A 53,606-nucleotide genomic window follows, 5' to 3' on the forward strand; every position below is an offset into this window, starting at 1 on the left:
CGTTATGAGTTCGGTATCATTTCCAGGACCGGTATGGATTCAGTATCAGTTCCATCACCTGTATAAATTCGAGATCAATTCCCGCACCTTTATGAGTTCCGGATTAGTTCCCGCATCTTTATGAGTTCAGAATCATTTCCACTATAAGTTCTGGATCAGATCCAGGACTGGAACTGATCCTGAACCTATATCAGTTCCTCAACCGGTATGGGTTCTATATTAGTTCCAGCACCAATAAGAGTACAGGATTAGTTCCAGGACCGATATGGATTCAGAATCAGTTACAATGACGGGTTGAGTTCAATATCAGTTCCAGGACCGGTTTAGGTTCAATAACAGTTCCAGGACAGATATGAGTTCAATATCAGTTCCGGATCCGTTATGAGTTCAACATCAGTTCCAGGATCGGTATGGACTCCGTATCAGCTCCAGCATCTGTATAGGTTCGAGATCAATTCCTGCACCTTTTTGAGTTCAGAATCAGTTCCACTATAAGTTCGGGATGAGATCCAGGACTGGAACTGATCCTGAACCTATATCAGTTCCTCAACCGGTATGGGATCTATATTTGATCCATCATATTAGTTCCCGGTTTAGGTTCAGTAACAGTTCCAGGACAGATATAGGTGCAATATCAGTTCCAAATCCGCTATGAGTTCAATATCAGTGCCAGGACCGATATGGACTCAGCATCAGTTCCACTATAAGTTCGGGATAACATCCAACACTGGAACTGGTCCTGCAGCAATATCAGTTGCACAACCGGTATAGAATCTATATTTGATCTAGCACCGATACGAGTACAGGATCAGTTACTGGACCGTTATGGGTTTAGAATCAGTTCCAGGACAAACATGAGTTCAATATCAGTCCCAAGACCGAAAAAGGTTAAATACCAGTGCCGGGACCGGTATTAATACAGTATAACTTCTAGGACCGAAATGGGGGTTCAATACCAGGTCCAGTATTACTTCAGTACCAGTTTAAGGACCAGCATCGGTTCCAGCATCTGTATAAGTTCGAGATCAGATGCTGCCGCAGTACGAGTTCAGGTTCAGTTCCAGGACCTGTAGGGATACAGCCACGTTATGACAAACCACGTAAATCCAGGTACAAAAAAATCCAGTATTGCATATGTTTTCTTATAAGAACGAACGGTGCGTGCCTACAGTTTTGTCCAATAGCAGATTGTCCATCAGTTCACACAGACCTTGTGAGCACACAAACAGACATTCACATGCTCTTTTCTCCTGGCGTAGGATTATGCGAGAAAGTGATGAAACACAATAAAAATAGTTGTACATTGAGATGCAACAAAAAAAAAATGGAAAAAAATTGAAACAATTCCAGCCTGCATCGGTTTGAGACCACTTTCAGTAGCGGTATGGATTCAGTATCAGGGAATAGGTTCAAGCATCTGTATGGGTTCGAGCGCTGTTCCAAGAACTGTAATAATTAAGTAAGACGAAACATTCACACTGCTTCCGTTGGCACCTTAGACGATCATGCTCTTAATAAGTTCTCATTGTTTTGCAAAAAAATCGCGTCGCAATATCGGTTCTAGGCTGCACATACAACACGCAACTCTTGCGAGCCATGCTGCCTAAAAGTAAACTATGATAGGGCCGAGCCAAAAAAAAACAAAGCCAGCAAAAGTCATGTAGCAAATATGTTCCACATTTTTTCTAATAAAAACGTACACACACACACGCACCATCGCTTAACAAGGCCAGCATCAGGCAGCATGAGCACCGCGCTCCAACTGCAACTAGCTCCACAAAAAGTGCAATTTTCCACAACCGTTCAGAACGCACTCTGCACAATACCAAACATACCTATGCATGTGGATCGTACGGTAGCATATTGCTGTGCAAATAGCATGTAACAATTGGTTCCTCCCAAAAAAAAAACATACACAAAAACCGTGCATCTAATGCACGACCAACGAGGGCTGGTAAGCACCGACCGAACGTGTTATCGAACATGGAATATGCTGAATGCTGCAAGCACGTTGTTCTAGACATTACATCAAACGAACCCCCCCCCCCCCATCCCTTCCAAAACAAATAATTGTCGCGCAGGTTTTTATCGCCCTGAGAGCGCGTAAAAGTTCTATGCTACCATGTGCAATAAAGTTGGTTGGTGCAGCTAAAGTCATGTAGCAAATTGGTTCCGAGACTGCGTTTCAAACCAGAACGAAAGCACCAGAACCCAGTGCCCAGTTTTATCGAACCTGCCGGAGAACATTATGCCACAAGCAGGCTGAAGCATGCCTCGGTCAAATAGTTGGCCCAGCCAAACATGTCGTGTAGCAGATTCGTTCCACCCGTTGCATAAAACAAACGCCCAAACCCTTAACTAATTACGGTGGCACTGGGAGCACTGTATCGCACTTGTCGCCCGGGAAAACATTCTCACGCTCCCAGAACCTGCGGTCCAATTTGTTCTTGCACACGCACGTAACGCACAACAGTCCCAGTAGAACAGTAGCAGCAGCGCCAGACGAACTAGCAACGATGCACATGTGTATCGCGTACGAACGACGTTGTGCGCAAAATATCATGTTGCCCGATTTGTTCCGGCGCAAAAGAGGAAAACGCACACTTCTCCCGGGGGCTGGCAATCGATGGCCGAAACGAGCGAGCATGGGCGAGCGCGAGCGCGATAAGATAAATGCAGCGTCGGCTGTGCGATAAGAGCACCCGGAGGCCAGCTCATGCATCTGATACCAGCGGAACTGTTCGGGGGATGGGGGGGCACAGGTGCTGCAAACCGAAGGGTTTATGTGCTCCGCGTTTAAATAGCACTGCCAGCGGCAACCACGGCAGTAGTATTGGTTTGCATCGCGCCCGAGGGAGCACATACGATGAGAGCATCAAGAATCGTAAATAACCACCCCGCGTGTGTGTGTGTGTGTTTGTAGTTAATCCTTGTATCTTTTTCTATCACCCCCCCTGCAGATAATAATATTGCTGGCGAGCTTCGGTGCGGTCGAGCCGGAGCTGTATGAGGACGCGGCGACGCTCTGCGACAGGTGTGCGTGCGTGATCGCGAATCGGACCAGCGCGGTGCACGGGTACGATCTGCTGGACTGTTCGCGCAAGGGGCTGACGCACATGATCGGGGGCTGGCCGGCCCGGTTCGACACAGCCGAGCCGGAGCGCGAGATCGTCCTGTCGCTGTCCGGGAACAACCTGACACGGCTGGAGCAGCTGCCCGCAACCAACACGACGCTGGTGTTCAGCTGCCGCCACTGCAACCTGGCCAGCGTGGCGGGCGGCCTGTTCCTCGACACCGCGAACGTGCTCCGGGTCGACCTCAGCCACAACCGGCTGACGGGCGATGCGCTGACGGCGGCCGTGTTCCGCGGCCAGTACGTCGGCGAGGACAGCGGGCTGCTGCTGCAGCTGGACGAGCTCGATCTGGGCGCGAACGCGATCGCCCACCTGCAGGAGGACGCGTTCGAGCACATCGTGAGCCTGCGGGAGCTGTCCCTGGCCCGCAACCCGCTCGGCCGGCTGGTGGGCGGTACGGCGCGCGCCCTCGCCCAGCTCGTCAACCTGGAGCATCTCGACCTGTCGTACGCCGAGCTGACCGAGCTGGACGACAGCGTGTTCGGCGGGATGCGGTCGCTCCACGAGCTCGACCTGTGCGGGAACCGGCTCGGCGCGGTACCGGAGGCGCTCTATCCGCTCGCCGCGCTGCACACGCTCAACCTGGCGGAAAACCCGATCGAGGTGCTGAGCTTCGCCCAGCGTGAGTAGCAACCTGGTGTTGGCACTTCTTTTATCGTGGACTAATTTGAGGGTGTTCTCTTCTTCTCTGTGTGGCAGCACTCGACTATCTGTTTGAGCTGAACGTGAGCAGCATGCCGGTGCTGCACACCGTCGAAGTGGACTCGTTTGCTCACGTGCGCATGCTGCGCACGCTGCTCGCGCGCAACAACACGCCGCTGGAGGTGTTCGACATGACCATACTGTACCATCTGACCGATCTGCGCGAGGTAGGCGAGGCTTGCTCCTGCACCCTAACCGCAACAATCGCTCTAAAAACTATTCTCTTTCGCAGCTCGACCTGTCCCAGTCGAAGCTGAAGCATCTGCACCCACCGACCGGCAGTGTGGTCCTGCCGCCCGCCGCCTACCTGAACGTGCTCGAGATACTGCTGCTGCACGGGAACCCGTGGCACTGCGACTGTGCGCTGCAGAAGGTGCTCCGCTACATCCACTTCTTTTCCCACTCGGACTACGAGGAGGAGGACGATACGCGCTGCGAGACGCCCCACATGCTGGCCGCGATGCACCTGGTCGACCTGTACTACATCGACGTGTGCGACCAGCCGGAGGAGGGCCCGGCCGGCCCGATGTACGAGAAGCCGGCCTTCCTGCGCCCGGGCGCCATCTTTCTCTCCCTGCTGTCGGTCGGCATCGTCGTCGGGCTCGGCATCGTCATCGGGCTGGTGATCGTGTGTCTCAAGCGCCGGCTGGCGGCCCAGGGGCTCGGCTTTACCTCCGCGCCGGTCCGCTACACCTCGGTGCGCGAAAGCACCACGTCCACCGTTTTTCAACCGTAGAGCGCTTGTGGATTGTGAGTCGGGCGGGCAAAAGGGGGAGGCTGCAAAACGTTCCTTACACTAGGGCTGGTAGAGTAAACCGTGGTTTAAAATCAACATTCCACATCTAAGCTAGTTTAGTGCGTAGTGTCGGTTTTAGTAAATAGTGCATATCCCATCGTAGGGCAATGGTAGTGAAGTTGTTTGGAAACCAGCGCAGACATTTTCTCGACAAACTGCCGTAAGGTCAATGGTTGGGGCAATTACCTCGCGCTGAAGTGGACCAGAAACAGGGACAGGATGTGCCGGACGGAGGAAACCCGCCAGCTGATCTCCCCAACACTTCACTGCTGCCGACATAACCTATAAGTTAAGCTGCCAGCGTCTCGAACCAGGCATTCGAATCATTTGCACTTTTAGGGTAGTTTTTTTTCTTAATGTAACCATTTTGCATTACTTTTTTTCATTCCCCAATTTGCATGTACCAATCTAACGTCTAATTTAAAATAAAAATTTGAAAAAAATGTTGTACAACAAAGCCACCGCGTTGTAAACAAAACCACCATTGCACCGAAATGTAAACAGCGGGTAAATTGCTTTCGCACTGACAGCCGCAGCGAGCTGTCAAAGCTGTTTACATTGCCTAGCACCGTCAACTGTGGCAGATGAGGTCAGTGATGGTGGGTCACGGACCCATATTAACCCTGCCGCTGGCAAGCGAAAAAAAACATCATAGCCAGCGATTTTGGAGGCTTGTAACTCTTGAGTGCACTATCCGATACCGAAGCAATCGTTGTGATGAAAATTAAATCAACATTAAAAGCATGTTTATGTTTTGACATTTTAAAGTTGATGGGATGATAAAAAAAAATTCAATGGAACGCTGTTTAGGGCGGTGGCAACGCTTTTTCGCATGCGATTTTATCGGAAGGCCTGTCAAAATTTTATATGGAATTTGACAGATAACGTCGGACGTGCGATTTCGTCGTACGACGGAATCAAAAAATTTTGATTTCGTCAGACGCCGCATCCGATTTTATCTGTCAAACTAAATGTGTGGTGTTTTGTAGGAACAATCTCAACTCAATTTTTCATAATCGTTATACAGGTGGTCCCCGAGTTACACGGTACCTCTTATACGCGGATTCAAAGATACGCGGTTTTCTAAATTTGACAGTTCTTTGAGCAAATTGTACTGATTTGACACATCAATTGTCAAATGCCGAATACTTTCCCTTTTGATCGAATTTTTAAAACTAATTCAAAAGGTTTAAAACCAAGTCCCAAGAAACCCGGATGAACGGCGCTCCACTGTATTTATTCACATAATCCTGATTTTTTTTCGGAAATTTATACTACGTTTTGATAAAAATTACCCAGTTTATATTAACTACATGTTTTTCCGATGGGAATATTTGAAATTTGCCATAAATTATATTGTTTTTTAATGCCCATGAGTTATAATAACCGTTTTTTTAAATATCCTCCTCCGAACGCAATGTCATCTTCGTTTCGCACTATCATTTCTCATCAGCACGGATAAACGGCGCTTCACTGTAGTTCATAAATTTTACCGGAAAAGTATGTATGCCTCTAGTTAAAATAAATATTTGAATTTTTGTTTTAGGGCCAAATTCAAGATGACCAAAACGATTTTGTCGAATATTTACAGTCTGTTCCCGAGTTACGCGGTTCTCGATATACGCGGATTCGGAGATACGCGGTTTTCTAAATTTGACAGATTAAATGTCAAATCAGTACAATTTGTGTCAAGTTCGGTATAAATTGCATTTATGCTAACAAATTGAAACCGCTTAAAAGCCAGAAATATTATAATTTTCTGCACGAATCATATCATATAAATGATAAAGTGTATAAAAGTACTAAATTAAATTAAAAAAAAAAAAAACTCCGAGTAATCAATAGTATTTTAGTCAAAAAACGTGAAATTCGACATACGTGGATATTCGAGTTACGCGGATTCGTCGGGACCGCAGAAACCGCGTAACTCGGGAACAGACTGTACAGACCTTGGTGGCAAACCCTGTAAATCCTGTTGAGTGTCACAAATGTCAAACTACACCTTTTCCGCAACCACCGCCAACAGCTGCCAAACAGCTCGTCGTGAGCCAACCCGGCCTCTGCAGGGTTCGAGCGTGCGTGTAACCACCGAAGAAAGCTTGGCAAGAAAGAAAGAAAGAAAGAAAGAAAAAAAAGCGTCACGAAATTATTTGCCCTGCACCATACAGCAAAAGAAAAACAAAAACACGGAATTAAGCGCGACAGACACCGAAACGGCAAAGCGTTTGCCCCTCCAATCAACCGTTAGGTAAGTGGCCGATCTCGGCGCGGTGAACCGCCCCGCCGCCATGTGTGCGGCTAATTTGTTTACGTTTTGTTGTTTTTGCAGCGTAGGATCAGAGTGAGGTGGGTTTGGTTTTGGAGAAGAAGAACACCTTTGGATACGGACAACCGCAACACCATGTATCGCAAGTAGTGGCCGCCAGGTCGGTAGTGAGGAAGGAGAGCGAGAGAGGGTGAGAGCAATCGTGGGCGGTTGAATACGCGGACGAACAGCGGAAGAGAGAGAGAGAGAGCGAGTGAACCACAAACCGCACTAAAGGCAGCATGGATTCGGACGACGGTGGCAGCGGTACGAAGCGATCGGGCCGGGGCCGGGGCCGCACCAGAGGCACTCGCGGCAGGGGCAGAGGGCGGGGCCGCGGCCGCGGCAAGAAGGCGACGCGCGTCATCTCCTCGGACGAGGAGGAGGAGGTGGCCAGCCCCGAGCCGGAAAAGGAGAATGGGGCCGTGCCGGCGGTGGCGGAAAAGCCAGCGCCGGCCCCGTCCGGCAAGCGGCGCAGCGTCGAGCACGAGCCGGTCAAGGAGCTGGGCGGGCCGCCGCCGCCCCAGGTGCTGCCCGCACCGGCCGAACCGGACCCGGAGCCCGGTGCGCTGCTGCCCGCCCCGACTAGCGCGCCGCTCATCATCGACATGGAGGCGGACATCTCCCAGCTGGAGGCGCCCACCTTCACCACGATCAGCCGGGGGCCGCCCGAGCCGATGCTGCGGCTGAACTGGAACCACAAGGTGAACCTGATCGGCGAGAAGGTGCTCAACCCGATGATCTACTGCTGCGACCAGTGCGACAACCCGATCCTGATATACGGCCGCATGATACCGTGCAAGCACGTGTTCTGTCTGCGGTGCGCCCGCTCCGACACGCTCAAGGTGTGCCCGCGCTGCAAGGAGAAGGTGGTGCGAGTGGAGCAAACCCGCCTCGGCACGGTGTTCATGTGCACGCACGGCGGCACCCGGTACGGCAACACGGGCTGCCGGCGCACCTACCTGTCCCAGCGGGACCTGCAGGCCCACATCAACCACCGGCACGTGACGAACGCGGGGCATGCGGCGGCGGCGGCGACGGCCCCGCCCGCCCAGCAACCGGTGCAGCCGCTGGTCATACCGCCGGCGGGCGCCCACCCGCCCGTCCCGGTCCAGCCGATGGAGCTGTCGCCGATGAGCAAGCTGCTGTCGGAGAAGGTGAACTCGGGTGGGGTGGCGCCGCTGCGCAAAAACTCCTGCGAGCAGCTCAACTCGCCCCGGGCCGGCATGATGCGGCAGGGCGAGCTCGGCGACGGCTACTACTACGGCAGCTCCGGCTCGTACGCGTCCAGCCATTCAGGTAGCGTGCACGGTCTTCCACTTGCATTGCGTTAAAATTTAACGTTCCTTTTCTTTTTCTTTTCTTTCTTCGTTCATTGCAGCTGCGAACCAGCACATGCACATGTCGATCGGCGTGCCCCAGCAGTCGCCCGTGCAACAGCATCTGTCCCGCACCGGCTACTCGCCGTACGGGCATCAAACGTCCTCGCCGCAGCAGCAACCGTCGTCCAGCGCGTCCTCCACCCTCTCGTCGTCCCTGTGGAGCCAATCCACCAGCCAGTACTATCGCTAGACGCGTACTGGCCCAAAAGAGAGGCAACAGGAGCAGCGGAACACAGCAGAACAGGCCCCCCTCCGAACGGAAGTGAATGATTTTTATTTTTTTATTATTTTCTTTTGCAAACAGAATAAGTATGATTTAGAATAAAGTGTACGCATGTCTCAAACATAGGATTAACATAGTATTGTGCTGAAGGAAGGGGAGGAGGAGGTGGGGGGGGGGTTTAAACATTATAAGTACAAAGCGCCGAACTGCCCACAGCATTAGCGAAAGAAGCACAAACACGTCTTTTCTTATAAGTTCTGAAAGCGATTCTAACACGATTACGAACTCTGTCGTTCGTACACACGAGGAGGCGTGTTGTTTGCGTAAACATTTTAAACCAAAAGCGACTGATGAGATGATTTATCGCCGGTTTTATTTTTTAAATAGAAATTTAATTCTTTTGTACTTGCTTGCCACATGTAGCAATGATTTTTTTAACCCGGGCTACCAGATAGAATGTGATTTTATGAAAATTTTCAAATGCGTAGGGGTTCTTTCTTTAGTTTAGGATGGAATTTGGAGAAAAAACCCGTTTATTTTTTATATTTTATTACAAAAAAACCCAACACCTTCCACCAACGCCTATTAACGCCTATGACAGATTAACAGATAAATGGAATAAATAAAAAATGTTTCTTATGTTTAAACCACACCCCCGCCGCCCACGTATTTGTGCTCTCAGTTCTCAGCATTCGACCAGCTGCACCAGCCGGTCGAGCAGTTCGCCCACCCCGTCTGGCCGCTCGTTCGTCAGCACCAAATCCCACTCGGCGTACCCGTCGAGATCGCACTCCGATTGGACGTCATCCACGCCCGCCTGAAACTGCCAGCCGCGCCCGTGCCGGACCTGCTCGCTCGCCTCGATCCGCACGGTGCGCAGGCGGGTCTCGGGCCCGTACGCCTCGCGGAAGTAGCGCACATCGGTCTGGCGCCGCACGTCGCTCACGATGCAGATCGGCCGGTCGATGGTGGTGCAGGCGGCGCGGCAAAACACACCGTAGTCCTCCTGCCGGCGCCCGTCGCTCCACTCGATCATCTGCCGCCGGTACCGCTCCTTGTACGCACCGTCACCGAGCAGGGCAGCCAAATCCAGACCCATCGCTTCCGCCCAGTGCCGCTTGATCGGTTCCGAGATCCGGACGATCTGGGCCCGGTCCGTGCCGAGCCTGGCCCGAAAAAGAGAGCAAAGAAAAAAAAGGTTAAAAAGAGAGTGGGAGAGAGAGAGAGAAAGAGCACGCCGTTTGCGTGTACCTTTGCAGGAGCGCGTCGGCGAGAAAATCCTTGCCACATTTGCGCTTGCCACTGAGCAGCAGCAGGACGCGGGGCACACCGTCCGGCACGTTGGCCATCGATTCAGGACGAGTTGGGCAGGAAGAGGGGAGGGGGTTGGGGGATGGTGTGTTCGGTTGTTGATTGTTGTTGTGCTTGAGCGTCGGACACTTGTGGAGCTTTCGCTTGCGACAGACACTTGGAAATACGGGGGAAAGCGTTTCGATTTAGTGATGTGCTCTTTGGAGCGCACCCACGACTCCGATCCGAATCCGGCTGTTGTTAGTCCGATTCCGACTAGTTCTGCCCAGAGTCAGAGTCGTTCGGAAGTGAAGGGAAGGTGAAGAGTAGTGAAGAGAAGGATGAAGTTTTGGTCAGAATCGATTCCGGCCTGCTCCGAAGTTTTCTGGTTCGATTACGGATAGTAGGACCGGCATCAGTTTCCGAAATCGGCTCTGGATCAGCTCCGAAATCAGAATCGGCTTCGAGATCGGAGTCGGTTTTGGCATCTCCATAAGAATAGGCGTTTGAGTCCATTGATGCTACGTATTGATTGCCGCAAAGTATCCAAATTTATTTGTAAACAATCCATTCTCATGGATATTCCCGGGATGATTTCGCTTCTGAAACTTCTTATTTTAATTCAAGAACTGATTCTCATTCCGAAACTAATTTCAATCGGCAAATCGGCTCCGGAGTCAACTCCGAAATCGGTTCCGGGTGCAATTTTAGAATCAGTTCCGGAATCGGCTCCGGAATCGGAATCGACTATATCATCGGAAACGTCTCCGGAATTGATTTCGAACCCGGAATTGGAATCGAGTACGTCCGATTCCGAGCTTCCACCACCAGCTCGGAGTCACCTGGAGTCGTTCGGAGTCGTTCGTAATCGTCAGAGGTCGCCCAGAGTCATCCGGAGGCGTTCGGAGTCGAATTGGTCCGGTGTCGCCGCAGTCGCCCGGAGTCGTTCGGAGTCGTCTGTAGTCGTCCGGAGTCGTTGGAGTCGCTTGGAGTCGCCGGAGTCGCTCGGAGTCGTCTAGAGTCGTTCGGACTCACATTCGTTTGGAGTCGTCCGTAGTCGTCTGCAGTCGTCCGTAGTCATCCGGAGTTGTTCAGAGTCGTCCGAAGGCGCCCGGAGTCGCCCGGAGTCGTCCGGAGTTGTTCGGAGTTGGAGTCGTTCGAAGTCGTTTCGAATCACCCGGAGTCGTCCAGAGACGCCCGGAGTCACCCAGAGTTGCCCGAAGTCGTTCGTAGTCGTCCATAGTCGTCTGGAGTTGTTCGGAGTCGGAGTCATTCGAAGTCGTTCGGAATCGCCCGGAGTCGTCCAGAGATGCCCGGAGGCGTTCAGAGTCTCCCGGAGTCGTCCAGAGTCACCCGGAGTCGTCCAGAGTCGCCCGGAGTCGTCCAGAGTCGCCCGGAGTCGTTCGGAGTCGGAGTTGTCGGGAGTCACCGAAGTCGCCCAGAGCCGTCCGTAGTCGTCCGGAATTGTTCGGAGTCGGAGTCGTTCGAAGTCGTTCGGAATCGCCCGGAGTCGTCCAGAGATGCCCGGAGGCGTTCAGAGTCGCCCGGAGTCACCGGAGTCGCCCAGACTCGTCTGTAGTCGCCCAGAGTCATCTGTAGTCGCCCAGAGTCATCGAGAGTCGCCCGGAGTCATTCAGACTCAGAGTCGTCTAGAGTCCTCCGTAGTCGTTCGAAGTCGCCCAGAGTTGTTTGGGGTCGGAATCGTCGAGAATCGGCCTTCGAAACAAACGACTCCCACCGACTCCGGACAATGCTGGACGGACCTACCTTACGGAGTCGATTCCAAAATTATTCGAGTCGGATAGGAGTCGACACCGGATTTTTACCATCTTCACACATCACTAATTTTCGATGCGCTGTCATCTGTAATGACAGTTCCATTGTGGTCGCGCGTGGAACACACGCTCATTGTACCGCGAGGAATAAGATTGAAGCATTTTTTTTTTCTTGTAGCCAATTTATTGCTTTACAACGTTCCGTCCCTCCGCAAAGTCGATATGAATGAGCTGAAGCGATTGCATTCAAAACTAGAGCCTTAACTTGCTGTGCCCGTTAAGCAGTACTATTTAAACTATAAGCTTGATTAAGAAACTTATATAAGTTGTGAGCGAACACTGGCCGTTTTTTTTTTTTTGGATGAAATCTCAGTCGATACATCCCTACGGCACGGAACACGTTCAAACAGACCGTTACATTGCTGAAGCGAGCTGAAGCGTTTCAAACACTCGCTCTCTCTCTCTCTCTCTCTCTCTCTCTCTCTCTCTCTCTCTCTCTCTCTCTCTCTCTCTCTCTCTTTCTGAAACGTTCTCAATCTGTGCTTAGGGCAGTTCAGTACTACCGACACCGAACATGGCTGGGCAGTTTATTCACATACAGGGGTTTACACTTTGCATGCCAACCGTTCAGCTCATCCCAGTTTCCCATTCAACAAAACCCTCGACTGCAAACCTCGAACGAATGGGAGAGGGTTTTGCTTGTTTGTTTGTTTTTTTTTTTTGTTTTTACAATTTAGCTCCTCCGGCGCAAGCACACAGCACACAACAGGAATGCGTACGTAGCACCATCCTTCTCCTGCTTGCATACCGGCAAGGGGCTGTGGTCGCTCCTACCGTCACGTGTGTGCCTTTAGGCCCTCCCCCCCATTTGGGGCGCGGGACGGCCACCGAACCGGTTCTGTTTTCCGCCGCGTTTGCCGCGTGGCTTGACGACGCGTGGCTCAGTGGAAGATCGCATCGATGTCGGGCACACCCTTCGGGTGCTTGAACTTGGCCTGCTTGAGCGGCCGCATCCGCAGCGGGTCGGCGAGCCGGGTCGGCTGGTTGAGCGACTCCTGGTAGTCCTCCTCCTCCAGCCGCTCGGAGATGTTGAGCGTCAGCCGCTTGACGCTGTCCTTCTCCTCCTGCAGCTTGCGCTCCTGCTCGCGTATGTACTGCGCGAGCGGGCTGTCCTCGGGCGCTTCGAACTTCCTGTACGTCTGCTGCTTGCCCTTGCTCCTGATCATGAGCGCGAACGGCACGGTGTCCGGCTTCACGTTCGTCGGTTCCTAGGTTGTTTAATCAGAGTGTTTAATTACATTTGCGTTACATTGTGTGGCCCCTTCCCCAACGAACATAGGACCTACCTGCAGCTGGTCGTACGTTTTCTTCGTATCGTTCCGGAACGAGATTGGTATCGGCACGTGCTTCGGGTTCACCTTGGCCGCATCCTTCGCCCGCTGCTGGCAGTACTCGGCCGCCATCCGCTCGAACTCGCGCTCGAACTCGAGATCCTCCGGCTGCTTCTGCGCCACCGGCCGCTCCTCCTCCTGCTCCTCGTCCTGCAGGGCCCGCTCGTCCTCCTCATCGTACTCCCGGTCCTCCTCCTCCTCCTCTTCTTCCTCCTCCTCGTCATCCTCATCGTCCTCCTCGTCGTCGTCGTCGTCCTCGTCCTCCTCGTCGTCGCCGTCGGTCGCACCGCCGGCCGCCGGCGAGGGTGTGTCCGCCCCGTCCTCCTCCTCGTCCGGGCGCGTCCGGGCGTCCTCCTCCGTACCCTCGTCCGACTGCAGCGAGCAGGTCTCCTCCCGGTCGGACGAGTCGGGCGCGTCGCTCACCGTGCGCTGGGCCGCCGACCCCTCCTGAGCGGCCCGCTCGAGCACATCGCCCGGCAGCAGCTTCTGGCGCAGCTCCTCGACCGCCTCCTTCGCCTGCTCGAAGCTCCCGTACAGCTTCAGCTTCGGCCGCAGGCTCTTCAAGCACTCCCGGTACATGTGGTCCATCAGGATCGGAAAGAGGTCCTTCACGCTCGGCCGCGTCGGCCCGGAGATGGCAGGCAGCGGCGCACCCGTCTCACTGTTGCTGGTGGTGGTGGTCACTGGCTGCTGGACAGCCGCAGCTGGCGGTACCGTCGTGCTGCCGGCAAAGTATGGGTGCGACTTTTTGTACCAGTAGTACTGCTGGAAAAACACGAGAAAGTAGTCGAGCCGGCGCCGGTTTTCGCCCGTCGTAAAGTACTGGCCGCACGTGTCGAGCAGCACGCAGGCCAGCTTCAGCCGGAACAGCGACTCGGGCGGATCGACCAGCGACGGTGGGCCGTCGTGCGTGAGCGTCACGCCGAACGAGATGATCGAGTAGAGCGTGTTGAGGATGTTGTCCGCATCGACCAGCTGGTAGTTGTATAGCTCGCCGAGATACTTGACCATCGCGACCCGCCGCTGGGCCAGCTTGTTGTCGTGTATCTCCAGCCCCGCCCGGATGTCCTCCAGCACGGTGTCGATGACGTGCAGGACCGCCCGCTCCTGGTAGGAGTGCAGCCCGGCCAGCAGGTCGGCCAGGCTGCGTATCAGATGGTAGCGGATGTTGTACGCCCGCGACAGACACCGGACGGCGTACGCGAACGTCCCCTCGTCGTCCCAGCCGAGCCGGCGCAGCAGCTTGATCATCTTGTCCACGTTCGACTTGTCCAGCTCGCGGCAGATCAGCTGCCGGACGTAGGTGTGCACCAGCGGGCGCTCCTTGCGCGCCACCCGCAGCCCCTCGGGCCGCTTCACCAGGTAGTACACGTTCTCGACCTGCTGCACGTGCCTGTCGAGCATGGTCGTGTTCATCTTCAGCCGCATCATCTGCTCGAGGAACGCGTTCGTGCGCATCCGGCTGTCCGGGCAGTTGTACAGGTAGACGCCGCACACCTCCAGAAACGCGCACGTCATCTCGACGTTGTGGTGCTGAAAGCTGTGCAGCAGGCAGCGCAGACAGTACAGCGCCTCCAGCTTCTTGTAGATGCCGAACTTGACCAGCTCGCCGATGTACCGCACCACCTTGATCTTCGTCTCGATGTTGATCTGGTCCTTCTTCTTCAGATGGTACTTGAAGTCGATCTTGAGCATCTGGCACAGCTCGTGGGCGACGTCCGGCGACACCAGGTCGACGATCGCGACGAACCGCGCGTACATCGGCAGCAGGTCGAGCCGGGTCCGCTGCACCCCGAACAGCACCTTCACCAGCCGGCGCCGCTTGCTCTTGGTGTTCAGGTTGAGCAGGAAGTCGATCGCGGCGTTGTCGATCAGCTCGCGGTTCACGCAGTTCTGCAGGTTCTGCACGAACTGCTCGAAGTAGCGCCGGTTGCCCTGGTTGCTGGGCGTGCCGCCGCTTGCGGCGCCCCCACTGCCGGCCGCCCCCGTCCCCCCGTCCCCCGGGTCGGCGGTCGAGGCGGCATCGTCGTCCTCGAGCAGGCAGCTGGCCGCCGACTCGAGCTCGCCCAGATCGCCGTACAGCTCCGGCAGCTCCATGTCGAGCGTTTCCTCCGTGATGGGCGGCCCGGCCGCACTCATGTCCGGATCGAGCGCCCCCTCACTGTCCTCCTCGTTGTCCGACTGCTGTTGCTGCTGCTGCTGCTGCTGCGCCGTCTGACCTCCCTTCACCTGCTGCTGCTGCTGCTGTCCCGCCGCCGGCTGCTGCTGCCGTTTGTCGCAGTAGTTGGGCAGAAACTGGCGCAAGTCGGGCAGATCGACGTAGAACGATTTCGTCTCCTCGTCCCGCCACGGGTCGAGATTGCCGAACTGCAGGTCCTCGCCGGCCCGCCCGTCCAGCACCGCACCCTCGATGCCGCCTGGCGTGCCCGGTTCGAGCAGCTCCTCCAGCTCGGGCAGCGGCTCGCCGAGCAGATCGGCCAGCGTGCCGGTCGACGCGTGCAGCTTCTCGTACGACGCCTGCAGCTGGGCGAGCTGTTCGCGCTTTTCCGCCGTCACCTCGCCCTTCGACTGCAGCATCTTGCGGCGCGACTTCTCCGCCAGCTGCAGCTGCTTGTGCTCGGTGCGCAGATGCTCCGCCAGCGACTGGTAGTAGTCGCGCAGCAGATTGCGCAGGTTGCCCTGCCGGTCGGGCGGCAGCAGGGGCGAGACGGGCATCGGCACGCCGTACTTCTTCGCCAGTGCGGTCATGCGGCTCGGCACCAGCCCGGCGTACTCGTCGCCGCAGTGCTTGCAGAAGGACAGCACGATCGACAGGTTGACGTGCTCCTCCTTGTCCTGCGCGATCAGGCCGGTGAGGCAGGCGCCGAGCAGCGGCAACCCCGTCTTGTTCGGAAAGATGCCGACGCTGATCAGCTCGGCGTAGAAGCGCAGATCGACCCGCATCTTGCTCGGGTTCGGCACCTTCTCGCCCGGCTTGATCGGCAGCAGCCGCTGCCAGTTCTCGAGCAGCGTCGGCCCGAACTCGGCGTAGTGCCGGTGCAGATAGTTGCACAGCGTCAGCACCGCGCCGATGTCGCTCATCTTCAGCTTCGCCTCGACCAGGGCCGCGCTCACTTCCGAGATGTACTTGGTCAGATTCAGACCGGACACGTCCTGCATCAGCGACGGCAGCTGCTGGGCGGTAAACTGCTTCAGCCGCTTCACGAACGCGGTGTTCTTCTTCAGGCTCGAGTCGTACCGGAAGAAGTCCTCCTCGGCGGGCCGGTCCGGCGACTGGTTCTGCTGCCGCTCCAGCGCCTTCTGCTGGTAGCGCTCCTGCAGCCCGGCCACGAACGCGGCCAGCTCGGCCCGCTCGGCCTCCTCGTCCGGCGCGTCGGCCGGCCGCTCGTCTGCGGCCGGGGGCGCCGGCTCGCCGCCACCCTCCGCGTCTCCGTTAGCCATCCGCGGTTGCTGGCCTAGTAGGCACGGATTGCTGCAGTGTCTGTCTCAGCAAACGCAACTCCCCTGCTGCTTCACACCGGGCAGGTTGATCGACGTCGACGGTTGTTGGTAGCTGTTGATGGGCGGGCACGTGAGCACGGTGCTGCGGGCCTCTCTTCCATTAACCTAGCAAATAAAATTAACTGCACGAGCTTTACGTGCTTCAAAACATTCGTAGCTAACGTATTATCGTGTGCTAGTTGCGGACGGCAAATTTTGACTCACGGCAAACAACGATGCACGGTTAGCACGCGGTCTGGCAATGGCCGTGCGTGCGACACGCGCGACAACGTGCATGAAGCAAACTTGTGTCGCTCCAACAATCGTAGCCTGTCGCTCTTTCGCTTCTTGGAGGGCTTCTCCGTCAAACTATGACGTTTTCACTGATATTTTAAAATAAAACATAAGAGCTTATTTTGTGCATCAATCGAAAGATTCGGCCAGTGAAGCCGTCAATTACCACATTTCCTAAGCGCCACAAATGCACTGAACGACTCCTAAGGGTGGTGGAAGTGCTCATCCGAAGCGATTTTATCAGACAAAAATTATATGGCGATAAAATCGCTTCGGATAAAGCAGCTAATTTTGGCATGCTAAAGATCGCTGGTTGAATTCGCCCTTTGCAGTAGATAAACAGCTTGATGCTGTTCCACAGATAGCGCCACCAGCTTTTTTGCTATTTTTAGAATGCATGAGTCGTTTGCCGTCTGCTAAACGAAGTGCCAAGTGCCACAAATCCACTAAACGACCACTAAACGGCTTCTAAACGACTCAAGCACTCTACCTAGACGGAATATAGAAAGACTTCGTTTAGCAGACGGCAAACGACTCACGCATTCTAAAAATAGCAAAAAAGGTGGTGGCGCCATCTGTTTTTGGGATACCCAACCAGTTGAGCTTCTACGCTTGGAGGAAAGCTTTCTCATTTCCTCTGTACTGTTGTATGGTTTCGCATTGAAGTTATGCATCGCTAGAACTAGAACGGCGATACGATTGTTTAAATACTAAACTCCAATGGAGACCACCAGCACTGAAGCAAGTGAGATTTGAGTATTGGTCGTTGGTGTTGATACCCACGTATCTGACCACACGACTATTTATATAGATTTTTGCTCAGAAAGTTATAAGGCTATATACCCAAGTAACAAAATCGACATGCTTTCTCATTCTACCCAATAGATCAGTAAACCTGAGAGAGCGAGAAAGCATGTCGATTTTGTCGCTTGGGTAGGTCATTATAAGATGAAACTTGTCGAAACACATTGCGAGAAAAGGATAGCAATATAATAATCAGTTTTAATGCGCCATCTATTGATCAAACCAATGAAGCTTTCATTTTTTTTATATGGATATTAAATTTTCCAGTCGTTTAAGCTTAATCTGTGGCGCTTGGGGTTGGTGCACAGCCAATTTAAATGTTTAATACCGAACACGTTTTGATGAATGTAGTAGAACTTACTTAACTTCTGTTATATTTTGCTCTCGTATTTGAGTACAAAATCTTTAACTTTTCATTGAATTATCAAAACCAAAACTGCGCACTGCAAAGCGGCCCATAAGCGGATCGCATGGCGGCCGTCAAGATGTCTGGTAATTTGTCTGCTGTGTCGTACGACCTATTGTCATTTGGATGGGAAGCGCACAAAGCGCTGCCCTGGGCCGTCGCTGTACCGCGCGCAGGGTACACAACGCACACAACCAACCAACGGGAAAGGGAAAACATCTGATCGGCCGTCGGCCGTATGTCTGTTCGCAGCCGCAGCCGCAGCCCCGGCAGGCGGTAACGTCAAACCGTTCCGCACCAGCATTCGCCTAGTGTAAACGCACTGACACACATGGCACATACCTTGCTCGCCCTCTTTCCCTCTCTTGGTGCCCGCTTTCTGGGGCAGTGGCAGGGCGCAAGTGACGGTTCCAACTGACGGCGCAGTCTTATTTCTCAGCTCACCACACGAAAATGGCTGAGTTGTGAGCGTCGGTCGTTTTTGGGCAGTGTGCGTGTGTGTGTCTGTGCATTGTAAAAGGCAATCATTTCCCGCATCGCGGACACCATCGGACACACGAATGGTTCCACTTTTCGGCACGCGACCACCATCTCCTTGAACGGCCAGTGTGTGTGTGTGTTGTGCCTTTGGTGCGGTCGGCCACCCACTGCTGGAGCGCATCCCGCCTGGTTCGTCCAAACCACCGTCCCTTAGCAGTGGTGTGCTAACGACCCACACCCCCCCTGCGACGAGGAGGAGAGAAAATTGAGCCATTTCCCCCGTGGGGTAGGGCCACGGACAAACAGACACAACCCTCACACCGAACGGTTCCGGGTGTGCGGATGGAGCTGGGCATCCCCGTGTCCCCGGCATCCCACCAGCAGCAGCAGCAACAGTGAATTGGTGCGCACCGACAGTGGGGGGCAGGGGGAGGGCACGGGTGGATGACCGTGTCGCCAGATGAGACTCACATGCCGTGCTGCTGCAGCAGATTCCCCCGTGGTGTCGGTGGTGGTTGGTGGAGTGGTGGAGCGGTGCTGTTGATTCGAGGTGCGTTTTGATCGTCGGCCGCACACGGGACACGGTACGGCGGAAGGCGGAAGAGGCCGGGGGAAGGTGCAGTGCCTGTTAACCTGTTAAGTATCATCCCTGCTCGTTAAGCGAACCCCCCGGAATGCGCCACCGAACCGCAACTAGTACCACACACTGTAAGTTACATGGGGGGACCACACACACACACACACGTGCACGCACGCACACACTTCCACACAAACACAATTTTCAATCGCATTCTTCATCGCCCCCTCCCCGCTGCTGCACCGCTTCTTTCCCCATTTCTCTTCACAGGCGTGCGTGCGTGCGTGTGTGCAGAAATATGTTTCCTTTGTTGGAATGGTTTCGATCTGCCCTTTTTATTTGGGAGTATTGTGTGTGTGTGTGTGTGTGTGTGTGTCTGTCTATCTTTTTTCTTCTTCATCTCTCTCTATCTCTCTACATACCCCTCCCCAAATTGGTTCCCACTTCCTACACAGCTGTGCGCGGGACCAAGAGCTTCCGGTCATCATTTCCGGTGGGGTACAGTGGGCCCAAAAAACTACAAAAAAAAACGATAAGCTATTGTACTGGACCTTGGTACGTCACGCTGGGGGGGAGGGGGGATGTGGATTCTGCAGCCCGGACGGTTCCAGGGCGGAATCCAAAACCCGGAGGTACTTCCCGCGAGTCCTTTCCGGGAGTTCTTTCTCAGGCGGCATTTCCTTCCCCGGAGTGCTGAGCAAATGTGGTCATGAGTCATGGAGGGGTGAAGTGTACCCACCAGCAAGCGAAGCGATCGCTGAATAATCGCTTCTTTTTTTTTTTTGGGGATCGGAATTGATTGCCATTTCCGGTTCACCTGGGATTCCCCAGAGAGAAAACAATTTTTTGTATTTTTTTAATTAAAAAAAAACCTCAAGAAAGTTGAATATAGGACAGAAATAGGGTTAAACATTGGGAAGGGAATAGGACCTATTACCTAGTCACTGATTGTTAATAATAGTTTTTTTATTGAATCTAACTGCATAAAGGTGCAATAAACGCCTAAATCACACACAAAGTGTGTATATACCCCAAGATCAATCACTTCCCTCGGCGCTGGTGCAGTGTGACATGCACTCCAGTTGCATTATGCTTATGATTGTGCCGATGGTGTTTTTTTTTTATTGCAATAGGCCAATTTACGTAAGCACTGATCTTAATCTGTATCAGGCGCCGCGCTTGCCACGGTTTTGTGTTTGTCCGTGTGGAAGACAGCTTCCGCTTTTTGTTTTCTTCGATTATTAAATTTTTGTAATATATTCCCTCTTTTTGTAATATTTCTTTTTTGTATTTAATCCTTCCAGAACGATCGTGCATCATCGCCTGACAGAGAGTGGCCTTCCGAGAATATTTTGTAATTGTGAAGTAAACAAAAAAAACACACACACACTCACCCAACCAAGCCTTCGAAGAAACGGACAGCAATATTGCAAGCGATACGAGAGAGATAGAGAGAGAGAGAAAACTTAGAAAAATAGAGCGACAATCATCAAAAAGTTTAACCGCCTCAAAACGTAAAGGGTGAACGGTAAAGTACACGCGGACCAGTGACCAGCAAGAGACACACACGCAGAGACATTGTCGTCGTATATCATACGTAATATAGCAAACAAAACAAAAACAGACACACCCACCCACACACATATATCTATTACAAAAGCGTGCCTAAGAATCTGGTTGCCAATTTGCCCCGCTGTCGTCGTCCCGCCCAGCCCAGCCGACGCGAAACCCGGACTTGATGCATAGCACCTCCCAGGGTGGTAGTATGGCTGCTACTCTGCTACAGCAGAAAACGTACATGAACGGGCTGGCCGGGAGCGGCGGGCCGGACGGGTCCGGTCCGGCCGGACCGGGCGCGGTGGGCAGCGTGGGTGCGGCCGGAGGCGGCAGCGTCAGCGGCCCGTCCGCCGGCGCCACCTTCCTGCCCGTCTCGAAGACGCTCATCCATCACCTGCTGCCTCACAATCTGCAAGCGGACCACCACGCGGCCACCGGCGCGTTCCATCACAGGGCGGAGCACTACCACCAGCGGGCGCACCGGGGCAGCATCGGGTCGTCGGCGTACGGTACGCTCGCGCCGAGCGGCTGCGAGGATCCGCCGGCCAGCGCGCTGGACGAGATCTTTAGCCCGCTGCCGGTCCGCCACCTGGATGCGGCCGGGAGCGCCACCACGCCTTTGGAGATCGGTACCGATGCACTGTGGGATGCGATCGGGTCACCGACCACTACTACTGCTACTTCCGGCACCGCTACCAGCACCACTAGCACACTAGTCTTCACTGGGCAGCAGCCCACCATCCCAGCAACAACCAATCATGCCTCAATCAACAACCCGCAGCAGCACTGCCACGAGCAACCGGACGCGGACTGTCCGATGGTGGCGGCGGATGGGTCCGACACCACCACCATCACCGAGCAGCGTGCCGCCGCCGCCGGTCCCGAGCCGGGCGAGCAGGAGCAGCAGGAGCCCGAACCCGAGATCGACATCGTCATCAACAACGTGGTGTGCTCGTTCAGCGTGCGCTGCCACCTGAACCTGCACGACATCGCGCTCAACGGCGACAATGTCGAGTTTCGGCGCGAGAACGGCATGGTCACGATGAAGCTGCGCCGCCCGTACACGACCGCGTCGATCTGGTCCTCCGGGAAGATTACCTGCACGGGCGCTACCTCCGAGGATCAGGTGAATGTTCAACTGGTTCTACCCCTCGCTGCTGCTGAGTTCGCCTTACTCACTTACCCTGTTTGTTTGCTTATTTATTTATTTATTTATTTTGTAGGCAAAGGTGGCCGCACGCCGCTACTCACGCTGCCTGCAGAAGCTGGGGTTTAACGTGCGGCTGCGTAACTTTCGCATCGTGAACGTGCTCGGTACCTGCGCGATGCCGTGGGGCATCAAGATCGTCAACTTCTCGGAGAAGTACAAAAAGGACGCGAGCTACGAGCCGGAGCTGCACCCGGGCGTCACGTACAAGCTGCACTCGCCCCGCGCCACGCTCAAGATATTTTCCACCGGAAGCATCACCGTTACCGGTAAGTGTGCACTGTAAAGGTGAAGCGATGTGGGTGGAATTGCAGCAAGATTACAGATTCCCCCCCCCCCCGCCTGCATGTGTGCTTAGGGACAGTTGTCTTTCGTGAGGTAAAACGTGTCAAGGGATGTATCGTTGTCCCTTTTTGTGCGGGACTTTATAAATCTTTAAAATTGAGTTTTTTGTTACATTCATCGATATGCTTTGGTAAATGATGTAACGTTGATTCTAATGTACAGATACTCCATTTCTCTGTGTGTATCGGACCAACAAGTGAACAATTTAAAGCATAATGTGTGCCCTGTGGGACTAACAATAGCCGCATGTGTATGATTGGTGCACACTAGTGGTGGGAGCTCGTAATCAGACCCCTACCCGATTCCGATTTCATGTTCGAAATCAATTCCGGAGCCGACTTCCGGATTCTGATCGCGAAATCGATTACGCAATCGACTCCGGAATTGTAATTGATCGAAAACGCAATTTACTTCACTAACGGCATCAGTATTGACTCTAGACCTGGAATTAGTTTCGGAATGAGAATCAGATCTTGAATTCAAATAAGAAGTTTCAATGGAATGGTTCACTAGATTTTTGGATTCTTTGCGGCTATCAATACGTAGCATTATTGGACCCAAATGCCTATTCTTTTGGAGATGCCGAAACTGATTCCGAATCGAAGCCGATTCTAATTTCAGAGCCAATTCCGATTCCAGAGCCGATTCCGGATCCGCTGCAATGAATAATTAAGTACTGATATGTGTTAAAATTAATTAAAAAAAAGCCTTTAGACACCATTAAAATTAAATTTGATGGACCAAAAGCCGCAATAAGTGACGCTTCATTGTAAAGATATAAAAAAGATTATTTCGTATGATTTTATTCAGGAGGAACGGTCCTAAAAGGTCGTATTGCTCTTTCTTTTGATTATCTATTAGGAAATTCCTGTTTTTTTAAGCTTAGATTCAAATTATGTTTCTGAATTTAACTGTCACTCCGAGACTTGGTCTGGAGATTTGACGCCTACTGCAATTTCGAATGCCCGTCTCGCTGGATTTTCCCAAGCATACTTCTGTAACATAAAGCATATTTCAAACAGCAATCGAGACAAGTTGCTCGACTCGACTCGAATCGAGAAAACAGAATAGGATACAGGGTTGCCCAAGATTTATTGGTCAGTTCCCATAAGTTTTTGGGGTCGTCTCACGATTTATTCATCGTATTTCATAGATTTTTGGTTCGTTCCCATAATTCATTGGTATCGTCCAATTGGATATCAATACAGCAGAGCCTATTTGTTGATTATGCTTCGATGTTTAAGTTCGCGTTGCGCGCGAGATGCTACACTTAGTTGCCATTGTTTCTGTTTTACCTTTTATTGCGTTGAATTTATGATCATGGTGGTTTGATTCGCTTGTTGCGCTGCGTTATTGCGGCAGCACACATTATCGTTTGCTAATATTTTTTATGAAAAAAAGAACTCACACTATTTCGCTTTGAGTTGTAAAAAAGTGCGTAAAAATATTACTTATTAAATTCAATTTGTTGTCTCGTTCTCAACAGTCGCCACACTGTCAATCGCTTGTTGCGTGACATCTTATTCGAGTTGCCATTGACATTGTTGAACTGTATTTTTTAGGGCTTGCAATACTTACTTATGTTGTGGTGGTGACTTTACAAACCACGGCACTATGTTAGCCAATATGTACAAAATATGTTATGGTACCTTGCCATACGATACCTCTCGTAATTACAGGATTTTCCGGGGGTTCTCATAGTTGTGGGACACTTCCTTGACCCTTTCTTATAGGAAGTGGACTTCATATGATGGAACTCTATGACATCCTTGTTGGACAGGCTGCTTAGAAAGTCCTATTGGATATCTCAAACAAGGGTGCTATAGAGTACAATTCCCAATCCATTACGTTCATTTCACGTAAGAAAGAGTCAATGAAGTGTCCCACAACAATGAGAACGCTTAGAAAACCCTGTAAGATATGTGTTTAATTGTTTTAACAGAGAAACGTGCTTGTTTTTTGTTTTAGTCCATGAAGTAGTTTCAATGCTCAAGAAGATGTTCACCACTGATAAAGGGAAATTGGCATCAAATGTATGCATTTTCTTTAACCTTTTGCATTGCGCAGTAACTCTAAAGTTGGCAACTCTTTTCCATTTATCCATGAATTACTTTCCCCTTTTACTATTAAATCCAGCAATTGTACATGGAACAATAAATGCACCATTAAAAAAAAAAGAATCTAATGAAACCTTTCCACCTCCAATTCTCCACCTCACCAGCTGCCAGTGTGGCCTTCGTGCAGGCCGCCATCGAGCACATCTTCCCGCTGGTGTACGAGTTTCGCAAAAAGCGCACGCCGCACGAAAAGCTCGAGCTGCTCAAGCAGCCGCCCGCCTTCGATCCGCAGGAGCTGGAGCTGCCGGAGGATGGCGAGGTCGATCTGCTGGCAGCCGCCGGCACCACCACCCCGACTGCGAACGGCGGTGAACTGGCGAACGTGGACGACGACGACGACGAGGCCGACGGCGCACTCGTGTCGGAGGACTACGAAATGCACGGGGAGGACGAACGGCTGCCGCCGCCGCCCGGCAACACCAAAGCAATAGACAAAAGCAATAGTATTAGGGCGGCCGGGTGTGCGCCGCCTGCCAGGGGCGGTTGTGCACCACGGTTCGTGCGCTAGGGCTTCCCCCGCGACCCCGGACTGAATCGTAATGGGAATCGTATATAGATATATATACATATGCTATGCTACCAATGCTCAGTGACTGGCCAGCCAACAACAACCAGAAGAAGAAGAAGGTCACACAAACTCCCACTTCTAAACTAGCAATAATCTTTATCTCGGATCTTCCAATGCACACACCCACCCCGCGATAATAACTCCCAATGCAAAAGCAAGCCCTTATCTTACCTAGTTATCCTAGTACCTTTTATCTCTCTCTCTCTCTCTCTTTCTCTCTCTATCTCTCTCTCGTTTTCTCTCTTTCCTCTCACATTTACTCTTATGACATACTCAAGACAGAAGTTATGCTTTAGGCACGATGAATGGAATGGTTGGAATTTTCAACCGTTGTAAGGCGTAGATGCTTTCTTGTCATATTCATTTGTTTCTGTTGCTTTATTGTTTTACCTAGGACCTCACCAATACTGTTCACAAACACACCCTCCCCCCCTTTCACGCCATTGTAATTAGGATACGTTTCTCATATCTGTTTGCTGCAATAAGGATAGCAGCCGCCACTAGCCAACCGTTAGTTAGTGCCGATTTAATTTATAGCTATTGCACGTGACTGCTGCAAAAAAAAACTGCAAGTACACACACACACACATGCGCCACGCTGGTCCCTCTGCTTTCCGTTACTGTATTTATTATTTCTGTCAAACAAAATCATAGCAAATCGTTGCAATATAATTACATGAACTGTTGGGGCTTTAGTTAAATGGCTGCCCGCAACCGCAAACCCATAGTGGGAACGAGACACGTGGGTTGTGCGCGCGTGTGTGTGTGTGAGGTGGTAGACAAGGGACAGCCCCGTTGAGTCAGCAACTAATTTTATTCTCCCGCTGTGTATACTCATAGGTTCGATATTAGTTAGAAAACACTTTGCGTTACAATTATATATATATAAACAATACATCTAGCGAGCCACAACAAAAAAAAAAACAGTGCGTGAAAGTGCGCGCCAAACGAGAGTGTGGGTATGCGCATCATTCTGATCACACACACTCAAACACTCAACAAACTGCCTGAGAAGAGAGAGAGAGAGAGAGAGGAAACAAACAATTGAAGGGATGGGGAGAAGTCGTAGCGAAACAAAAGCAACACAATATATACTAGTTTAGTGGTTTATGAATAGAGCTTTTAATACGAATAGGCTTTAGCGTGTTACAATTAATTAACAACAAAACAAAAAAGTGCCCCTAGACTAAAAGAAATGAGCCCCAGCCTAGGCTGTGTGGACGCGTGGAGAACGAGGATGAGCAATAGGCGCAACTAGGAAGCAAGAGCAGTGTGGTAACACATAGTAGGTGTGTATCGCAGCAGTGAAAGTGAAGGCCCCCCCGCACGCGCTGACGAGGAGGAGAATTGCTTGTTTTCATTAGTATCTTTTCTCTTGGACATCAGCGGCAGATTGCTTTGTGGTGGTCACTGTCGGACAAGAGTCAAACGTTAATCGTTGGGTGGATCTTTGCGGAAGAGTTTGCATATAGCTAAGGGCTGTATGTAACGACACCTAAACGTTAGCTTTGTCTCAGCTTCTAGTTACTTCTTTTTTAAATAATTTGATACGTTGATGTGTGCGCAAACGATGTGTTCTAGCACTATTTGTTTCACTTCTATTCCAACTCCTCGGTATGTTTTTTCCTTCTTATTATTGTTTTTTGTTCTAAATACTTTCAAGCGTTTGAAGCGATTCAAACAACGCAGGGCATTGTTGAGTTTTTATCTCAATTGATTTTTTTTTATTATTATTTTCGTAAGCGCCTTCTTTTGGTTTCGTTTCGTGAACGTGAAGAGGTGGTACAAGCAAAGCGTAAGCGCAAAGTGGCGAACATAATGCTCCCCGTGCGAGGGCAGGATACAATTATTTAAGCCCCGTATAGTAGGAGACAGAGAGAAAGAGAGCGAGTTAGTTAGTCTGGGAGGGGGGAACAAACATCAACCAAACAAAAACCAAGTGCTTGCGACGGGTGCGGTGGTGCGGCGTCGAAATAGCGTGTAAGACTCATAATCTCGGAATGTGGCCGTGTGTTCCCTTGTAAGACACCCACCACCAGCCCCTCACCATGCGTGGCCGCGGTTCCTGCGTATATACATATATACATATATCGTAAAAGAGAAATAGGAAAGTCCCAGCAGAAACCAAACCCCGGCGCGCGTCTTTCGCCATGCAAACAAAAAAAAATGGATGAAAAATTGGCGCGACGGGTTGATTTGGTTGTTAGCTGCTCGGGGTGAAAAATCAATTTGCGTGCGCTGTATCGCTGAACTGAACTCTACTAGCAGATAGGTATCGACATATGAACTGTAGCAGTAAACAAACAAACAAACAAACAAAACACTAATCATTTGGTAGCAATTGTATATCAAGAGAGGCGCAGCGGCATATCAAGCGGTTGCCGCGTCGGAAGCATCCATCTCATCGATCGGCCCCGTGAAAGGATCTCGGGCCGCGTTTCCTGCGGAGCTGATCCACCGCTTCGTGGTGTTGGTAGCGTACGTTAGGGAGTGATAAAACCAAAGACTTACATTTGTATTATGCACACATCAGAAAATGGAAGAGGAGGAGTAGGAGCCGAAAAAGGAGGGAAAACACATACACACACGCACACGCTACACGGAGAAGGAAGGACGCCCGAGCAGTGGTGGCACCCAGGACCAGGACCGGACAAGGATCGATGCGAAGACGCGGTATACAGACACACACACATACACACATAAACACATACACGAGCGAACGCATGCGAACGATGCGTGCTTTTGCGTTAGCTTTTGGGGACGCAACCATTTCTAACGAGGAACGAAAATAAAACCTACAATTATTTAATTTCTGTTTCCGTTGTCAATTATTGTCAGCATAACATCACCTTGTTGTAAAGTGGTTAGAGGAGTTGAAAGAATCGCCGCATCATCACATTAGCGGTTGGTTATGAGTCCGTTGGGTGTATACTGCTAGCAATTTGATGATTTTGGTGGTCAGTTGCGTACTCGCTGTGTACTTGTTTAGCTGGCCGTGCATGACGACCAACAATCCGGGTATCCCACGGCGTTCGGTTCCAACTGAAGAAGACTATTTGAACGCGATTGCACACATTCTCTTGTGCGGTAGTCGAACTCTCAGTTATCGAAGGTGGGAATTAAATGGTAGCAAATTCATACTTGGTATGCTGTAACTTTTTTTAATCTAAATACTGTTAGTTCCGGAACCAGTATGGGTTGAGTATTAGTTCTAGAACCGGTATTGCTTTCAGTATCAGTTTCAGCATCGGTACGAGTTCGAGATCTGTTCCAGGGTCAGGATCGGTTCAGAATCAGTTTCAGGACTATTTTGGGTTTGTGGTCGGTGCTAAGACCTGTATGAGTTCGGAATCTGTTCTAGGTCTAGTATGGGCTGGAAATGAGTTCCAGAACTGGTTCGGAATAAGTGTTCTGTATCAGGTACCGGTACGAGTTCGGGATCTGTTCTAGATATAGTATGGGTTCGAAATCAATTCCAGAATTTGGGTTTAGTATCAGTTCCAGGATAGTTAAGAGTTCGGGATCTGTTTCAGGTTGAATGTAGGTTCGAAATCAGTTTCAGGACTATTTTGGGCTTCTGGTCGGGGTTAGGACCAGTATGAGTTATGTATCAGATGCCGGTATGAGTTCGGGATCTAGGTCTAGTAAGGGTTCGGAATTAGCTCCAGAATTGGTTTGAAGGACAGTAGTTCCAGGAGAGTACTTATACTGGTTCAGGATCTATTTCAGATTCAGTATGGGTACGGAATCAGTTCCAGGACCGGTATAAGTTCGAAATTTGTTATAGGTCTAGTTTGGGTTTGAAATCAGTTCTAGAACTGGTTTGGGTTGAGTATAATTCCGAGGATTGGTATGAATTCGGGATCTGTTATAGATGTAGTATGGGTACGAAATCAGTCTCAGGTTTGGGTTCAGAGTCAGTTCCAGGATCAGTATGAGTTCGGGACCTGTTCCAGGTTCAGTATACGTTCGGTATTGGTTTCAGGTCTATTTTGGGTTTGTGGTCGGTGTTAGGACCAGTATGAGTTATGTATCAGATATCGGAATGAGATCGGGATCTTTTCTTGGTCTAGTAAGGGTTCGGAATAAGCTCCAGAATTGGTTTGAGGACAGTATCAGTTCCAGGATCAGTATAAGTTCGGGATCTGTTTCACGTTCAGTATGGGTACGGAATCAGTTCCAGGACCGGTATCTGTTCTAAGTCTAGTTTGGGAAGTGCGTCTAGTGCGAGAAAGCATAAGCGACTCCGACCCGTTGGTGCAGCGAGTTCGGGTCGGGTCGAGTCAAGGTAGGTTCAATCCGACCCGACCCGAACTCGTCGCACCAACGGGTCGGAGTCGCTTATGCTTTCTCGCACCTACCGGAGTCGTTGCACCTACTTGAACCTTTCGGGTCGACCCGAACGACTCCGGGTCGCTTACGGATGGCACCGACCCGATAGGTTCGGGTCGACCCGCCCATCACTAATATTTACCGCATTTCAAGACCCACGCTTTCCTGGCAGAATGAGAAAGAAAGAAATGAGCAATCAAAATCGGGCCTGGGAAGGACGTGACGCATACAATGGCAATCATAAATGAGTCCGCTTCCTTGAATGCATTGCTTTTTGTTGCAAAACACAAATAAAACCAACTTGCAATAAACACAAAATGAGATTCGGCAGTTTGAAGCGCCCATCCACCGCAGTCTCTATACACCTTTGGTGCGTTTCTGCCTGTCAAGCGCGAAAACCTGAACCCAGGGGCCGCCCGTCAGCTGTCAACCGCTTCATTCATCCATTCTCCCCTCCCCTGCCCCACACACACACACACACACACACACAGCCGAGCAAAGAAATGAATGAACGGCACAGAGTGGCACCGCCACAACGGGGAAGCGCCCTGTCGTTTCGCTCGCAGATATCTGCTTGACTGTCACACATTCGCAGGTGACTTGCTCGGCCCACGGAGCAACGGAGTGCAGTGAAAGAAGCAGAAGAGAGAGAGGAAAAAAGTGAACCATAACAAACAAAAAAATAAACCCACATCCACCCACCCTACAGCCCTACTGAAGGGTGCCGCACGAGCGGGCTTGAGAGGTAGGGGCGCGCGCGCGCTCGAAATTTCGCTGTCACTGCGGCCTCCCCCCCCAACCGTGCACGAGAAAAGGGGAGTCAGATCTTTGGTGGCGCGATTCGATTGTGCGCCATTTGTGCGCTGGCCAGCAGCAGCAGCAGCAAACATAAGACACAGGGACCATCCTCCCATCCCCCACGATCAAACCGCTCAAACGGCGAAGTGTGTGCGCCCGTGAGAAGAAACGAAAAAGCGAAAAGAAATCGAACCGTCCACGGGGTGGTAAGCGGGGCTCGGGAGCACCCAAAAACAACAACAACAGAAAGGAGAACAATAACAACAACAACAACAGCGAGTTACTTCCGTGCTGCCGAATTGCGAAGGTAAATTAGTGTGTTAGTGTGCGCCCAGGTGTGTTTGCTGCCTTTATTTACTTCCCGTTTTGTTTTTTTCTCTACACCATGTGTTTTGGTGCGTGTGTTTTCGCTTCGCCTGATACAGTTCCACCTGTTTCCTCCATTTTCCCAAAAATCAGTGTCTGTGTGTGCATTCTTTGTTGTGAAAACGGCGTGCGGTGACATTTTCGTGCCGTGATCGAAGAGAAAAGCAGGAGCAAGAAAGAGGGTGGGGGGAAGGGAGGGGAGGCAGTGGTGGCGAGTTACTCAATCACAGTATACCCGATTCGTTTCCACGCAGCATGCTGTCCCTCTTGCGCGCACGCGATTTCCAGCGCGCCAAGTGATAAGGCGCAACGTTGGTAAACAAGAAATTACGCTGCGCCACCCAAGCCACCCGCTCGCCTCGCTCCCCGACAATCAAGGCCAATGCCATCGGGGTTCACAATCACCAACCCCACCCCCATTGGGGTTGTTATTGTGGGTGTGTTCTGTCGACTGTACGCGAGTGACCCCCCCTGCTCCAGATGTACGCAGCGACCACGCGCACTTGCGCGAAAATGCGTTGCGAGAATTAGAAAGGCTCCACCGCCGCGCGTCTAATCAGCAGTTTTTTGTGTTGTTGTTGTTTTTACTTTCCCATCATTTGCAGCAACAAACACAAACATGTTGGCGTGGGTGGGGGGGGGGGGGGGTAGTCATTTTCGATAAAATACAAAAAAAGCGTAATTGTTTACAACGTGCAATTTCTGCGGACTCGGCGCAAATCGGCGGCTTTTGTGCGGCGTACTAATAAGTCATTTGGATGATCGAAGGAGGGGTGCTCATTTATGGCCCATCTCGCGCTGTCCTCAATTCGGTGCGCGTTTAATTCGTACAAGGTCCCCACGCCGCCCCGTTCCAAAAACAAACCGCCATTCGGAACGCTCTCGATCGTGTATGTGTGTGTGTGTGTCCTTTCCGGCAGAGAATGACACGGGGCCGCGCAGGAAGCAGAATGATGGGTCTTCTCACCCCTCCCCCCCCCCCCCACATCAAAGAAAGCACTTTAATTTACCGTTTCTTTGTTGTTTCCACGACCAAACACTACGCCACTACAAAGCGTCTTAAGAAGAGGATGAAGGGCTAAGGGGGCGGGGGGGGGGGGGCAAAAATGGGTCAAAACACGGGATTGGAAAGCCCAGGTGCTGCACGAAGGGGAGGATGTTTGTTATTTATAAAATTGCGAGTGATTTTTGCGCGTTTTCCGCGCAGCTTCGCCGTGCCGCGTGTGTGACTAAGTGCCGCCCCGACGGACCGCGTTCGACGGCACAACACATCTGTGTGTCACAGCAGCAGCAGCAGGGAACGGAAGGCGCGCAACACACAGGCAAAACAAAAGCCACCGCGGAGCGGAGATCGGTTGTGCGTCGTAGCGAGCGTGCGGCCGCGTCGTAACCGTCCGAAATGCGTCAGGCCAAGTCGTTCGTCGTCGAACAACCCCCTCCTCACCAACGGCACAATGTTTGACCCCTTTGTATGTGTGTGTGTGTGTTTATGTTGACGCGTTGTTTTTGTTTTCGAATCGCGATCGCACCGTCTGGATGCCAGTAGAGTTTCTAGAGCGATAGATTCGGATAAAGTCATCCAACAGTTTCTGATCCGGTTCTGTTTTTTTTTGTGTGTATGTGTGTTTTTGCAGCAGCAGCAGCAGCCAGCAACAGAATGAAGGTGTTACGGGAGAAGATATCGAAAATGGCTGGAGGAGTGCAGCAAGGCATCGTGTGGTTTAAAGCCGGCGGCATCGTCAGCCCGATGCTGCTCATCTACGTACTTCACATGCTCTGGTAAGCAAGCGCCCAATCACGTGGTTTGTAGCGTTCAAGGGTAGTAGTCGGCTCACCACCGGCAAGGTCTTAGCGCCGCAGCGAAGCTCCAGATGACTGCTTTGGCCCCCACCCCCTCACAAGCATTCGAATGTCGTTCGCCGCCTGCTTAGTTCAGCTGTGCGCCAGCCTTGAGCCGCGCAGGCTCTAGCGCCGCGGTTTCCAAACACTGGACCTTGGAGGCAGCAAGCAAATCTAGGCAGCAGGCACAGCAGCCGGCAGGCCTAGTCAAACTAGTGATGGGATAAATGCCAGTTTTGAGTCGGACCGACCGATTCTTCCTAGCTTCGGGATTGGAATCACTTCTGGAATGGAAATCAGTTTCAGAATGGTACTCGGTGCCGGTAATCTCGAGAAGTTTGAATCTCTCGTTGCGATGCATTCATGTGATGAGCTTCAGCGATGAGTGATTTATAAAGTCGAATCCAATATCTAAAGATTCTTGAATCTCTAAAGCTTCTTGAATCCAAACAGATGCATGCTTCTCCAAAGAATCATTGATCTCTAACGACTGATGAATCTCTAAAGATTTTTGAATTTTTAAAACATTGCGAATCTATGGAGATCTATGTTATCAAGATATTCAATGATCCCAGCATACTTGTGAATATCTGATGATGTATGTAAATCTCTAGTCTCAATAGATCATAACTCTATAAACGATTCATGAACTTCATGATGATCTTCAGAGATTCGAATGATTTTACAGAAATCATGAATCTCTATAGATCTATGAAGCTAAAGAGAACCATAAATCTTTGTTGCTGTTATCCTGAATCTAGCTCTAGTAGCTCTAGTTCCAATAGATCATACATCTCCAATGATTTGTGAACTTCGTGATGATCTTCAGAGATTCGAATGAGTTTTCAGAAATCATAATGACCTTCATAAAATCATAAAGATATGAAATGTCTCTGATAATTGTCCATAAAGATATGGATAATCGAGCTTGAGAGGGGTTTTTTTTTTAAATCAGATTCATTCTTCAATTTCAAAGATTCGTCCAGACTCACGAATCTCAAATAAGAGTTACCCATGTTTAGTATGCAACTCGAATTGTATCGAAAGCCCATAGTACCACATTTGGCAGGACATCCTGGTGGTGTGAATTTCATTGCTTGGAAAATGTATCTAAGGATAGATGCTAAGGACTGCCAATGCCATCGTGCCATCTGTTTTAACTTCACCATTTTCAAAGGTTCAGAGGTTCTGACGTTTGCTGTGATCTGAACCCATTCCAGCGGGAATTAGTTGCTTTAACCCCCTAACAGATTCATGACTCTAGCATTCTCCTTGAAATTCTTCAACATTTTAAAACAATATCTTTAGAAATTGTTCCAATAGCGACCTCAATTTAATCTAACCTAAAGACCTCTAAATTAGTGATGGGTGAAGTTGGAAAAAAATCTTTAGTCGACTCCGATCCAACTCCGGAAGGTAGGTCTGCCCAGCATTATCCGGAGTCATTCGGAATTTTCCGGAATAGTCCGAAGTCGTCCGGAATCGCCCGGAGCCGTCCGGAATCGTTTGGAGTCAGAATCATCCTGAGTCATCCAGAATCGTTTGGAGTCCGAGTCGGCCGAAGTCGGCCGGAGTCTGCCTTCGAAACAAAGGCCTGTATATGATTTACAGACGACTCTGACTCTGATTGACTTTAGACGACTCGGAATGACTCTGACTCCGGTCGACTCCGAATGACTCTGACTCCGGCCGACTCCAGACGACTCCAACTCCAAATGACTCCACGCGACCCCGTGCGACTCTGGACAACTCTGGGTGAACCCTGACGACTCCAAACGGCTCCAAACGACTCCGGGCGAATCTGGACGACTTCGAATCCGGGCGAATCTGTACGACTTCGAATCCGGGCGGAATTAGTGTTTCAGATTTTGCCCGAGTCGGAATCGGACTAACAATAGCAGGAGTGGGATTGGAGTCGTGGGTGTCCTCCAAAGAGCACATCTGTGAATCAATCTGCGAAGGCTCTAAACATTCTTGCAAGCGATCCCGTCTCACGAAGAATTGGCAAAAATCGGCAATCCAGCGTACTAACCTTCCTCCCCGCATTCTCTTCTCACCCACCCAACGCAGGCCCGAGTTTCGCCCGTTCAGCATACTGTTTGTGATTGCGATCGGGTTCCTGTGGGACCGGCCGGCCGGCCAGCAGGTGGCGGCCCCCTCCGTAACCGGCCGCTCCCCGCTGGCCGAGCTCGGGGCGAAGGTGTGGGCACTGCGCACGACCCGCCCGCTCAGCCTGGTGGCGGGCAGTGTGGCCGGCTGCCTCACCTACACCTACCTGGTGTGCTACGTGCTGCCCCTGTGGCTGTCGTTGGGCGTTGCCGGGCTGGTCGTGTGCTGGGATCGGTTCGGCGGGCCCGGCGGTCCGCTCAGCATTGCGCCGAGTAAGTAACACCGACCAATTCACCCCTCATCAATGCCAACATATTTATGTCTGCCTTTTCTTCCACCCCACCCCACCCAACAAAAGGTTTGCACGACACGCTGCAGCAGGAGCAGCAGGAAATGGACGAGTTTGTGCCGGAGCTGACGGAGGTGAGCCGCGTGCTGCTGCAGGAGGTCGGTGAGCAGGGCGCGGACACGACACCGCCCGCCGACGGGTTCGCCGCAGCGGCCGGCGGCCGCGGGAACAGCGCGGAGGAGGACGAGGAGCAGTACCTGCGGACGCTCATTCCGGAGGCGACCAGCAACGATTTCGAGTCGGCCGAGCTGAGCGGCTCCAGCAGCGACGAGCTGTTCTGTCCCGAGGGCCCGGCGGTGCGGAAGGCGGGCCGGGCGCACGGCCGGCCGGGCGAGCAGCAGCCGATCGAGTTCAAGAGCAGCCACTTTAACGCGAACAGCTCGTCCGACTCGGACGACAACATGTCGCGGGGGCTCAACTTTAACGACGACGAGGACGACGCGGACGGCGTGGCCCGGCGACCGGCGGCCAAAGGCAGCAGCGGCAGCAGCAGGCAGCAGCCGACTGGTGAGGCGATGCTGATGATGAGCGCCACCAGCCTGGCCAGCAACGTGCTGGTCGACACGGTGTACCGGCGTCTGCTGGACGCGGGCGCCCTGCACCAGCAGCAGCAGCAGCCATCGCCGCACCATAGTATTCTTCAGTCGGTTGCCTCGCTCGGCAGCACGATACAGGCGCTCCGGGGGCAGACGGTGCAGGAGGAGGGCACCGATGACGAATCGACCGACGCGGACGAGGACAGTGAGTTTGAAATGCTCAACTCGGAGGAGCTGAACAACTTATGAGCACGTGGTGGCGCTTCCGAGAATTGTTAGAAGACATGTTAGGGAGTGAAGGAAAGAGAGAGAGAGAGAAGAAGAGAAAGCGAGAGAGAGATAGTAAGGATTGCGGTGTGGAAATGTAATTTCTCCGCCGCTGTTTGTCTGTTTTTGGTTTGACACGGCTTACCCCCGTTTTAATTGTATAACAATCCCCCCAAAACTCCCCAATTCAACCCTGTTGCCATCTCTCCTCCCCGTTCCGAGGGTTCCTCGCCTCCCTCCCCCGAACCGGGTGGTGCCTCGATGTTTTTTTTTTTATTTGTTCTGTGTTATTTACGTTTTATCGTTTGTAATAATTATTCTTATGTTAATCAATGCTAGCTGCTAGGTGCCCCTTGTATTGACGTGGTGTTATGTACTCTACCCACATATCTTACCACGTATCCTTCTAAACCCCCTTAGCTCCATTTAAAATGAATTTTTGTCACAGCAATTAAAACAAAAAAAACAAGAACTACATCGAATGTAGCGTGCCAGAACGTTTGAGCCTAAGCCCGCCCACCCTCCGGGCCCCTCCGGTGGCCGGTTGCAGGCTGGCCAACATGCAAACGCAACCAATTGAAGATATTATTTGCAGTCGTCGTGAAAGGATGAAATCTTTTCAATTTACTTATCGTTACCAGTGGAAAATAACAACAAAAAAGAAATACTTATTGCATATCTTGTGGGAATGTTTGGTTTTGCTTAACAACAACAAAAAATGGAGGAAACATTGTTCGACGAAAGTGTTAGAAGGACAGCCCAAAAATCTTGTGTGTGTGTTTTTTTTTTGTTCCTCCCCGTTCTAGTCTTACTTGAGCTTAAAGCGTAAGTGGGACGCGGTGGATGGATCTATCTAATCCGTATTCCCCCGTCGTCCCAGTAGGAAAGGAACAAACAAAAAGGGGGATGGCAAGCGTGGAATGTCGGGGCCAGGCGATGGAATGTATGAAATGTGATAATAATTACATCAGCGCGGTAACAAACTTCTCCAGACGGAAGTGCTAATAAATGTTAAACCCCCTAACCCTCCCCTCCCAGTGTAATGTTTACCGGCCGTGGTGTGGTACAAGATAGCAAGATTGAGTATTTTGTGTGTGCGTGTGTGTGTGTATTTCCCTTTGTAGTTCCTAGTATACCGGTACCGTTCGTACCCAAAAATTCGAAGGAAATAAATTATTCTGCGTAAAACGTGAATTAAGTATTATTATTATTATTATTATTATTATTATTATTCAAATCCCCTACATCAGCAGCATAGCAGTAACAGCAGCGCTGTGGTGCAGGCGACGAGATGCCTCCGTCATCTCTGGATGAGATTGTCAGCGCCATCAAGCAGCTTAAGACCAATAAGTCTGCTGGCAGCGATAGGCTGGCGGTCGAGTTCTTCAAGATGGGGCCACAGAGGCTTGCCGTCAAAATCTGGCAGCAGGAAGAACTACCAGAGGAATGCCGAGCAATCACAGTCCACAATGCCGCCCTCAAGATCCTGTCCCAAATCCTTGTTAGGCCGAAAATACACGGACTGGAATTCCGCGCCTGCGAAATTCCGGTCCGTGTATTTTCGGCCTTACAAATTTCTGGGGTTGTTATCACCATTCAGCGAATTTTTACTCCTTGGGAGATCCTCCAGAAGTGCAGAGAGCTCCAGATCCCTAAGTGTTATGTTTAAACACTTTTGCTTTATTCAAACACTTATAACGTACATAATAAATAGGAGACACAAACAATCAACACTTTACAACTTAGCCGCGCGCCAGTCGCACCAAGCACCCCTGCCGAGAGCTCCTGCTCGATCGGCCTTCGTGCACACTCTGCCTCGGCGCTTGGCACACACTAAGCCTTGCACGCTTAGTGTGTGCGACAGTGTGCGTGTACGCACTGTTGTCCCCCTGGACGTTGACCGGTGGCAGCGCAACTGCCAAGGCAAGTCCAGGGGTCGGCACGCACGGCTGCCCACAACACTAAGCACCCCCTATTCATCGACTTCAAGGCGGCTTACGACACCATAGACCGGAAGGAGCTATGGAACATCATGCAGCGGTACCATTTCCCTGGGAAGTTGATCCGACTGTTAGAGGCCACCATGAACGGGGTGCAGTGCAAGGTGAGAGTATTGCACTTGATGTTGGGGCCGTTGGAATCTCACAGGGGTCTGAGGCAAGGTGACGGGCTCTCCTGTCTGCTCTTCAACATCACGATCCTTTACCGGTCTCTCCAATTTCTTGGCTTCGTGGATGACATCGCCATCATCGGCAGGAGTACTCAAACGCGCAGCAGCAAGAATTGGATTGAGGATCATTGTGCATACCATGGGCTACATCATCTGCTGAAGTCGAGGAAGACTTCGAGACCGCATGAAATGTGAGATATATCACACATTAATTCGTCCGGTGATCCTCTATGCACATGAGTCTTGCAGGACGAGGTTAACACTCTGGATGTGTTTGAGTGACGCATCCTCCGGACCATCTTTAATGGTGTTTTCGAGCATGGAACGTGGAGGAGAGGGATGAACCACGAGCTTGCTTAGCTGTACGACGAACCGAGCATCCTGACGGTAGCGTAGGCTGGTAGGATACGATGGCTGGGGCATGTTATGAGGATGCCGGACTGATGCTGCATCAAAAAGGTATCCGACAGCGATCCCCAGTTCGGAATGAGGCGCAGAGGAGCACAGCGAACTCGATGGCTGGATCAGGTGAAGCGAGATCTGGCGAGAGGCTGAGAGAGAGAGAGAGCAAGAGAGAGAGAGAGAGAGAGAGAGAGAGAGAGAGAGAGAGAGAGAGAGAGAGAGAGAGAAAGAGGGTGAGATAGAGATAGAGTGAGAAAGAGAGAGAGAGAGAGAGAGAGAGAGAGAGAGAGAGAGATTTTTTTTGTTCTTTATCATGCATTTTAGGATGATGAATACATTATTCATTTAGTACAGTGGAGCGCCGTTTATCCGGGCTTCTCGGGACTTCGCCCGGATAAGCAAATAACACGGATAATGGGTCAAATGATATATTTTATCACCAATTTCTGGTTATTTTTTGAACATTTTTCTTATTTTTTGATAAAAAATAACCCAGTTTTCATTAACTTCATGCTTTTTGAAAGAGAATTTTTAAAATGATCCATCACCATTGCCATGAATTATAGTGTTTTTGTTATGACAATGTGCTCTTATAACCGCTTTTTCAAATATCCTCCTCATAACGCTGCGTCATTTTTGTATTGAACTGTCATTTCTCAACAGCACGGATAAACGGAAAGCCGGATAAAAGATACCCGGATAAACGGCACTCCACTGTATTATACATACAGTGGAGTTCCATTTATCCCCAAATAACCAAATCGGCTTTAACCCACTGTAAAGCCACTTCAAACCCACGTGGGTTTGTGGTGGTCGATTCAGTCGTTAACCCACCAAATTTTAGAACAATCGGAGCTGCCAGTTCCGATCCGATGTATTTATCTTGCCCACCCTTAACCCACCTTTTCCAAAAATGCTTTGAGGAAAAGTTTGGTCAAGGGTTGCTAAGGGATATGCTGGACAGGATTTTAACTCCTCGATTGATTAAATTCATTCACTTACATCACTGTACTTCAACTTCAGCAATATTATTAGTCTATAAACTATGCACCAGCGATATGGAGAGTTCATTCGCAAGTAAACAAACACACATATTCACATATTACACATGAATGTTGTAACCAACTTAAACACACACGTTTAATTGCTTCCTTTGCACAATTAAATAACATGTTAACACAGGTGAAACATGTTGAGCAAATAAATTGCCCGTGCATAAAAAACTGACTTCAACAACATTGAAGTGGCTGCTTCTGTGGCCATGTGGCTTAACCCACCAAACTGATAGTTTTTTAGCTTTGTTTGATGGAACTGGATTTTTAGTACAAGAAATTGGTGGCGTTTTCGGTATCTTGGTTATATGGGTCCGGACTCATCGGGACTGGACCTCGCTCGGATACTCGAATAACACGGATAATTTGTCTATATTTTATCACATATTCCTAACTTGTGTTTGAAATTTATATTATGTTTTGGTAAATCCTAGACAGTTTTAATAAACTTCATGTTGTTTCAATGGGAATATTTGATATGAGTCATGAAATATAACGTTTTTTGTTATGAAAATGTGCTCTGATAACTCTGCAGCAAGCAAAGTCACCTTTGTAATTTGACTGCCGCTGCGGCGAAGGAGGTGAACAGGACATATACGAATAAATTATTTCTAGCTTATTTTAATGTGCCACAAGGTAAATAGTTTTATACAATGAACCATTACGATGACCTTTTTTCAATTGAGTAAAATGTTTCCTTTGAGTTTCACAACACTCTCCGATTGAAAGTCACCATATGCTATATGGTGTAACAGTCATTTCAAATCATGATTATGGCAAGCGCTTCGTAAAATTTTCCCCCTTTTTCCACCAACCCTCCCACAAACAGTACTGCAAAAATACAGCATAAGGAAGTAATGAGGAAAACATTGCAACCTAAACCATTATGTCCACAACACATAACGGTGCAGCTTGCAGTTTGAACTGCAAGTGTGGTGAATATCTCTCCATTTCACCAAACACGCGTTTGACACGCCTGCGCCCCTGACAACTCTGCTGTCAAAACCGGTCACAACTGACAGCGCTCCGGGCCCCGTGCCCGCGGTCCCTCCTCGCAGACACATGAAGCTCGATGACGCTGATATCAGCAAACTTGCCAGCCGCCATCATTCTTTTCCTGGCTGTCTGCAACGCGCGTCCTGCTGTCCGCGAACGAAGCCCGCCGCAACTTAAAAAAAAAGAAGGCTGCAAATCGTGCAAAGGTTGTGTGTTATTTTGTGCGAAGTGAGCGTGTAGCGGGTGTGTGCGTGTGTGGGGCAAGTTGCACGGGCGACCGCGTCCTCGTTGGATGGCCTGAGTTCGGCTGCAGCAGGAACCCGCTGCAACACGGACCCGAGTGCCAGGCGGACCACACAGGAAGGTGTACCCGGTTGTGCGGTGTAAGGGCGGCCAGCCCCACCCCCCCCCAGAAACGATGGATTCCGAACTGCCGGAGTTGCTGTTTTTCGACACATTTTCTCATGACACGTACGAGGTAAGCGGTTTGTGGGTGGTGCATTTTTGTGTGTGTGTGTTATTATCTCCTTCCCCACACGCCGCGAAGAGCCGTGGCCTGTGAGCGTGGGTTAGCGATGGGATGTTGTGATCCGAGTGTACCTCCAGGGTTGCGGCACGGCAGCATTAAAGTCCCCGGAAGATGTCATTCGAGGGGTAAAGGGGGATTTTTCCCCAGCATTGTGCCCGCCGGTCCATCGCTACGTCCATCAGCATCAACCGCCTTCACTCAACCAAACATCCGATCAACCATGAACTGTTAGCGTCAGCGTTTGCAAAGGGAACAGGACCATAAAACTCCCTGCATAAAATGGCCGTCTCCGGGACGCGATGGCGTCATCTTTCAAGCATCCCCCACCTCCACTGGCTTACCCTGGAGGCAGCAAGCATCATCCCCGGTCCCGCGAGATTCGATGCACACAAAGCGCGCCCAAAGAACGACGATCGAAAGCGTAGCCGGCAAGAGGAGCGACCGGTCGTAAAAATGTTGAATACAAACGCAGCAATAAAACATCATCCACATGCGCTGCAAAAGCCTCCATTGAACGGGTTGGGGTATTTTTTTTTTAAAGTTGTCTGCCAACCGTCGGCACAGCTCTCGCTCGAAATTCCTTTGCCGCGTTGCCACGTTTCTTTATAAAATTATGTTTCTTTTCTCTCTCTTTCCTTTCTTTTCTGCTTCGTGCTCTTTTTTTTGGCAATTAAAAAACCAACCAAACCTCGTAGCAAAATCTCGATCTGGTACAGTTCCCGAAGCCGGTTTACATTACGGAGGTGCGGATCATCCCGCTCGGCGCCCGCGTCCATGCGGACTTCCCGGGCGGCGTCCGGCTGGGCGCCACCAACCCGTCCAACTTCCACATCCAGCTGTACGTGAACGATCTCGGCAAGCCGGGCGCGCCGATCTTCGAGAGCCTGGGCGAGCTGGAGTACAACCAGAACAACTGCATTCATCTGCAGTGCGGCGGCGGCGGCGGTTCGGGAGCGGCAGGCACGGGCCCGGGTGCGGATGAGTTTGTGCGCCGCATCCCGACCGACGGGCTGGTGCTGAAGGGCTGGTACACGACGATGACGCTCGCGGTGTACGGCATCCTGACGACGAACATAGCCGAGCCGATCGTGTCGCCGAGGGAAACGACGCCCCAGCCGGCCGAGCAGCTGCTGGTCGGGCCGGACCACCACCATCATCTGCTGCACCATCACCACCACCATCACCATCACCATCTGCACCATAGCGGGGGGATAGCGGAGCCGTCGTGCGGGCCGGGCGGCGATTGGATACAGGAGCCGCCGCTGCCCGGGCTGGTGGCCGCCGCCGAGACGGTGTTCGTGCAGAAGGAGTACCCGGAGGACGACAGCGAGGACGCACCGAAGGATCCGCGGCCGTACGCACGCCGGGCGGCGGCAGCGGCCGCCGCCTCCACCTCCTCCGGCATCGCGACCGCGCACCCGCTGCCGGCCAGCGCAGCCAGCCCGCCGGAACCGATCTACGAGCCGCTCGAGGCGGGCAAGATACTGCCCGGGGAGTGCGAGCCGCCCCCGCTCGCGGACAAGCGCACCAAGGGTGCGGGGCCGCCGTACGCGTACGAGCGGTCGCCCCGGGCCCGGCGCCACAGCAGCCGGGAAGAGTTTTCCTCCCGCTCGCCGAGCCTGTGCAAGGACTACGGGCCGATGCCGGGCAGCGGGAGTAGCGGTGTCGGTGGGGGCGGGGGAGCCAGTGCCGCGGCGAGCAAGCAGCGCGACCAGTGGTCGCGCAGCCCGGACTACATCGAGGCGCCATCGCAGCAGCAACAGCAGCAGCAGGTCGGCCCGCCTGCCCACCCTCCACTGCCACCACCGACACCGTCGTCGTCGTCATCGGGAGGGCATCGAGCGTCGCGCCGGCTGCGCAGCGGCTCGTACGAGCGCCCGCGCCGCGAACCATCGTTCGAGCGGCTGGAGAAGGAGGAGCGGCGGCCGCGGCCCCGCTCGCCGATCGGGTCGCCGCGGCGGCCCCGCTCGCCCGACCGCAACGAATCGTCCCTGGAGGAGGAGGACGAGCCGGAGGAGCTGGTGGACGACGTGGAGGACGTGGAGGACGATCTGGACGAGGAGATGGAGCTGGACGGCGGATTCCACCGGTCGAACGGAGCGAAGTACGCCGGGAGCAGCCGCAAGCGCCGCAGCATGCTGATGATGATGGAGCCGGCGATCGAGAGTGGCCGCACGCAGCAGCAGCAGCCGCCGCCGCCACCGCTGCCCGTTCACCCGTCCGCTTCCGCCAAGCATCACTCGTCGGCGGCGTCCAGCCGCAGCTCGTCCCACCACCATCACCAGCGCGACCATCACTACCAGCATGGGCATTCGCACGCGCACCACGGCGGCCAGCATTCGTCCCATCACCACCACCACCACCACCATCAGCACCATCAGCAGCAGCAACAACAACAGCACGTGCCGGAGCGTGTCGTCTCGCCGCCCCCGCTAGTGTGCGATGCCGTCTCCGTCTCGGTGACGCCGGTCGCCTCCCCGACCACCATGCTGCCGGCGGGTGCTGCCACCGTCCCAGCGGCAACCCTGCCCGACGAGGATGCCGCCTCCGTGCCGGACCAGTTCGAGCCGATCCTGAGCGACGAGGAGATACCGGAGGACTTTGACTACGATCTCGAGAGCGCAACCGGTGGTGGCGGTGGAGCGGGAGCCCCCGCCCCAGCCAGCGGATCGTCCGGTCCGGCCGCGTACGAAAATCTGGACGAGCCGCCCGCCAAACAGTTCGACCCGTTCGGGGCCACGCTCGAGCGGTACGTGCCGGCGGGAGCGGACCCGGTCCGGCTGCTCGGCCCCGGCGAACAGAAGCTGCTCCGCCAGCTCGAGCAGCTGCTCGGGCAGGAGCGGTACGGGCGGGCGGCGACCGGTGCGTTCGAGCGCGAGCCGGCCGAATGGAAGGAGCGCTTCGTCGACTACGCGGAGCAGCTGGTGCACCTGCTCGGGCAGCTGCTGGCGAAGGATGACGCGCGGGACGCCTGCCAGCAGCAGCTGGACCGCTGGATCCAGACCGGCTGGCCGGGCGTGACCGACCGGCTGGTGAACTGCATCTGCGTCGGGCTGGACTTCGAGCGGGCGATGGTGCAGCCGCAGCCGGCGTTCAAGCTGCGCCACATGAAAAGCGGCATCCGGCTGGCGGAATTTCTCGGCCCGCACGAACCGTTCATCGCGCTGCTGCTGCGGCGGGCCCGGCCGGACGAGTTCAACCTGTTCGACCGGCTGCTCGGCCTGTACTCCCAGCCGCACATGGCGCTCTCGATCAAGCTGATGATCATACGCACGATCTACGCGTGTCTGGATACGCGCACCGCCGTCCACTACTTCCTGTCGCCGTCGTACAACGGGTACCAGATACTGCTCGACCTGCTGCAGGAGAACCCGTCGACGCGCATCAGCTTCGCGCTGAAGTCGCTGCTGCGCAAGATCTCGCTCTACGAAAATCTGGAGCTGATACACGCGACCGTGGAGCAGCTGTACGTGCGCGCGGTCGAGGAGGGCGGCGAACCCCAACAGCAGCAGGGAGGCGCGAAGCGCACCGACCAGGAGCTGATGGAGCTGCTGCGCAGCTCGCTGACCGAGCTGACGAGTGCGATCTCGCTGCACGAGGTGTCGCTCGCGCAGCCGAAACGCTTCCTGCCGGTGTCGGCCAAGTTCGAGATACACAAGGACATCGCGTCGTCGCTGAACGTGAGCCGCACGGTGGTGCAGTTCTTCAAGATCCACCGGCTGGTGGAGTCGCTGGTGCTGCTGCTCGATCTGCCCGGCACGCCGCCGGCCCTGTGCGAGCTGATCTACAACCTGCTCGCCTGCCTGCTCAAGAGCGTGCCGAAGCTGCGCTACCTAGTGGACAGCCTACCGTACACGAACCTGCTGCTGCGGTGGCTGTTCCAGCGGCTGCCGGCCAGTGCTGCCGGTGGGGAGGAGTCACCGGGCGGTCGCACCGCACCGACCGTCGACGAGGTGCAGGTATCGGAGCTGTCCCGCCCGCAGCTGCTGGGCGTGGAGCTGGTGTACAAGGTGCAGACGATCTACCATCTGGACGCGATCGTGAACGCGAGCACTGGCAGCGTCGCCCCATCGAACGACCAGCTGGAGGAGCAGCGGGACCGGCTGGTGGACGGGCTGCACGCCCTGTACGAGCTGTCCTGCGGGCCCGGCCGCCGCTTCGTCGTGGAGGTGCTCTCGATGGACGACAATCTGGCGGTGCTGCTGGAGCTGCTCGAGCGCGAGCAGCGCACGGTGGCGAAGGAGGGCGTCGGTGGGACGAATGCGGCCGCCACCAAGCATCGCTCGCCGATCGTCGGCTACTGTGTCGATCTGGTGGACTGTACCGTGCGGCACGGGGAAGCCGTCGGCTATCTGGCCCAGCACGGGCCGGCACTGCTCGCTCTCGCCAAGCAGCACGAGCAGTTCGAGCCGGGCGTCAGCGCGACCCTGCAGGAGCTGGCCGTCTACCTCAAGCCGCTCGAGCTGCACGATCTGTTCGCGTACGTCGACATCGGGCCGCTGGTGGAGCTGATGCGCCGCAGCCTCGAGTACGTGACGGCCTTCCCGGGCGATCTCATCACCGCGCTGCGGCTGGTCCGGCTGCTCGGCATACCGCCGTACGACGACTACGAGCAGCCGGGCGGGCACGCCGAGTTCAAGTACAAGTACACGCTGCTGCAGTTCTACTCGGCGGACGGCCAGGCGCTGCTGCTCGCCATCCTCGACAAGCTGACGCACCACTTCGACCAGCCGGCCATCCACACGTCCAGCCTGGCGAGCCAGCAGGGCGTGCTGCTCACCCAGCTACTCTGCCCGCTTGTCTACATCCTGCGCAAGCTCGTCACCTACCTGATTGAGTGCCGGAACACGGAGTTCCGCGACCTGACGCTGATCGAGCCGCTGCTCCGCACCTACACGCTGATGCAGTGCGTCCCCTCGGTTGCCGCGGCCGGCCCTGACGCACGCCAGGTGCAGCGCGAAACGGTGCGCATACTGCTCGCGTACACCCAGCCGACGCCGCCCGAAGGGCTCGACACGAACAACGTCCATCGCAGCCTGTGGACGCAGATGGTGGGCGAGCTGGTGCGGTTCACGCTCGCCGGCCCGAACTACTTCCTGCCCGGGCTGCTGGTGCTGTCCGAGCTGCTGCCCCTGCCGCTGCCCATCCACTGCCGGCAGCCGCTTGCGCCGCCCGAGCTCAGCCGGTTGATTCAGGAGCGGCAGCTCTGGTCGGCCCATCTGCACCCGCAAAGCCCCTCGATCGGCGAGCTGATCCAAACGCTCTGCACCTCCAGCTACACGCCGATGCTGGCCGTGCTGAGCCGCGTCTGTCTGCAGCTGTCCGATCTTGCCCCGAACATGACGCTGCTCGTCTCGAAGTCGCTCGCCGACCTGATCGTGCAGGAGCCGCTACTCCCCGGCGGGCTGGCAAGCACGAGCCACGCCCGGCTGGTCAGCTTCCTCGCGACGCTCGTCTGCCACGCGTCGGTCAAAATCTCCGTACTGTCGATCCTGCCTGGCCGCATCATGGACATGCTGATGGGCGTGCTGCTCAACCCGGGCCAGACGCCGGCCCACCAGCAGACCCAGCAGCACATCTACCTCACCTTCCAGAGTCTGTTCGACGCGGAGATAGCGCTCATGTTTGGCGACACGATCGATCCGGCCCTGCAGCTCGCCTGCTCGCTGCCCCCGAAGGACATCATCGAGGCGTTCTGTGGCGCGTGCGCCACCAACGTGACCGGCGCCGAGATCGGGCTCGGCGTCCTGATGGCCGCCCTGCGCACCATGCTGCTGCTCACCGAGCACGAGTAAGGCGCCGCATTGCTTCTTTTCTTTTTCTCTCTCTCTATCTCTCAAAAAACCCGCCATTTGACATTTTTCTTCATTTTCTACCCCCTTTACAGCACCACCTTCGTGACGCTGATGGCGAACCTGATGCGCAAGCGGGACGGCTGGTGTGCGGTGATGCACAAGTTTTGGCGCAAGGCCCGGGATGGTCCCGACGCGTACCGGGCGCTGTTTGTGCTGCTGAGCGACTTCTGGCGGTCGCTGGCCGCGTACGAAACGGACGGCTGCGTCAATCTGCCCAAGCGCACGGTCAAGCTGCCGCTTGAACAGCTCGGCCAGCTGATGCCGCTGTGCGACAGTGAGGAGGATGCGTTGCTCGCCCAAATGCTACCGTTCGTGGACGAGCTGCTTGACCTGTACGGGGATGGTGAGGCGAAGGAGCAACCGATGCAGTTGGACAGTGGAGCGGGTGCCGAACCACCCAAGCCCGGCACGGACAGCCTGAAGGACAATTTGAGCTTCCTGCGCACTCAGATCGAGCTGGCAGTGGCGGCGGCGGCGGCGGCAACAACGGAAGCGACCAAAAGCGCCCCCATCGACTGGAGTGCGGTCACGGTTGATCCGCTGCCCCAGGCGGAGGGCATCGTCACGCAGTACGGCTCCCGCAGCGTCTACCTGCTCAGCGAGGACTGCGACGATCAGCTGAAGGCGACGGACTGGCTCGGCTTTACGCCCTGCGACGACGATCTCGAGCGCGAGCAGATCCCGTGCGACCTGCAGGACCTCGCGAAGGTGTGCCTGTCCGGCGACACGAACCTGACCGCCGATTGCAAGCGCCTGCTGCACCTGTCCGCGTCACCCCACTCGAACCGGGACCGGCTGACGACTGCGCCCTGCTTCCGCACGCGGCGCGTCGAGGTGGAACCGAGCACGGGACGGCCGGAGAAGAAGATATTCGGTAAGATGTTTCATTTTTATTCGTTTTTTTTTGTTGCCCCATTTACAGAGGAACTCCTTTATAACGGGCAATTTTGTAAATGCGCTTCACAAGGTACCGCTCTTAACGAGCAAAATTCTCGTATAACGAGCAGATTTAGGTTTCATCTATCTGAAAATCAATCAGAGACTTTTACAGGGTTGCCTACGATTTATTGGTCAGTTCCCAAAATTTTTTGGGCTCGTCTCACGATTTATACATCGTATCCCATAGATTATTGGTTCGTTCCCATAATTTATTGGTATCGTCCGATTGGATATCAATACACTTGAACCAACAAATTCTGGGAAACGGCCAAAAAATCGTGGGAACGCACCAAAAAAATATGGGAACCAACCAATAAATCGTGGGAAACCTTGTATTAAAATCAAAGAGTTGGTGGACTTAGTTAAATACCCTGCTCATAGAAGTGATGGGGTCGGATGAGCCATAGGTTGTTCTGTTGCGAACTATATTAAGCAGGGGATGTGGGCGTAGTCTATCCGTTGGAGCATACAATTCAAGTCGCTGAAGTATTGAAGTGCAGTCAATGTTCCCTGTTAATAGGCCTCCGACGAACATTTGTTATGCTACACGGCGTCTCGTGAATCTTATCTGAATCTGAATCTCGGTTGCAAAAATTCATGGATCTCCAAAGATGAATCTCAAAACATTCATGAATTTCCAAAAAGATTCATATATCACAAAAGATTCGCGAATCTCTAGAAATTCATCAACCTCAAGGGATACATACATTTCCAAAGATTCATAGAGCTTGAGCATCATTTCTCTTCTTGGCGTAGCAACCTACGTGGTCATGCCAGCCTATAAACGCTTTTGGGATTTCCTGGCAAGTACCACGCATCCGGATACTTTGTTTTGCTGCGGGGAGACGGTCCATGCGAGGCTTGCACCCACGACGGGCATGTTGTTAGGTGGGATCGCGGAAATACAATATTTTGAAAATCATACATCTCTAAAGATTCATGAATCTCTGAAGATATATAAACTTTTAATGAATTTATGAATCTTTGAGAGTTATTTATTTTCGAGATTCAATCCTTAGTGATTCATGAATTCTTGGAGATTCATGAATTCTTGGAGATTCACGAATCTTTGAAGAATCGATTCGAGATTCGAATCACTCATCACTGAAGATTAATATGAATGAATCTCAACGGAAGATTCATAAAACCCAACACTAAAATACTGTAGTAAACAGCCTTGACAGTAGTTGGATCCCTCAATCCTTTACAACTCGCTGGGCCAGTCCTAACAGTTGATTGCCTCGGCTAATTATTTCTTCTGCGTATTTATTTAATGTCCGCTTTGTATCGAGAATGACACCGAGATCCCTTACGCAGTCAGCTCTTCCAACAGCGAGTTCCATCAATATTATAGTGATACAAAACGGGCTTACGAGATTTACTGAATGATAGAGCCCGGCATTTTCACAACACACAACTGCAGGTGGTTGCGTCTACATCAGTGGTAAAATCTGTCTATGTGCTGTTGAAGCTCATCTACTATCCCCTAAGGCCCCAAATTACTACCCTGGAGGTACACCTGAGAGATTGACGAAAGGAAATGGGATAGGTTACCCTGAAATGACACAGTATATGCTCAATCTACTAAGCATGAACGGAGCCAGCTCAGCACATTTGATCCTGTGCCAAGTCTTGCAAGGTTTCCTAGTAGGATGTTGTGATCTATGGTATCGAATGCTGCCTTTATGTCGGTGTATATAGCGTCTGTTTGAAGTCTATTGTCCATAATGCGGAGGCAATGTGACGATGTGAGTAAACTTGTGTGTATTACCTTTTCAAAGACTTTTGCTTCTGCGCTTAGCGACGTAAGCTGGGCTCTGTAGTTCGATGCCCGCGTTTTATTATTGCCTTTCTCAAAAAATTGGGACAATCCAACCACGCTTCTAAATTAATGGGAAAGATTGAAGGTGTGAATGGTTAAATAGCTTTGTTGGTGCAATAATGATGTGCATCTGCTAATAATGACAGCGAGAATACCCTCAGGTCCTTAGGTCTCAGGGCTTTGCCGGGTTGGTTTAAGCGCTTTAATAGTTTTTATGATCGACTCATTGCACTCATGAGGTAGGGTAAAGTCGATCATATTCTCTTTAATTTATATAAATGTATTGCAAGGGGGAGAAGTGTCACATAATTCTTTGAGGCTCTTACATGGTTTACTGGAGCTACATGCTCATATTTTGGCATTTTATGTGTTTTTTTTTATCATAGTGCCAACAACGGTACACTAAATAGGCATGTTCCTATAGTGATTATGGTTATAAAATCAGTAAAAACAGGACAGTAACAACAGGAACCCAGCAGTCACACAAAAATGTATTTTTACGTAAATTTGTTGTATTTGATGGTAAAAATGGTTGTGATTACGAAGATAAAACATATTCCAATTGCTGTGTGTTAAAATATTCATAACTGTATCTTCCCGACACGTTAAATCTATTAAAGCACATCTGTACTCATACAAATTGCAGCACTATTGGTATATTTACCCTATATGTCTTTATACCAGCACAGTTGCGGTTGGTTCTAGTGGAATTATTTCATTTTTGATACAAATTTCATACATGGAAAAGCGCCTCCTGCATAACGAGCGAGTCACTGGAACGGATTAAACTCGTTTTGCGGGGATCCACTGCATTTCTGCTGTGTTTGTTGCCGTTGTTTGCTTTGAAACTAATTTCTTCCCCCGCTTCTTTTTTCTCTATTTTCTAGCAACACCATTGCGCGGGCGTGGATTTTCGCGCACACCCACCACCCGTGGGGATCTGTTCCGATCCCGCCCGCCCAACACGTCCCGTCCGCCCTCGCTGCATGTGGACGATTTCCTGGCGCTCGAAACGTGCGGCGCCCAGCCGACCGGACCGACCGGCTACAACAAGCTGTCGCGCGACATCATCACGATCCGCGGCACGAACCGGAGCCGCGGGCGCAACTTCCCCGACCGCGGTGCCCGATCGGGCGGCGCCGGTGGCGGGGGCGGTGGAGGCGGTGGCTCCGTCGGGGGTGGCGGCGGTGGATCCGGCAGCGGCGGTGGCCACTGGCAGAGTGCCGCCGGGAGCGGTGGCGGTGGTAACGGGGGCGGTGGGGGAGGCGGCGGCAGCGGCAGCGGTGGCAACGGCGGCGGCTCCGGCTGGTCGTCCGGTTCGTCCCAGATGCACGATGGCGGCGTGGGGGGTGGCGTCGGCGGTGGAAGCGGCCCCGGCAGCGGTAAGCACTTCGGGCACGGGTTGTCTAGTGGCGGCGGGGGCAGTGTCGGTGGTGGCGGCGGCGGTGCTGGCAGCAGTGGCCATTATCGCGATCCGCCCAGCCACTTTGGCGGCTCGCAGCGACCACGCTCCGGCCGGGGCTTCAACCGATACAGTGGCCGGATCTATACGCGTCAGATCTAGGGCGGACAGCGGTGTTTTGCGTTCCTGAGAAAAAAAAAGGTCGGGCAAAGCAAATTGCTGCAGCTGGTAGAGTAGCGTCGTGGTTCGGTCTCGCTGTTTGCTAGGGGAGCAGAGGGCGAGAGACAGAGAGAGTATTATGTCTTTATTATTTCATGATCCGGAATCGGAATTTACCCAACTTATTATTATTATTATTTTTTTGTAATCGTAAAATGAACCTTACTTTCTGATGTTTATGTACGCTGCTCGACCCCTACCCCTAGACCGTCGGACTGAGTGGAACAGTCCAGTTTAGACTTAAGGCAAATCGTGTTTTACGCGATGGTAGGATACAAACTTTTAGCTTTTAAACACCTGATGGATATAGGGTCCTAAAATCCTTCACCCGCGTGACTTTCGCCCTCCCATTTTGCCCCTGCGCCAATCGGCAAGACACGGGCCACGCGCAGGCGGGATGAAGGATTTTACGGACGCTTCCGACACTTGGAGAACCAGTACACTGTGGCCTGAAAATACTAGAAAATTTAACAATGCGCTCATAGAAATGCTGATGTATGTGTAATGTACCTATGGGTGTATGCTAATCTTATTTGCATGTTCTTATTATTAAACTGCCCTCCGAAATATGCTCCGAAAACTATGCCACTGCGCTTTGCGAACTTACCGAGTTCGTGTAGCTTACCGCAACTAACATGAACCGATACCGGTTTACAGGGGTTTTTTTTTCGGGGGTTCTCCTGGCTGCGTGACACTTTCTTGACTCTTGCGGGAAACGAACGTTATGTGATAGTAGTTGGACTCTATTGCAACATTGGTAAGACCTATTGGATTTGTCCAAAAACGGTGCCACAGAGTCATGGAAAGTTCACGTCCCAGAAGAAAGAGTCAAGAAAGTGTCCCACCGATATGAGGACCCCCCAAAAAAACTATGTATCAATGTGCTGCGACGCTTCTCAGGGCAGGAAAGTTTGTAATGTACCGTAGCTGTGTTGATGCAGATTTATAATAATTTAATCCACGCACGTAAAAGCACGTGTTGTGTGGACTAAATTATTATAAACACTGTTCCGAATGGCGTTTACCAATAATTGTAGGTACGCACAACAAATTAGAGTTTTCCTGGGACTCTGTTTTGAGATTCGTCGCAGGGCATTAGTACCTAAACCTCCTTTGCCGATCATCCTCCGCTGGCTTTGTATCTTCCCTCACTAACCTGCATTGCAAACTCGTAAAATTAATAAACCCGAGGTAAGGATTTCCGAAAACGCACACCATGGACAGTGGGATAATATTAACAAACACGGTGCGAACAGTATCGTCCTGCCCAGGACCAGGCTTTCCAAAACCCAACTAAACCTACAGGTATTGGTTTCCACCAAATGTGTTTCCCCATCCTATATCCTACATTTGCAGCAAAACGCTTCGTACTACTCTCCTGCCCTGCTATTCCCTGCTACTATTCTGATCGAATATGTGCAGGCTCGAGTTTTGAGGTATAGGCAGGTAGCAGTAGATCATTAGACAGACCGTTAACACGGTGCCTACTATTAAGTTTTCTTAGATTTTAAGCGATTAAACTGGGTCAGACATACGTGTTTCGCTCGATTGATTGTGGCGAATATTGAGACAGGATAGGACATGTGTGTTGCCAGTGGCTGTGGCTTGTGGGCAGGACTTGGGCTAAGCACGATGCACGGTTAGGAGGGGGCTACTGAAAGATAGTCGTTGCGTATTCGCTACGTCCGTAATATTGTTTCATCATGTTTGCTCTGAAACAAAACAGTATTCCGTTTTCTAAAGATGCCATTTCAAGCTTTTTTTTTACAAACTCTTCACTCTATCTATATCTCAATTTGGATATTCATCCGATTTAACAATGCTGAATGAGGTACAGAACAGAATATCGTTACACAATATGATGAATATTGATCATCGTATATATTATTCTAGCTAGTTGTAGTGTTTGATTTTACACCATTCATTGCTAGGGCCCAGTAGCATATGAAGATAGCTTTTTAAAAAACTATGCTTTTCCAACCACTGTTTTCAAATATCCTTAACATCCATTGAATCCACTTTCCGAGAAGCAAAACTAATATCATATTTTTCCGATCGAATTGTACAACCTCGAGTCTTATATATTGTAGTATATAAGACGGATCGTGTGCGCAATTCTAGATAAATCTTTAGCGTTAAACAATTGATTCATTTGACCCTAGTCCTTCGCTCTCGCTTCTCATTGAATCCGTCGTACAGTGTATGTCCAATAAGAATGCGTTGATTGCGCTAAACATCATGCACGATAGGAAAGATCGAGCAGGTAGGACATAGGCTTTCGGGAAACAAAATTGCAGAACTGTGATGCACCGTAGGCCACAGACCCTAGAAGTCTATTTTGACGTTATTTCCCTGGAACTTGAAGGTTAGCGCACTTGAAAGATCTCATGGTTCTTGTATTTTCTTTTCCTCATTTCTTTGCTCTTCAACGTAGCACGAGACAACTCATTGCGGCTTTCTGATAGCAATTTCTCAGTAGTTTGAGGCCACATGGATACACATTTATTTTTGAAAGAGTTCACATGCATGTGTTTACTTCCAGTAGCATGTGAAGAAACATTTGAAAGAGCTATCCATTTCCAAACATATTATACAAATATCCTTATCCATCCATTAAAAGCCGCAGGATGATGATGTTAACACCATATTTTTCCGACCGAATTGTACAGCCTCGAGCCGGGATGCTACAGTACAGGGTTTCCCACGATTTATTGGTCAGTTCCCATGATTTTTTGGTGCGTTCCCACGATTTTTTGGTCGTATCCCATAGATTTTTGGTTCGTTCCCATAA

At 52.1% G+C, this 53,606-nt stretch overlaps 7 protein-coding genes across 11 annotated transcripts; 5 read left to right on the forward strand and 2 right to left on the reverse strand.

Moving 5' to 3' along the window:
- Positions 1 to 2,753: 2,753 nt before the first annotated feature.
- Positions 2,754 to 4,687, forward strand: LOC120906622 (chondroadherin-like). The gene is made up of 4 exons (XM_040318421.1): positions 2,754 to 2,884; positions 2,961 to 3,756; positions 3,834 to 4,003; positions 4,069 to 4,687. Exons 1-4 carry the CDS (start codon positions 2,867 to 2,869, stop codon positions 4,570 to 4,572), a joined length of 1,488 nt encoding a protein of 495 aa, XP_040174355.1. The 5' UTR covers positions 2,754 to 2,866; the 3' UTR covers positions 4,573 to 4,687.
- Positions 4,688 to 6,652: 1,965 nt separating this feature from the next.
- Positions 6,653 to 8,670, forward strand: LOC120906791 (E3 ubiquitin-protein ligase Hakai). 2 transcript variants are annotated; one of them, XM_040318792.1, is made up of 3 exons: positions 6,653 to 6,880; positions 6,967 to 8,236; positions 8,319 to 8,670. In XM_040318792.1, the coding sequence occupies exons 2-3, from the start codon at positions 7,180 to 7,182 to the stop codon at positions 8,507 to 8,509; spliced, it is 1,248 nt and encodes a 415-aa protein (XP_040174726.1). In that variant the 5' UTR covers positions 6,653 to 6,880; positions 6,967 to 7,179; the 3' UTR covers positions 8,510 to 8,670. The 2 variants fall into 2 exon arrangements, with proteins under 2 accessions (XP_040174726.1, XP_040174725.1); XM_040318791.1 differs by having other exon boundaries at positions 6,655 to 6,880; positions 6,962 to 8,236.
- Positions 8,671 to 9,078: 408 nt separating this feature from the next.
- Positions 9,079 to 10,015, reverse strand: LOC120906793 (probable phosphomevalonate kinase). The gene is made up of 2 exons (XM_040318798.1): positions 9,794 to 10,015; positions 9,079 to 9,708 (listed from the first exon to the last, which is right to left on the reverse strand). The coding sequence occupies exons 1-2, from the start codon at positions 9,889 to 9,891 to the stop codon at positions 9,228 to 9,230; spliced, it is 579 nt and encodes a 192-aa protein (XP_040174732.1). The 5' UTR covers positions 9,892 to 10,015; the 3' UTR covers positions 9,079 to 9,227.
- Positions 10,016 to 12,145: 2,130 nt separating this feature from the next.
- LOC120906789 (regulator of nonsense transcripts 2) lies at positions 12,146 to 16,708 on the reverse strand. Its single transcript, XM_040318789.1, has 2 exons — positions 12,954 to 16,708; positions 12,146 to 12,875 (listed from the first exon to the last, which is right to left on the reverse strand). Exons 1-2 carry the CDS (start codon positions 16,437 to 16,439, stop codon positions 12,549 to 12,551), a joined length of 3,813 nt encoding a protein of 1,270 aa, XP_040174723.1. The 5' UTR covers positions 16,440 to 16,708; the 3' UTR covers positions 12,146 to 12,548.
- Positions 16,709 to 18,362: 1,654 nt separating this feature from the next.
- LOC120906790 lies at positions 18,363 to 27,646 on the forward strand. The gene is made up of 4 exons (XM_040318790.1): positions 18,363 to 19,170; positions 20,344 to 21,722; positions 21,820 to 22,072; positions 24,370 to 27,646. The coding sequence occupies exons 2-4, from the start codon at positions 20,778 to 20,780 to the stop codon at positions 24,771 to 24,773; spliced, it is 1,602 nt and encodes a 533-aa protein (XP_040174724.1). The 5' UTR covers positions 18,363 to 19,170; positions 20,344 to 20,777; the 3' UTR covers positions 24,774 to 27,646.
- A 2,007-nt stretch (positions 27,647 to 29,653) lies between these two features.
- LOC120906792 lies at positions 29,654 to 36,623 on the forward strand. Of its 4 annotated transcripts, none has more exons than XM_040318794.1 (4): positions 29,654 to 30,270; positions 31,964 to 32,108; positions 34,239 to 34,549; positions 34,636 to 36,623. In XM_040318794.1, the coding sequence occupies exons 2-4, from the start codon at positions 31,987 to 31,989 to the stop codon at positions 35,409 to 35,411; spliced, it is 1,209 nt and encodes a 402-aa protein (XP_040174728.1). In that variant the 5' UTR covers positions 29,654 to 30,270; positions 31,964 to 31,986; the 3' UTR covers positions 35,412 to 36,623. The 4 variants fall into 4 exon arrangements, with proteins under 4 accessions (XP_040174728.1, XP_040174729.1, XP_040174730.1 ...); XM_040318795.1 differs by having other exon boundaries at positions 31,967 to 32,108; XM_040318796.1 differs by lacking the exon at positions 29,654 to 30,270 and adding an exon at positions 31,630 to 31,798.
- A 3,492-nt stretch (positions 36,624 to 40,115) lies between these two features.
- LOC120905475 (protein virilizer) lies at positions 40,116 to 51,347 on the forward strand. The gene is made up of 4 exons (XM_040316271.1): positions 40,116 to 40,527; positions 41,274 to 46,369; positions 46,466 to 47,307; positions 50,082 to 51,347. Exons 1-4 carry the CDS (start codon positions 40,468 to 40,470, stop codon positions 50,756 to 50,758), a joined length of 6,675 nt encoding a protein of 2,224 aa, XP_040172205.1. The 5' UTR covers positions 40,116 to 40,467; the 3' UTR covers positions 50,759 to 51,347.
- The last annotated feature ends 2,259 nt before the right edge of the window (positions 51,348 to 53,606 follow it).

Source organism: Anopheles arabiensis, chromosome X, assembly GCF_016920715.1.
Source record: "Anopheles arabiensis isolate DONGOLA chromosome X, AaraD3, whole genome shotgun sequence".
NCBI classification, from domain to species: Eukaryota; Metazoa; Arthropoda; class Insecta; order Diptera; family Culicidae; genus Anopheles; species Anopheles arabiensis.

Excerpts from the sequence above, each read along its gene's own strand:
- LOC120906622 (XM_040318421.1), top strand. Across the intron at positions 3,757-3,833 it reads GGTGCTGAGCTTCGCCCAGC|CACTCGACTATCTGTTTGAG; the intron begins GTGAGTAGCAAC and ends TCTGTGTGGCAG. Across the intron at positions 4,004-4,068 it reads ATCTGACCGATCTGCGCGAG|CTCGACCTGTCCCAGTCGAA; the intron begins GTAGGCGAGGCT and ends TCTCTTTCGCAG.
- LOC120906791 (XM_040318792.1), top strand. The coding sequence starts at position 7,180 with ATGGATTCGGACGACGGTGGCAGCGGTACGAAGCGATCGGGCCGGGGC. Across the intron at positions 8,237-8,318 it reads GTACGCGTCCAGCCATTCAG|CTGCGAACCAGCACATGCAC; the intron begins GTAGCGTGCACG and ends CGTTCATTGCAG.
- LOC120906793 (XM_040318798.1), bottom strand. The coding sequence starts at position 9,891 with ATGGCCAACGTGCCGGACGGTGTGCCCCGCGTCCTGCTGCTGCTCAGT. Across the intron at positions 9,709-9,793 it reads GCCGACGCGCTCCTGCAAAG|GCTCGGCACGGACCGGGCCC; the intron begins GTACACGCAAAC and ends TTTTCGGGCCAG.
- LOC120906789 (XM_040318789.1), bottom strand. The coding sequence starts at position 16,439 with ATGGCTAACGGAGACGCGGAGGGTGGCGGCGAGCCGGCGCCCCCGGCC. Across the intron at positions 12,876-12,953 it reads AAACGTACGACCAGCTGCAG|GAACCGACGAACGTGAAGCC; the intron begins GTAGGTCCTATG and ends TAAACAACCTAG.
- LOC120906790 (XM_040318790.1), top strand. The coding sequence starts at position 20,778 with ATGCATAGCACCTCCCAGGGTGGTAGTATGGCTGCTACTCTGCTACAG. Across the intron at positions 21,723-21,819 it reads GCGCTACCTCCGAGGATCAG|GCAAAGGTGGCCGCACGCCG; the intron begins GTGAATGTTCAA and ends TTTATTTTGTAG. Across the intron at positions 22,073-24,369 it reads CGGAAGCATCACCGTTACCG|CTGCCAGTGTGGCCTTCGTG; the intron begins GTAAGTGTGCAC and ends CCACCTCACCAG.
- LOC120906792 (XM_040318794.1), top strand. The coding sequence starts at position 31,987 with ATGAAGGTGTTACGGGAGAAGATATCGAAAATGGCTGGAGGAGTGCAG. Across the intron at positions 32,109-34,238 it reads TACGTACTTCACATGCTCTG|GCCCGAGTTTCGCCCGTTCA; the intron begins GTAAGCAAGCGC and ends CACCCAACGCAG. Across the intron at positions 34,550-34,635 it reads TCCGCTCAGCATTGCGCCGA|GTTTGCACGACACGCTGCAG; the intron begins GTAAGTAACACC and ends ACCCAACAAAAG.
- LOC120905475 (XM_040316271.1), top strand. The coding sequence starts at position 40,468 with ATGGATTCCGAACTGCCGGAGTTGCTGTTTTTCGACACATTTTCTCAT. Across the intron at positions 46,370-46,465 it reads CTGCTGCTCACCGAGCACGA|CACCACCTTCGTGACGCTGA; the intron begins GTAAGGCGCCGC and ends CCCCCTTTACAG. Across the intron at positions 47,308-50,081 it reads GCCGGAGAAGAAGATATTCG|CAACACCATTGCGCGGGCGT; the intron begins GTAAGATGTTTC and ends TCTATTTTCTAG.